Consider the following 71,776-nt stretch of genomic DNA (forward strand, 5'->3'; position numbering starts at 1 on the left):
TGCTTTCAGTTCTTGAATTGTGAAGGGGATGTCCAGTCGATCGTCCATCGTGGGGGGAGCACATCGATGCTGCCGAGGTAAAGAAGCGCTTCCGGCAATTCTCGAGCAGAAATCCTCCGCCACCTCTAGTTCTTGCCGTCTATCATGAAGTGGCAATGCACGGAAAGGGTGTTTCTGCTGGGGAAATGTCGGCAGTGCTCGAACAACGTGCCAGATTGTGGAGAGTGGTTTGCGGGGATCCAATCTGCTGCAAAATGACCGCCACCGTTGTTTGCCTAGGTTCTCCAAATAGCGCTGTATTTGCTTCTGGGCACGTCGAGAGGCCCGGAGATCCGAGACATCCTTTGTCCTCCGGTATTTTCTTTCTGCGCGCCGACGAATCGCCCGAAGCTGCGCGTAGATCACATCCACTGGTGCTGTGGAATTTGGCGCTGAGATATTGCGTGTTGCATCGTGCATGGCCGAAATAATACGCTGTTCCACATCTGTTGGATCAGCGAGTTTCCCACATGTTTTTTCTAGAACAATGCGGAAAGCACTCCAGTCGGTGCAACGTATTTTGGCATTTGGAAGACGGTGAAACCACCATAGCTGCATATACGTCGGTATGTGGTCACTTCCATAACTTTCAATATCAGCACACCACGTTGCGAACGATGACAGGCGCCTGGATACAAATGCAAGGAAAGTGAGAGTAGCGCAAAACGGGACAAAGGGACAGAGAAAGACCGACACAACACAGGCGCTGTGTTGTGTCGGTCTTTCTCTGTCCCTTTGTCCCGTTTTGCGCTACTCTCACTTTCCATGGATCACCGTTACCGACTCGCCCAAGTTTCTACCCTTACAAATGCAAGGTCCAGGCAGCTGCTGTAGGTAGTCCCGCGTAGAAATGTCGGCGTGCCATCATTGAGCAAAACGAGACCTGCATTGTTCATGAACGTGGCGATATCCCGTCCTCGAACGTTCGTAACGGCGCTTCCCCAGCCGTGGTGATGCGCATTGAAATCTCCTACTATTATATGGGGATCCGAAACGCTGTCAAGTAGCGATTGTAATCGTAGGGCATCAAATCGACCCCTTGGTGGTATGTAGCCACCTATAATAGAGATTGTGCGCCCATTCAAAGTCACAGTGATTGCTACATACTCGTTGCTACTGCCCCCAGGAATTTGATGCCGAACGTAAGTGAGGTCACGACGGACGCATAGTAGTACCTTGCTCAAATGCCCAGCCGCTTCAGAGAGGAAACTTTCATAACCGGACAGTCGAAAAGGAGATGTGATATTAGGCTCACATATTACAAGCACCGGAAATCGGTATTTGAAGATCCTCTGCCTGAGATCTGCTAGGCGGCCTCGCAGACCTCGAGCATTCCATTGTAATACTGCCGATCGAGAGATTCTCTCCTGCAGTGAGGGTGCTGACGACGGTAGAGCCATAATTTTGACTGCTATTAAAGGGTGGCAAGCACCGGTTCAATAGCGTCTAAAATTTGGACAGCAGCCTTAGCAATTGGCGTGTCCACTCCAGCAATTATCAGCCGTAAGGTGCCTATCAGCTGTTTCAGCATCGCCCTGATTTGATCATCTATTGTCGACACAGCCGGCGGACGCACAGGCGGACGTGTCACAGAGCTTACAGTACGCGATGGTAGAAGTGGCCACTCTGCGGGGTCCTCCTGGGGGGTTGTCAGTCTTGGCTCTTGCGGAGCTGGAGGCAGTTGCTTTAGCGCGGCAGAGCGGTCTCGGTCCTCCTTATGTGTTGACACGTCATTTACTGAGCTCAATTTCTTCTGCCGACTTCGTGTCCTCCTCCTGGAGCGACGTACTGTGATTGCTGCTTCTCGGTGAGTAGAATGGTCTCTCACCATTTTCTTCAAGATCTTCATCTCTGTTTTCACCTTCGGACATTCCCTAGATGTTGCCTCATGAGGACCTTTGCAGTTGGCACAAACTGGAGACTCAATCGTACATGTAGGTCCATCGTGCACGCCACCACAACGCGGACATGTTGTCGTGCTCATACACGCAGCACTTACATGTCCAATCTTCTGGCATTTTCGGCACTGCACCGGTCGGGGCACATAAGGACGCACTGGGTGCCTCACAAAACCCACTTTCACATGCGATGGTAAAGTAGTACCCTCAAACACTAGTTTGACACACCGTGATTTGCCTAAACGATGGATGTCAGTTATGCGAACAGAACTTGATAGCAGTTGCACCAAGTCCATATCCTTGATCTCTATGTCCACGTCAGAAATCACACCAGCAGTAGTGTTAAGTCCATGAGCGAAGAACGAGCGGACTCGTATGTTGCCAAGGACAGACACGGTCTTCAACTTATCCAGGGTTGCCCGGCTAGAGACATCAACAGAGAGGATATTCCTTCTTGCGTTAATACGCACTTCTTTGACTTGGCCCGGAACCAGTCGTTCAAGAAGAAGAGTCAAAGTCTGCTGTTGATGGAGTTGAGATTCTCTTCCTCAACAGGCATGTATGAAATTGTGTAAGTGAGAGATTGCTCACTTACATTGGCCTCGTTGGTTGTTTTCTTGCTCACACTGGATTGGTGAGGCATCTTCGCTGGCACAATGAACTTGTTAGCCCGCTTCGTACACACACTGGGCCCACACTCAGTCGGGGTTTTGGAAAGCTTCCTCTTCAGGCGCCGACTCACAATCTCGGTGTAGCCTCCGTCGAACTCCATGTCATCCGAGTCAGAGAAACTGGACGATCCCGGGAGCTCTGAGGGGAGATCCATACTGCATCCAGGCTGATCTGTGCAGATCACACTGCTAGCCACAGAAGGCAGCAGAGGCGGCGGGTCATCCGCCATCGCCTGGGACGGCGAGGTTGCCTTGAAGGCTACAGAAGCACAAAGTATTTCAAAAAAAACAGGAGCTCGATCAAGAGATGCTGCCGTTCGCAGCGCTCTTCTTCTTCTTTGGATACGAGGCCGCCCACAGGCTCGCCCGCTCCTCTGTAGAGAAAACTGTAGTCAAAAAGACATAATGATGATGACGTCGGGCTTATGACAGGTTTTCTTCCTTCGCCCAAGTCTTCATATTTTTCGAAGTTCATCTTTATCATTTCCGAAGCCCGACATGAATGACATTCAAACTTCACTATCTTCAATTGTGCACGGACAGAAGAAGCCCAGAGACGTGACGAACGCCCACGTTACGTGATTTCAGACTGGAAAGAGACGTGTACATTGAAATTATTCGCACGCTGGGGCGCCTCCGGAGTTTTGGCGTTTCCATGCGCACCCGCGAAACGAACGGGAAGGAGGAGAAAAAAGAATCTCTCGGTCTTCGTTGTCCTCAAGTCTGCTGCTCGAGCTGCACGAGACACCGAACGCAAGCCATCTTTTGTTTAGGCCCATTCCTTCAGAGGCATCCGCAAGCTATGGGCGTCCGCCCATTCCGTCCCGACCTGTCCTCTGCTCAGTTTCTTCAAACTACCGGCAGACTTCAAGGCTTTAATGGAGAACGATCTTAGACAAGGAGCTGACTGCTCCCGGGAGTGCTGCGGGCACAGCGCAACCCATGCCACGCGCTAACCTGGCCAGCCACCGGTCGCTGAGCTCGCCAAGCGCTTCGTCACCTCGGGGCCACGCCGCACCGGCACCATTAGAGCTGAAGCCCCTGGCGACTACCACCGCCACCGGGGCCAAGGCCAAGAGGAGCTTCAGTTACGAGAAAGGCCTGCGCCAGAGTACGCCCTGCCGGGCACAGCAGTCAACTGTTCCTCCACCAACCTGCGAGGTGAGTTTACTTCGAAGCCTACTCTGGTGGGTTGCTTTGGTGGACTGGCTAGATTTTCCTGTAAACTGCTTCTTCGAACCATTCAAGGTAATCGGTTAATGCACGTTTTCGGATTGACTGAACCGGCTGCCGTCAGTTTCCACCTGCAGTAGCTGATAGGTATCTATAAATAAATCCATTGCGTGTAGCGTTCATGGGCATCATTTTAGTTTCACCTTTGGTATGGGAAGCAGCGCCTCGCTGCCCGCCAGTTTTTCAGCACGTAGTGACAGAGGTGTAGGATGTTTTGCATGTAGAGGACCAACTCGCCGCTGGTGGTTAGGTGCGGCGTGTTGCTGGTGGCCGCGGCCGCCTCCTCCTCTGAAAGAACAAGAAGTACTTCAGCCGTACCTAAGCCATGGACTGTCCTGGGTTTTACAGCGAAAGCTGCGATAGCTTTGCTCAAACCAAACACAAGATAGGAGGTACAACGACAGCCGTGTAACGCATCATCATCAGACGCATAACGCGGTCTAGCCGGCGGTAGCAGCACAGCGGAAATCTTTTTTTCTCTCACTGCAAGGTTCAAGTGGCCCCGTAAAAAGTGAGCCAGTTATACGTCCTTTCCCCAAAAGCAAAAAAGTGTTAGAACGGCGAATAAGATTAGGCAGCCTAGTTCCCAGTCTCGCCTTATTCGCAGCCTAGACACTCACCTGGATTTGAGGAAGACGTATCACTGGCTTACTTTGCTGGTGGACACGTTAACCCTGCCGTGTGAGATAAATACGAACGCAAACTAAAAGCTTGTTTCCACCTTTAATTATGTTAATTAGAGATCAATGGGAGGGGCCTTTCTAGTGCAGTGGATGTAGCTGTGATGATGATGATAATGATGAACATCGCGGTGGCGTCGCAGTGGCCGCTGTAACATTGCGAGGTTTCTGCAGTATACGGACGGGAACAAAAAATTTTGCTGGCAGTTTAGCATTGCTAAGCACGAAATAAGGCGCGCAAGCACAATTTTTAGCAGGTTTAACACCACTCCCACGTGCTTGAAAGCACGGCTGAGGTGTCCACTGTCCCAGGGATCGAATTTTTGCGCATGTCTTCAACTTTTTCACTTCAACTCTTTGCTTCAACTCTTTGCCTATTTACACAATGTATGCCGTCAACCTATGCTCAAGTGCTACATTTCTGCAGCAATTTTGTCAATGCAGTGATGGCGTAGAGGAACAGCGTCCGCCTCGCGGGCAAGAGCACCGGGGTTCTAATCCCGGTGCCGCGCAATTCTCCACCGGGGTTTAAAAAAACTCCGCGTGTCGATGGAATTGCATAAGCAGGCCTGGGGTGCGGCCTGATCTCGGTGACCAGAACCGACAACGCACTCCCTCACCAGAACAGGATTTGGCCACCCTAGTGCAGTACTTGGCCGCAACCTTCCATGAACAAACCAATTAACCCTTGGCCCTCAGTCGCCAGCGGCTGAGAAGCAACTGACAAAGGCAGCGGTCAGACCTGTGATGCAGCGGAGGGTGCTAAGAATCTTTGGCTCCAGACAGCCCGCCATTGGAATCTGAACCTGGCAACGTTTAACGCTAGAACCTTATCTAGTGAAGCTAGCCTAGGAGTGTTGTTCGAGGAACTAGCGGCCAATAAAAAGGATGTCATAGGGCTAAGTGAAGTTAGGAGGACAGATGAGGCGCATACAACACTAAAGGACGGGCACATACTGTGCTATTGCGGATTAAAAGGCAGTCGAGAACTAGGTGTTGGATTCCTTATCAATCAGGATATAGCTGACAATGTAGAGGAGCTTTATAGTATTAACGAAAGGATGGCAGCTATCGTAATTAGGCCTAATTAGTGATACAAGCTGAAGGTGGTGCAGTCCTACACCCAGTCATGATGACCAGACTGTTGAAAGCTTCTATGAAGACGTGGAATAACCAATGAACAAAGTAAAAACGCAGTACACTGTACTGATGGGCGACTTCAATGCGGAAGTGGGCAAGAAGCAGGCTGGTGACCAGGCGGTAGGCGACTATGGGGTAGCCTCTAGGAACAACAGGGCAGAGCTATTAGTAGAGTTCGCAAAATAAAAAAAAATTTACGGGTCATGAATACCTTCCGCAAACGGGACAGAAGGAAGTGGACCTGGAAGAGTCCTAATGGTGAGAGCAAAAATGAAATTGACCTCTTACTAGGCGCTCATCCTGGTATCGTGCAGGATGTGGAAGTCCTCGGAAAGGTGCTGTGTAGTGACCACAGAATGGTTAGGTCTTGAATTAGCTTAGACTTGGTGGGCTCGGTGGCTGTGCAAGCGTGCACACCACTAATCCGTTTGTCTACATCATGCAGGTGTTCGCCTTCGTCGCTAATGCCCTGCTTCCGGCGCTGTTGGCCCTTCCCCCAGCAAGCACGTCATCCACTGCAGTTTACTGCAGTGACGATCGCATCTTCGCATGGCCCCAACCCGACGTCATCACTTCATCATGCCCGGCAGCGCCTCCCCCTGGATACCATTTCCCCGGCCCATCCTGGAAAGCCTCATCACCAGCAACATCAGCCACGGGATATATAAGCAGCGATCGACCGCCTTCGCCGCTTTGTGGGCTCGCTGGCTGTGCAAGCGTGCACACCACTAATCCGTTTGTCTACATCATGCAGGTTGGTTATCCGCATTCCTTGTATGCTAAAAGAAGTAGCAATTATTTCCTAGTGCAGCTGCCGAGCCCGCAATGCTGCATTTTTCTTGTGCTTGAATGCGCTCATATTGTTCGCTGCTTGCTGATCTTGGCAGGCGATATTGAAACTAACCCAGGACCTAACAATCTCGAGGCTGTATTCGCAGAACTAAAAAAGTTATCCGCCTGTCAAACTCAACTAATCTCCGAAGTGCAAGGTCTCAAAAACCAGCTTATATCCACTGACGGTGCTATAGCTGGTTTAAGTAAGCGCATGACCGATCTTGAGACACATTTGGAAGCTATGACAGCCATAAAATCTGAGTTAGAAATTATAAAATCTGAAAATACTCGGCTATCTCGTCAGATTGAAACCCTTGAGACCCGCATTGACGATAGTGAAAATAGATCTCGCCGTAACAACCTCATATTTTATGGAACTCCGGATTCTAACCCCTCCGAAACGTTTGCGGACTCTGAGGGAGAGGTCATTCGTCACTGCGCTCAACACTTGAGCTTAACCATTCATCCTGAGGAAGTAGAACGTGCCCACCGACTCGGCCGCCATGAACCCAACCGCTCTCGACCAATAATAGTCAAATTTAATTCGTACAAAATAAAAGACACAATACTCTCTAATGGCCGCAAATTTAAAGGAACGAAATTCAGTGTCGGCGAAGACTTCTCCCACAGAGTTCGTAGCGCCCGCAAGCAGCTAGTCACCTTTGCTAAAGCTAATTCCGACAAATTTGCCCTACGCTACAAAACCTTGCATATCGGTCCCAGGCGCTACATTTTTGATGAGATCTCGCAAACTGTGAAAGAAATAACAATTGCTACACCACAATCAGATTGGCAATCATCTCTTCGCAAACAACTAAAAACCCGCCCCAAAAATATTCCCCTGTCCGCTGTGTTCACCAACATACGTAGTTTCCTTTCCAAGCGCGAACTTATTTCCAATATTGTCTTGTCATCTAGCAGCAGTCTACTGATACTAACCGAAACCTGGTTGGACAGTGCCATCGCAGATAGCGAAGTACTAACTGACTTGCCAGACTTCCAAGTCTTTCGGAAAGACTGCCAGGACACACGAGGAGGGGGAGTACTGATAGCGGTGAGCTAGCAGTTATCAATGTCGATAATTGACGACTCGTCCGACCTGGAAATCTTATGGCTCCACTGCCACGCTGTACCACACACGATTTTACTCGGTGTTTGTTATAGGGCTCCACATAACTCTCGTGATTTTTCCTGTCAGCTTAATAATTCCGTAAGTAAACTTATCACGAAGCACCCTAACGCACACATCTTCCTCTTTGGCGACTTTAATTTTCCTAATATTGATTGGCAGCACCAGCCCGCACCGACATCTAATAATGGCGAAGCAAGGGAATTTCTAGATTTCTGCTACAATTTTAACCTTACTCAAGTAATATCCAAACCTACGAGCGTAACACAATACTGTGCGAACATTTTAGACCTATTACTGACTAATTGCCCAGATAGCGTTCAGCCCATTACGTACCTCCTTGAGATTAGTGATCACAAAACTATGCATGTCAACATCGACCTTAAAGCAATTAGGCGCCCAAAATACAATAAAACAATCCGCCTTTACAACAAAGGTAATTATGATATAATGAATGCCGAACTGACAACGTTTTTCGTAAGTTTTTCCTCAAGTTTTCATTCACGAAGTATTCATGAGAACTGGCTAGCATTTAAGAATAAACTTGATGCCCTAGTCAATGAATTCATTCCCCAAATAACTTTCCACGCTAATCCACACAAACCATGGTTTACTAAAAGTCTTAAAAGGTTGGAAAATAAAAAGAAACGCCTGTTCCGCTCAGCAAGAGCCCATGGAGCGCAAAGCGCATGGGCGAAGTACCGCGCTGCGGAAAAATCGTATCAATCTGCTATCCATAACGCCAAGCACAACTTTTTTCATCAAGACCTTCCTAATATGCTCAGCGATAACCCCAGGAAGTTCTGGCAAGCCGTTAACCCTCATCATGAACACACGATTACCCTCAAAGACGAATCAGGCATGGCTATGACCGACTCTGAGTGCGCTACTTTATTCAACGCAGCGTTCTCATCCGTCTTTACTAATGAAACCGATACGCAACTTCATACATCTAATTTACTCTTTGAGCATGCTATGCCGGTAGTCGCATTTTCCTCACTGGGTATTGCGTCCTTAATTAGAAACATGGAAATCTCATCTTCATCTGGTGTAGACAATATTAACTCGAAACTTCTAAAGAACACTAATGATATTTGTGTCGAGTTCTTATGCTTACTTTTTACCCAGTCACTCTCAACAGGACAACTACCGGACGATTGGAAAACTGGAAAGGTCGTTCCAGTCTACAAATCAGGTAACAAAGATTCGCCGTTAAATTACCGACCCATTTCCCTTACTAGTGTGCCCTGCAAACTAATGGAACACGTCATCTATACTCATATTATAAACTTCCTCGACTCGAACAATTTTTTCCATTCGTCTCAACACGGTTTTCGGAAAGGTTTTTCTTGTGAAACGCAGCTAGCCCTATTCATTCATGATTTACATGCTAATCTCGATTCTAACCTACAGACCGACGCCATTTTCCTGGATTTTGCAAAAGCATTTGACAAGGTACCTCATAAACGCTTAATCCTAAAACTTTCCCGTTTGAACTTGCCCCCCGACATAGTAAAATGGATAGAAGAATTCCTGACTAATCGCTCACAGTTTGTCGTTGTTAACAATCAAAATTCCAATCCGCTACCAGTAACATCAGGCGTCCCTCAAGGTTCTGTACTAGGCCCGCTTCTATTCCTAATTTATATTAATGACTTACCGACCAATGTGTGCTCTAATATTCGCATGTTTGCGGACGACTGCGTCGTTTATCGCACAGTTACTAACGCCTCCGACCCAACATACCTTCAAGATGACCTAAACCGCATACAGGAATGGTGCGACCGTTGGCTAATGGAACTGAACCCTCATAAATGTAAACGTTTGTCCTTCCACCGCCGCCGTAACCCGCTTGATTTCCCATATGTAGTCGCTAACGTTCACCTGCAGTCCGTTTCATCATACAAATACCTAGGCGTCACACTGTGTAACAACTTATCATGGGCTACACACGTTACTAACGTCATTTCCTCGGCTAATAAAACTCTCGGATTCTTACGACGTCATCTTCGCCACGCCCCACAACAGGTAAAATTACTAGCATATAAAACTCTTGTCAGGTCAAAGTTAGATTACGCATCGCCAGTTTGGAACCCTCATCAAGTTTACCTTATCAATGCGCTCGAGGCACTTCAAAACAGAGCAGCCAGATTCATTCATTCCTCCTATTCGTACGATATCAGTGTAACATCTTTAAAAGCGGAATCCAGTTTAGCGCCCCTTTCACTTCGTCGTCGTATTTCTAGCCTCTGCCTATACCATAAATTTTTCCATAGTTCGCTGCGCTGCGCTCCCTACATTGCCCCGCCAGCCGGCATATCCCACCACATTCGTCATCCTTTTCAAGTGTTTCGCCCCCGTGCCCGTACTGTTACCTGTGCCGCTTCTTTTTTTCACCGTGTTTCTGTAGACTAGAACGACCTCTCCAATGACATCGCTACCATCTCATGCCCATCCACATTCGCCGAAGCTGTTACCAACCATTTTTCAACATAACACTTGTTCATTTGACTGTATGTACCCACCCCTTATGTAATACCCCCAGTGGGTCTTTAAGGTATTAAAATGAAATGAAATGAAATGAAACGGAAGATCCTAGTGAAGAGGAAGTCCATTAACGAGCTAGCGTTGGAGGTAAAATAGAGGAATGCAGGATATCGTTTCAGAACATATTCACCGTTAACTGAGGAAAACGATCTTAATTTTGATACAGTGAACGATAATATGACAGCTATTATTACGGAGTGCAAAGTAGAACTAGGCGGAAGGACGGTTTACAGGATACCGGCAAACTGTCTCAGGAGACGAAAGATCTGGTTAACAAACGTCAAAACATGAGGGCGTCTAACCCTATAGACAGAATAAAACAAGCAGAGCTATAGCAGTTAATAAGCTCAAGGTAGCCGACATAAGGAAGTTTAATATACAGAGAATCGAGCATGCTCTAAAGAACAGAGGCAGACTAAAAGCGGAGTAAAGGAAACTAGGCATAGGTAAAAACCAGATGTATGCGTTAAGAGACAAGTAGGGCAGTGTCATTAGCACTATGGATAAAATAGTTAAACTAGCCGAAGAGTTCTACACAAATCTGTACAGTTGTCAATGTAATTAGAACGTTAATGAGGGAAACAGTAACGCACAGCAATGCTTCAGCCCTCCAGTAACGAAAGAAAAAATAAAGAAAGCATCAGGAGCAATGAAAAGGGGAAAGTAGCTGAGGAGGAACAGGTAACAGGTCATTTTGAAAGACGGGAGGAGATTCTCCTAGAAAAACTAGCCATCCTGTACACGCAATGCCTTATGACCTCGACCGTACCAGTAGGTTGGAAGAAGGCAAATATATTCTTAATTCATAAGAAAGGAGACGCCAATGACTTGAAAAATTACAGACTGAGCAGCTTACTCTCTGTTGCCTACAAGGTATTTAATAAGGTAATTGCTAATAGAGTCAGGGCAACCTAGACTTTAATCAACCAAATGATCAAGCAAGCTCTCGTAAAGATTATTCCAAAACAGATCATATTCACACTATCACTCAGATAAAAGAGAAAAGCGCAGAACTTAACCAACCCCTATATATAGCCTCTATTGATTATGAGAAAGCATTTGACTCGGTGAAAACCTCAGCAGTTATACAGGCATTGCGTAATCAGGGTGTAGTTGAGCCTTATGTCCAAATACTGGAAGATATATATAGGAACTGTAGGGCTACCATAGTCTTCTATAAGGTCAGCAATAAAATTCCAGTAAGGAAGGGCGTCAGGAAAGGAGACATGACCTCGCCATTGCTATTCACCGCCTGTTTACAGGATGTATTCAGAGGCCTGAATTGTGAACAGTTGGGGATAAGAGTTAATGGAAAGTACCTAAACATTCTGCCATTCGCTGATGACATTTCCTTGCTGAATCACTAAGGAGATGAGCTGCAAATCATGATCAATGATTTAGATAGGCAGAGCAAAACGGTGGGTCTGAAATTCGACATGCAGAAAACCAAAGTTAACTTCAGACTAGCAAGGGAACAGCAGTTCGCAATTGGAAGCGAGGCGCTGTAAGGTAAGACTTCACGGGAGACGTTTATTCTTACTTGCTGGAAGAGACGCGCTCCCAGCGAACAGCGCCGAGCGATGACTATGGGAATTTAAAGGTGAAAGACAATGAAGTCGCAGCCAGAGAGGCGACGACGACGTAGGCGCATAAAGTGCTCACACTAACTACCCGCGTGGTCAGAAGCGGCCAGCCTGGCTGCGATCAGTCTGATGCAGAGCGCCGAATGAAAGGCTTCAGGCAGGAGATATGGACAGTTTCAGTCCCGCGGTAACGGCGGTCCGGGGGAGGATCAACAGGAGTGACGCGATAGTTAACAGGTAAAGTTTGGTTGAGCACCAAGTAGGGACCAATGAAGCGAGGCTGAAACTTGTCGCAAATAGCAAGCGTTCGCAGATGGACAGAAAGCAAGACCTCGTCTCCAGGGTTGAACGAGAGAACGCGGTGCGTCGTTTCGTAGTGACTCTTGCAATCTTCTTCGCAGGCTTCAGTGTTGAGGCGAGCAAGGTGGCGGCATCGGGCTATGCAGGAGAGAAATTGTTCGTGGAGAGACGGTGAGGAGCTCGCAGGCGCCGAGAAGAAAGGCGTCGAGAAGGGTAGTGGGAGAGCGGCCGTAAACGAGGAAAAACGGGGAGTAACCAGTGGTTCGTTGCAATGCGAAATTTTAGGCAAAAATGACGAAAGGCAGGACTGCGTCCCAATTCTGGTGGTTAGTTTCGACGCACATAGCAATCATATCTGACAGGGTGCGATGGAACCGCTCAGTAAGACCATTGGTCGGGGGTGGTAGCTAGACGTCACCTTGCGAAGTGTAGAAGCTTGCAGAACTTCGGCAACAACGGTCGAAAGGAACGTCCTTCCGCGGTCACTGAGAAGCACCTGAGGGGCGCCATGGCGCAGCACGATGGATTGGAGAAAGAAGGGAACTTTGGGTGCCGGGCCATCAGGCAAGGCTGCGGTCTCGGCGTAGCGTGTGAAATGGTCCATGGCACTGACTATCCAGCGATTACGTCGTGTAAAGAGAGGAAGCGGGCCATACAAGTCGATGCCGACGACGGCGAACGGCGTGGTGGGGCATAGTAGAGGCTGCAGATGTCCAGCGGGAGGTGAAGTAGGCCGTTTTCGGCGCTGGAAGAGCGGGCAAGGTGCGACGTATTTAGCGACGCTGGAGGAAAGGCCAGGCAAGAAGAAACGGGTCTTGATGCGGTCACAGGTTTCATGAAACCTAAGTGACCGGCCATCGCGTCATCGTGGAGAGCCTCCAAAATACGGGAGCGAAGTGTACATGGTACCAATGGAGCCCAGCGGGTGCCACCGGGGCAGCAAACGTAGCGACAGAGCACATCATTTTCTTGTTTGAACTGGGGAAGCTGCCGAGGAAGCTCCCATGGGACTGTTGATCATAGAGCTGCAATACGCATTGTTGCGTCGATTCGACGAAAAGTCGTTTCAATTGTCAGATACGACGCAGGGGAGAGCGGCGAGCTGCAGAACTTGCGACGATGAGGAATCGCTGCAACAGGTGGAAGGTGGTGTTGAAGACCGACACGAAGAGTCCAGAAGACGGCAACGAGAACGGGCATCGGCGTCTCGGTGCGTTCGACCGGACTTGTAGGTGACATCAGAACTGTATTCTTGGAGACGAAGAACCAAGCGGCCAAGGCGGCTAGTCAATTTTTGAGGCTAGACAAACAGCATAATGCGTGATGGTCCAAGACAACCGAGAAGTGGCGACCGTAAAGGTTGGGGCGGAATTTATGGACTGCCCAAACGACGCCCAGAAATTCCTGCTCAGTGATAGTGTAGTTACGTGCCGCAGGTGTCAGAGTGCGGCTGGCGAGCGCAATAACTCTTTCGCGAGAAGTAGTGTCGCGCTGCAGAAGAACAGCGCGAAGGTCGTGGCCGCTAGCGTCAGTGCGTAGAATGGTTGGAGCAGCATCGTCAAAGTGGCCAAAGACTGGGTCGAAATGACAGCTTGCTTCAAGGCTTGAAAAGCACTTTCGCATTGTTCAGTCCAAACGAAAGCACTGTGAGCAGTGAGGAGATGATGCAGTAGCGCGGCAATGGTAGCAAAATTTCGTACAAAGCGGTGAAAATAAGAGGACCGACTAAGGAAACTGCGTAGTTCTTTAGTCTGCTGGAGACGGGCAAAATTGAGGACAGCGGCAAGCTAGTCAGAGCCGGGTCAAATGCCGTCCCGGCTGCCGAGGTGGCCCTGAATTGTGATATCCTTCCTTTCGAAATAGCACTTTTTCGTATTGAGTTGAAGGCCAGCAGAAGCGAGGCAAGTGAGCACTCCATCGAGGCGGCGTAAGTGTTCACGAAAACTTGAAGAGAATATAACAATGTCGTCCAGATAGCATAAGCAGGTTTTCCATTTCAGGCCGCTAAGGACTGTATCAATCATGCGTTCAAAAGTTGCAGGAGTGTTAGACAGTCAAAATAGCTTAACATGAAAGTCGTAAAGGCAGTCGGGAGTAGTGAACGCGGTATTTTTTGTTTGGTTCATGCATGAGAATCTGCCAGTAACCGGAACGAAGACCAAGGGTGGAAAAGTATTCAGCTCCCTGAAGAGTGTCCAGAAAGTCATCAATCCGGGGCATAGGGTAAACGTCTTTACGAGTAATTTTGTTGAGTGCACAGTAATCAACACAAAACCGCACTGACCCATCCTTCTTCACCAACACAACCGGGGAAGACCACGGACTGGCGGAAGGACAAATAATCGGCGGAGCTTATCACTCACATTGTCCTCGATGACTTTGCGTTCAGATAAAGAAACGTGGTGCGGGCGGCGGCGAACAACCGAGATACCTTCGATCACGATACGGTGCTCGGTCACAGAAGTCTTGCCCAGGGTAGTAAAAGCCATATCAAAGAGCCTTGGTGCTTGCGAAGCAAGTCAAGTAAATCTTGCCGTTGCGTTGCCAGGAGATGTGGATTGATGGTGGCAGAGGACGGAGAGAGAAATGTCCGCTGAAGGGGGCGACTAGGTGGAGAGCGCAGTAAGCACAACGAGGGAAACCGTGTGCATGTCCAACGTGCAGGAAAAAGAAGTGCCTTTGGGTAATACCAGAGGTTCACGGGAAGAGTTCAAGGCTACGATGACGACTGATCTATTTTCAAACCGAACCAGGCTAGGCGGCAAGGCAAGTCCCCTGATCAGATGTCGATCAGAAGGCGCGATGAGGACATCCCCATGAACGATGGTATCAGAAGGAAGCCTGATAATATCTTGACTCCCAGCCTGCAAAACCGAATCGGCAGCTGCATTGAGGCGATGACAGGGCTTGAGAACTTCAGATGATGGGTCACTGTCGGTCATGTGCACGATGCGGTCACGGCGAGAAATAAAAGCACTCACGGAAGACAAGAAATCCGAGTTAAAAATCATAAGGTATGCGCAAAGAGAAAGCACAGGAAATTGTACGTGGTGACGAACATCGTCAATAGAAACCCGGACAGTGCACATAGCGGATGGGCGAATGATGACGTCGTTAGCTCCACGAAGAGGAGGCACATCGTTCGGCGTTTTCACCTTCTTCAAGCAAGAACACAAGTCTGCGTGAATAACAGAAACTGCACCGCACGTGTCAATCAAAGCCTCTAGCTGTAAACCTTCAACTTACACTAAAACCATATAAGACGCGCGCTCCGGAGGTATCTGGCAGTGTCCGAAGCATGCATATTTCCCTCGAAAAACTGCAATAGCTAGTTTTCACAGCGCAGGTCAGGCGCCAGGGAAGCCGGCCGGAGCGGAGAACAATAGCGGCGGTACGGCGAAGGGGATCGACCTCTGGTGAGCCGATAACTACGAGGCGGAGCAGAGCTGGCTGAAGGAGAAGAACGTCCGAAGAGTCAGTGAAGGCACGGCGTTAATGAGAGGGACCGCTAGTAGTGTAGCTGCTTTCAAAGGTTTCATACCCATGCCGTTCGTCGTGAAGGCACCGACGGCAGAAGCGGGAATACGTCCCCGAACGCCGCAATAATAACAAATCGGGCGCCTGGGGCGCCAGGGCAAGCAGAACGGCGGCGTTGAGGTTGGAGGTGCCAAAGCTATGACATGGTCGCGTGGTGGTGCTGGCGTAGGTGGTGGACCAGAGAGAGGTGGCATGGCAGCGACCTGAGCGTACGTGGGTGTAGGGAGAACAGCAGGGGTGTCTGGTACCAACGAGTAGGCTACTGGCGGCAATTTTTTTGATGATATTGGGAAGACCAGCACCAGCAGAGGACGGAGCATGAGGTGCAGGTGCGGTGAGGCACGGAGAACCGTGTGCGAGGAGTTCCTCACGAATAAGCGCACGAATGAGGGCACGCAGGTCGGAGTCGGCAGGCAAAAGGGAGGCAGCTGGGTCAGGGTGCAAACGGATGGATTGCAGCTGATCGAGGCGTTGGAAGGTCAAGATGATGGCATCGACGGTCGTTTTGTTTTGGACCGCAAGGGCATTGAACGCAAGAGAGCCGATGCCCTTCAGGACGTGGTGAACATGGTCAGCCGCTGTCATGGCGGCACTGAAACGCCGGCAGAGAGCACGTACATCCTCAATATAAGAAGTGTACTACTCGGCAGGGCGCTGGATGCGGTCCGCCAGCTTAATCTGGGCTACTTCAAACCAAACAGCCGGAGAGTCAAAAATCTGTCGCAACTGCTGCTTGAAACTTGTCCAGTCGGGAATATCCGTCTCATGATTTAGCAAACATTGTGCGTGCAACTCCAGTCAAATAGGACACATTCAGGAGCCTAAGGGAGTCGTCCCATCAGTTAAACGAACTCACGCGGTCAAAGCCAGTCGTCGACGTCGACGCCGCGGAGGCCAGCAAACATCTGAGGGTCGCGTTGACGGCTGCTCATGGTCCAAGTTGCAGGGACAGCAGAGGGCAAGCGGGAGGAACCCGGGCTGTCAGCGTTCTCCTCTTCGGACATGACGCTGAGCCTAAACAGGCGGCTCCCGAATGCAGCTCCAGGGAGAAACGAGTGAAGAGGATACTGGCGATCCAAGGCGCACCTCCACCACGTGTAAGGCAAGACTTCACGGGAGACGTTTATTCTCACCCGCTGCAGAGAAGTGCTCCCAGCGAACAGCGCCAAGCGATGACGATGGGAATTTACAGGTGAAATAGAATGAAGTCGCAGCCAGACCTCTCATGTGGGTATGTGCCATGCTTTATGAGGGCGAAGAAGTAGAGGCGACGACGACGAAGGCGCATAAAGTGCTCACAATACGCGTACTTAGGGCAGGTAGTGACAGCTGATCCGGATCATGAGAGGGAAATAGCTATAAGGATAAGAGTGGAGTGGAGCGGATATGGTAGGTTCTCAGATCATGAGTAGTAGGTTACCAATATCCCTCAAGAGAAAAGTGTACAACAGCTGTATCTTACCGCTACTCACCTACGAGGCAGAAACGTAGAGGCTAACGAAAAGAGTTCACCTTAAGTTAAGGACAGCACAGCGATCCATGGAAAGGAAAATTGAGAGTAATGTTGAGAGACCGGAAGCGGGCAGAATGGGTGAGGGAAAATGCGTGTTAACGACATCCTAGTCGAAATCAAGAGGAAGAAATGAGCTTGGGCAGGGCATCTACTGCGAAGGCAAGACAACCGCTGGTCCTTAAGGGTAACGGAGTGGATTTCAAAAGAAGGAAAGCGTAGCAGGGGGCGTCTAAAGGTTAGTTGGGCGGATGAGATAAGGAAGTTTGCAGGCGTAGGGTGGGCGGAGCTGGCAAAGGACTGGGTTAATTAGAGAGACATGGGAGAGACCTTCGCCCTGCAGTGGGTGTAGTTAGGCTGATGGTGATGTTGTCAATGCATACGCATAGTGCCCTAGTGTCGTGTTCCTGCCACAACGTCGGCCACGCCAACTCATGCAGCGCACACCTCTCTGTCACTACCGCCACATAGCTGAAATTGTGAATATTAGGTTAATACTAGTATTCAGTGATGAAGACGGCGATGTACAATGCACAGCGCGAGAGTGTGTTGCACTTTAACACGGCTTGATCAGCTGCAGCGATAGCTTGCTGCGCTCATGCAGTGGCCCAGCGAAGCTGATCTGTTCGTGACAGCTTCCGCCCTCATCGCGTTATCACGTTTCACGCAACACTCGCGGTAATACAGGACGTACTATGTCCGCCGCTATGGACGAATGTAGCGCTGCTGAACACACTCAAGTTCGGCTGTCGCACTAAAATGTTTGGTTATTTTTGGTGGCTTCATTATTGCTTTCCTTAACAGTAAAATCTCGACATCATAGTTCATAGTTCAAACGAATCATTAGTTGCTATCCGCATCACAAAACAGAAAAAAGCCGTGCAGGTAGAACAGAGGACACCGTTAGGGCATACCGAACTTTTCGGCTGTCTTAAGCGTGTCTTCTGTTCACTACAGCAGCAGCAGATGTTCCAGTGAGTCTTCTGTTCAGTACAGCAGCAGCAGATGTTCCAGCGGTTCGCTGAAACATGATCCGGGAAAAAACATCATCCGGCATTTTTCATACGTTGCCGTGTGAAACATAATATAAAAATCCAAACTAGACCACGTAACTCATTAATCTGCTTCAGCAGCAAAGAGTCTACAGGTTTCATATTATGCCTGACATCCGCTTAAGTGCGCGCTCAATAGGGAGAGTTTGCCAGTAATCCCTGCCGAGAGGCTGTATACGTCAATAACACTGCCCGCCCATATCTCGTCACCTTTTGCGGGATCTCCATTGGCTCAGTTATCGAAAGGGGAATGCGCACATTTGCTGGGGTGGGATCGCGGCTGTCATGCTGGATTCACACTGCCTTATTTTTGCGGAGCAGGTTGGTTTGACCACATTATTATTTGTCGTAGACCACTACGGGATAAAGTTGCGCGGTAATAGTAACAGCGAATGCTTGTCTAAATAGACTGAAATGCAAAGGAAAATAAGCATAATTGCAAATACTTTTCATATCGGTATGACCTTATTGTTTTGCCACTGCACACACTAGAGCTTCGAAGATCGTTCCCTTAGTGAGTGACGGTCCCGCAAGGTGACATGCGCCCCGACCCACTCTTGCCTGTCTCAGCATTTTTCCGCTGATTTCCTCTTGATTTTCATGGCGTTTTTCAGTGAGAGGATGAGCGCGCAAACACAGAACAAATTAAGGAAGAATGAACGAGCACTGAGAGTCGATGGCTACGATGGGCGGGTAGAGGGGACAGTCGCTCCGGTCTGGTGACTTCTTGAAAGTTGTGGCATTGCCAGCAATGAAGAAGACACCGAAGCTCAGACACCTCGGTGTGAAAAATACACTGGCGGTTATAAGCAATTTTGTGTTTCTTATGCTTGCGGAAATCTCGAGAGTTGTCCCGTCACGCTGCATGACCTTACGCAGACATCCGAACCGGTTTCTCGGTCTTTTTAGCCGCGCATTATCCACGCCGCGATATCATATGCATGGCTATCCCCTTATACCGGCAATAATATGGTCAGTCACCTGTTGCAGGTCCCCTCATGGCAGCTGAGGTACTGATGAGTTGAACATTCGGGTAAACAGCGACACACCAGTCTTCTGAAATTGTCGCCTCTCGCTCCTTGACGTAGTCAATCAAGCGGCGGCGCCTGACCGCCTGCAGGCTAATTTTATCTTTTGAAATCAGGGCCTGCTGAATACGTCTGTCCGGTTGTTTATCTGCATCGATAAATAAACCTGTTTTGATCAAAATGACTGCATTCACTAAAACCGGAGCTTTTACTAGCTATGAAAACCTGTAGAAATGAAACACAGTGTCGCCTTCAGCGGCCGTCCTCGCAAGCAAAGGGCGATGCGTGACTATGTGTGCATTCCTAAGGCTAGGCAAAACTCAAGCAGTATTCGTGCAATTATTTTTGGCCTTGATACTAGGGACTCACTTCGAGTGTTGTGACGAATTTTATGAATAATATTTTTGAATATAAAAATGGCCATAAATGGCCACAAAATTGGTTTTTACTACGAAGAAAATCTGGAGTTCCCAGTATCACTTCAAAGTAAGATCTCTCGCAAACATCTCTGCATGTGCTGAGAGTCTACACAGACGGGGCCACCCAAACTCGAATTTATAAAACGTGCAGGACAGTCATCTGCGTCGCATCCTCCTTCAGATGAGTTGACTGTTTTTTTTAAAAAAAAACGTCCAACGCTGCTTCAAGCACCGCCTGCATCTCACTTCCCTTGTTTAACGGTCAGGTCGAGTACCGGCGCAAATAAGGACTATCAAAAGAGGAAACGTGCTCGCAAGAGCCATTGAAGAGTTGTGATCTGGGGCCCGGACCACGAGTAGATAACACTAGACTTGCTGGTCGGGTGGTAACGATGAACAACCCTTCTTTGATGATGACCCCGCTGCTTTGCCATCTTTAGTGTCGTGACACCTAATACAGAATTACAAAGCACACGTCTACAAAGACAAGACTCAAGACACACCACAGAACGGAAACCGGTACCAAAACTCACAATGCAACAAATACTCCTTCCCTTGCAGAAGAGTGAACCATACAAAGAAAGAAGACCAACAAACAACAATTAACATTGAACTACCTACATGAAATTAAAACCGAGCCCATAGAAATTACACTGAAAATCATACATGCAATTTAACTCTGAATGCACTCAAAAAGGGCAATAAAATTGAACATGTAACGCTCGCGTGGTCTATCGCGCTGTTATTCTCCGCCAAGCTTTTCAGTGCTTCAATTTTTCAAAACCACGAGCCTCCGTCTCCAGGCAACTGTATTAGTAAGCGTCTAGGTGCTCGGCTGTCTAGGTGCTCACAGGAAAAGTCAGTGCCAGGCACCCCTCCGTCTTCTCCAGTTGTGCAGCGTCGTGCCACCAGCAGACAATTACGTTCATACCGGGCACCCGTTCGCCAGCGCGTCCATCGAAGCTCGCCATCCTCCACGAGGGCGAGGTAGCAGTGGTCACACAGCAACAGGCTGCCTCATCAGAAGTGCCGTTGCTACAGGGAGGCGCCCAGAGTACTTCCTGCGCAGTCAGCAGTTGACGGGAGACATTGCGGACTGGCTTATTCTGGCTGTGTTGTTTAATTTTTTTTTTTTACCTTGCGATGATATTTATGTGCCTCTTGTGTGGGTTTAAGGTTGGATCGTGTTCAAAGAGGTAAATTTGGGTTTTCCCAGGAATAGTGGGTCCTGTGGACACACACAGACACTCAAACACACATGCGTATGCTGAAAGGACCACTTCAGGGAGAAGCCTTCCTTTGGGCCGCACTTTTGGCGCAGGTCTGCTGCTGAAAACGAAGATGGCACATGTCTGTAACGACTGAAACATATCTTTCACTACCATTAACGTTGCAATTCTATTTCAAAGCCACAGTAGTACTGGTTCTTCACCCCATTTCTTACTTTTTCACCAACAGAGAAATAACCACAGCAAGCATTGTAATTGTGCACTGTGCCGTGACGTTGCCTGGTGCCTCCCGTGAACTCTGCGGCTGTGTTGTATTCCTGTCATCAAGAGCGCTTTGTTCTGCCTTGGCACATATCTGAATCATTTGCGACCAAGTGTTTGAGTGCGTTATCGTTTTAAATGCCGGCTGAAGAAACAGATTATTCAGTCATACATGCTCACTGTGAGACAGATGTCAATGTTTACATACAGCACTTCATTGAAAAAGCGTCTTTGCAATGGTCCCTTGAGAATGCTTGGGTTTTCGCTGAACAGCTAGTTTCTATCAGTGCTAAGGAGTACCTGCAACTAAACCCTGCATGTTTTTAATGCTGTTGTTCTCTTCTTTCACTGCGGGCATGTCTGTCACATGCTGACAGGTTCATCTGAAAGGTCGTGTTCACTCTTTTAGAGGCAGTCATGTCAGATTTGTTGGGAGCGATTAATGTTCTGATGTGCCACTTTAAATAGTATTATGTTGCTTTGCTATATTATAGTAAGAGAGATAGATGGCTAGCGTCATAGCTAAGCAAATGAAAATGTGTCAGGCTGGGCTGAAGCTTTTTTAATGACATTAAAACGACTGGCTGTGGGAGCAGACGTTATCTCTAAGCTGTGCACACCTCGTACCAGTCAGGAAAAGTAAAAAATAAATCTAGCAGACAATGTTGTTTTGTTTTTAGCTGCATTTGGGTTGTGCCAGTGCTTGTCACTGACCGTTTACTTATGGAGAGAATGGGATTTTCGCAAGAAAGATGGTATCAGGCTTCTTCTTCCTGTGCCCAAAAGAGTGGACCCTATCGATCCTCCTGCATTCACACCCACCTATTTTCAGATCGGGAATGTTGAGGCATCCCTCTGTTGGTGACAGTGCAATGAATAAACTCTGCAGTCCTTTCCTTCCAACAGGCAGCGTCCCAAGGCACTGAGGCAACCGCTATAGTGTGCCGAGTTCGTATTCTTTGCACTACGGAAAGCTGTAATCAGTTTTGTATTTTTAGCAGTAGAGTGGCCAGAGACGTTTTCTCATTGGTGTGCTTTATTCATGCAACACAAACTCGTCGTCAGGCGCGTGCGATGCGGCCCAGCATGCACGTGCTGTTAAGTACCACTGTGTTGTTTTTGTTTGCTTTTGTTAAACAATGTTTTTGTGCAAAACATGACCTCAAGAGCGAGAGGGGTTACACAGCAGTTGGAAACTTGCAGAAGCATATTTTAAGTTCCTCTAGACGACAGCGTTGGCGCTTTGCTTCATCAGAGTGTCAGCGATTAGTGAGAGAAGTGCACTAACGATAGTATCTTATTGACGAGTCATCAGTGGGGGCTCATCGACTGCACTTGAATAAGCTTTGACCCTGAAGTGCCTGTAGTCCCTGCAGGTCGGAAATAGAGTGAAAGTGCTTGCAAATGAGTACTTAAGATTTAAATGGCTTGCAGTTTTAATTGCAATTTGATTGGCATGGCATGGCATGTAGTGGCTTTCAGACACCCTTAGCGAAATCTAATATGTTTGGAATGTGCTTCGAGATATTTATAATGTATCCTATACATATTTTGTATTCATGAATGCCCTAAAAATATCCAGGAAATATGTTCCTGAAATGTTATGCTTAGTATTCGAAATATGTTCTGAAATTTTGCCAAAATTACGTTACTTAAAGCGTGCTTCAAACACATTTCAAATACGTGAAAAAATATGAATTCGGTTTTAGCATCCTGTCAGTATATTAAAAGTGTACTTTGGTAAATATGAAATTAACTGTATTCGAAGTATACGTCATTTAAGCATGTTTCGAACACTTTTCAAATAAGCGAAAAAATATGAATGCGGTTTTAGCATCTTGTGAATGTGTTAAAAGTGTACTTTCGTAAATATGAAAGTAATGCATTCGAAGATAGGTCACTTAAAGCATGTTTCGAGCGCGTTTCAAATACGTGAAAAAAAAAATTGTATGCGGTTTTAGCTTATTTTCAAAGTATTAAAAGTGTACTTTCGCAAATATGAAATTATTCGTCTCAACTATACTTCAACTTTAACAAACTGGTATTCCTTTTAAACGTATCTGAAGCACATATTTAGCTGCCGTAGAACAATGTAGTGCTCGAAATCGCATTTCGGGAAATGGCCTTTACATGTTGGCAATGTATAGAAAGTGTACTTTCGCGAACACGACAATAAATTGTCCAAAGTAAAATTCAATTCCAAGGAATGAGCTGTCCGCGTGAACAGTTTTGCAGAACACTTCAAGCTGCCGTTGAACAATTAGTGCTCGATATCGCGTTTCAGAAAATGACATGTTCGCAACGCATTTAAAGTGTACTTTCGTAAATACGAAATTAATTCGTGCGTAGTATACTTCAACTCCAACAAATGGGTATTCCGCGTCAGTATATTTGCAGCACACTTCAAGCTCCCGTGGAACAACCTAGTGCTCGAAATCACGTTTCCGGGAACAGTGAAAAATTCCCTTTTCGTCCATTCGGTTATGTTAACTTCTAGCAGAAAGGCAATCAACACTTACTTAAATTAAGTGTGGACAGCTTGATAGCATTGTACCGGGAAGAGCGCCAAGCACTGCTCGGGGCCCGAGCATGCCAGCGAAAAGGACCCCGACTGGCAGGGCCGACCTGCTCTCATAGACGCTCATATATTTTGTGGTTCACAGTTCGTCTCCTGACCGATACCTGACACAATTTACGACTAATAATTAAGTTCTAGATAGACCGTAGATTCGAACGCGACCACTACGTTGCTTGTGCGATAATTGGCGGGCCCACAGTCTTTGCGCAAAAAAGCCTCACCGGGCAAGATAATGTGTCCTCTCTCTGCGGGTATATATAGGCCAAGCCAAGTATTAGGCTTGTCGGAGGAGTTCGAGTTTGCTGACGTCACTTTCCATCTGCATTCCCTGCGTGGCGACATCGTTCAGGTCCCGTCACGTGAGCTTGCATTGGCACAGACTTCTTCATGACAACGCGTTTTATCTGGGATTGTCTGTGTCCTGATGCTTCTAGTTATTCCGGTCATTACTTCTGCTGTTGACAACATTGATAGAATCCGGCCAGCACACCTTTCGTAAGCCGAGCCGAAGAGAATGTTACTTTTAATGTATTAAATGCATATTTTTATAATATTTTTATTGTACTGTTCCGTATTTAGTGTATATTTTAGTATACTTTTAGTGTATTTAATGTATATTTTCAGGATATTTTTATTTTATTAATTGCATATTTTTAATGTATAATTAATATACTAAGCGGACAGAAAATGCACTTTTGATTCATTGGTAAGAAAGTTCAGAATAGCACTCCTAGCGCACTTGGAAGACGTTCGTATGCAATATAAGCATAGGAACAAAAAATGCAAAATAAATACGAAAAGTAAATGTGTTCGAAATGCATTTTCAGCACAGCCTTCCTTCGCTAAGGGAGTCAAGCTGCGTGTTAACTTACAAGGTGAAATCAAGGAAGTAAACCGCACGCGCTCCTCGTTTATGTGCTTTTTCTTCATGCCGAATACCTTACTGTGCCGTATGGAGCCTTGCTAATGTCGAGGGAAAAGCTAAATAACTCAACACCCGCCTCAAAGCAACCACACAGCTAGAAAGTGAAGCTAACATCTCTCTCTACGCAATTTCGCTGTTGAAAATTTGTTTTGGTCTCGTACTCGAACCCCGAGCAACCACCTATCTGGGCAACCGCTCTATCAACTCAACCAACCTGGAAAAATAGCAGGTGGCACGGATTTCCTCATATGCGAAGTTTCTTTGAAAGCCGATAGCTCACCTCTGTGAAGCTGTAAAGCTATATCTCTGTATAGCACTTTGTACAGCTGCTCACCGCACTGTTATTAAGTAATTCAGGTTAATTAGTTAATGGTGGTGACTAGAGTAGGAGCTCGTTGATATGATGCCGGTTCGTGCGCTCAAAATCCTGAGCAACAAAATGTCCCTTACAGTTGTATTGTTTTTCGTTTGATTATTGTTACGTTCTCAGGTTTTCGGATAATAAAATTATCCGGAAAGTGTGTTCATAATTCTGCCAAATTCCGATCATATGATGCGTTTGGTCAAGTTTGACCAATAGACCAATAGACGGTACTCTAATGCACGAGCCGTCCGAGCCTCGGGATGCGAAATATGCAGAAGTGTGGCGGCAGTCAGCCGTTAGGCCAACTTCTTGGCGGTGCAAAAATGCCATCAGGGAAAGAATTCTAAAAGAAAGAAAAATGGCCACAATGTCGATGTGGCTTTTCTGCAACGCAAACCTGCAGAGCAGCGAAACAAAAGATGGCGACGCTGACTGTGAAGTGGTACTCGCTGCTTGCGCCCTCGCTGATCGCCAGGCTGGATTTGTTGCAAAGTTTCGATCGCACTAAAGACAGCAAAAATGCGAACAAAAACCAACAAGCACGAGAAAAGCTGTTCAGGCTTCGTGCCATCCAACAGACGTTAACCAGATTTTTAGAAAGTAGAAATGTGTTAAAACATCTTTCTATTTAATTCTTGGGTCACTTATTTTAAAATCGTTGTGATTTGTATCACGCGTTTTCTCTTATATAGGATCCTGTCAACATTTAAGAAAAAAGGTATCGGTAAGGCTTCACTGTAATTATGTGAGTTTGTGATTAGAACATTGAGGATCAGTCCCTAATCTCGTTAACGTTCAGATAACAGGGAAGATGGATGCCTGCCACTTCGTTGCCTTAGCGAGCACGAATTCCGCCAAGCTGTTCATCACTTATTCCAAGAAGCAAACCGCAGCGGTGGCGAAGTGGTTGAGGATCCGCCTCACGTGCGGGAGGTGCGTGGTTCGATCTCCAGTGCCGCCGGGTACTCACCGGTGATACAATAGGTACAAACTTTCCCCTGGCCTGATGCCCGACTTATCTCGCGTTAAACGCTAGGAAACCAGGTCTTCTATACCCCAACTTGAGTAGTCGAAAAACAACTTTTGTCAAGACACTCCTTGGTCACTGGTGCCATTGCTCCACAAAAATTCATCATCATTTATCCCAAGAAGGTAAACACCGTATATTTATTCTTTCTTGTCCTGACTTAAAGCTACACGTACGTCACATGCTGTGATCTGTTTGTAAAGATCTGCAATTTACGAAGTCACCACTGCTAGCAATGAGCATGGGACTGTTGGATGAGATCTGCTTTCTTATCCACTTCAACGACACAAGTGAAAGACGCATCCTGCTGCATGGCTTGGTGATGTAAAGGACACCACAAATGAAGCAGGTTCGCCAGTATTACAGCGCGCATTCGAAATCATCTGGCCTTCGACCAATTTAATTTAACCTTTCTTGTGTGTATCTCTGATCAAGTCATAGTTGTTTTGCGTTGATAAGGAAGTATATGATATATGTTGCAAAGCGTGTAAAACAGTCATGTATACTTAATGGCAAAAGTACGTTATCGGGAACGGGACTACCGTTTTGATGCAAAAGCCATTGGTAATGCATTCCAGCCATATCTATGTATATAGGGCATAAAATAGCTCTGTTCGAGAAAAATACGCGCATTTCGGAGGCCGCTGGTTTGTATCTCACCACCAGCATGCGGCTAAATTTTCTTTTGCTTTCTAATCAATTATTTTTTATCCATAAAATGGTTACACTCTTTCTATTGATAAAAACCACAAAAAAGGTAGAAACTTTTTCCTGTGCTTTCCTTGACTTAGCTGAGTGTTGGTTTCCTTCCGGGGTTACGTCGGGGTTACGTCCAGGGTTCCGTCTGGGGTTACGTCGAAGAGATCAAGCGCCCATTTCGCCGCGTCGACCCCGAGATGACCAAAGAAACGAAAGTTCAGTTTTTAATGCGTAACGCAAAAGAACAACTCCTTGGCAGCCTCGTCCTCCAGCCGCCAAAAACAGTCGAGGAATTCATGCAAGAAGCCTGCACAATTCAGAAGACCCTCGACGTCCAAGCTCGGCAGAACAATCGCCCTTCCTCAGCCTGTGTAATCCGTTCGGACATGATGGCCACCACCAACGACAACCCGTACGTCCTCCCCGAGATGAGCCACTTGTTCTAGAACGCCGCCTCCCAACCCCCGCCCGCCCAGCCTATGACCGACGCTCAAGCCCCAGGAAATGCGACGCCTGGAGGACTTCCGACAACCGGCCGTTGTGCTTTCATTGCGGTGAGGCCGGGCTTATTCTTCGTTACTGCCCGTACCGACGTATCGGTCTTGGAGGATTTGCCGTTGACGCCCCATGACCACGCTTCGGCCAACGTCCGCAGGAAATCCACGAGTACCTGCGTCGAGAGGAGTTCACGCCGAACCGCCTTTCGCGCTTACCATCAACGACAACCTCGTGCATTTCGTCGCCACGCCGCAGCTACGCAGCCGCAGTACGAGGTAGGTCTCCCAGCCCCCGTAGGGGAAACTAAAGGCGGCAACCTCTGGCGGTGAGGTTGCTAATGAGCGAAACGCCGTAGATCCTCCACCTACCACGCCCAATGAAGACGCTGCACCCGCTCCGCCGCATGAAGAAGCTACACTCGCTGCACCGACGCCGAACAAAATGACAACTCCAACCATGACGCAAACTGGCTTCAAAACGACGACGCCACCCAGAAAAGCTTCGACCACAAGCCCCACCCGCGACTCGCATACGCGACGAAGCCGTGACCCGACGCCGAGGGTGACATGCAACGGAAGAGCCAGCACATCCGACTTAGAAGTGACTATCGACGGCCGGAAAGTTACCGCTCTAGTCGACACAGGAGCCGATTACTCGGTGATGATTGGAACATTCGCTCCGCAGCTGAGAAAAATCACAACAACTTGGGACGGCCCACAAATTCTCACCGCAGTGGTTCACCTCATTACGCCATCAGGACGATGCACAGCGCGAGTGACTGTCAAAGGAAATACCTATCCTGCGATATTTGTTGTTCTACCGCAATGCTCCCGCGAAGTGATCTTGGGCATGGATTTTCTTAATGGGCATCAGGCGATCATCAACCTGCGATCCAAGCTGATCACGCTTTCGACGGACGAGGCCATCTCTTCGACGAAAACTCCAGAAAAGCACGTTTCTCTTAGTGTCCTGGAGGAAGAAGTGAGTGTCCCACCCCGTTCAAGCGTTATCCTGACCGTAGGCACCACGAAAGCCATTAACGCTGGCCATCATCGAGGGGAACATGCAGTTGCTTCTAGACCGAGGAATAAGCATCGCAAGAGGCGTCACACATTTCCGCAATGGCCTGGTGGAAGTACCGCTCACTATCTTTAGCGAAGAATACCGGTACATTAACAGCGGAACGACGATTGCTTTCTTCGACGAAATATCCGACGTACGAGACTCCTTTGCTCTCTCCGACTTATCCGCAGAAGATTCGCCTGGCCAAAAGAACTCGCCCACTTTCGACATCAACCCAGCCCTCCCCAGGAACGGACAAGACAAGATCCGCAATCTGCTTCGAAGCTACAGCGAGTGCTTTTCGTTATCGCCGAAGGTCCGACAAACGTCAATTGCCAAACATCGCATTATAACCGACCGACATGCCCGAACTCTCCGTCAAAGTCCCTACCATGTGCCGCCCCGAGAACGACAAGCCATCCGGGACCAAGTCGAAAAATGCTTCGTGACATCATCCAGCCTTCAAACAGCCCATGGGTGGCACCGGTTGTTCTATTGAGGAAGAAAGACGGCGCTTTTCGATTCTGCGTTTATTACCGACGCTTGAACAACATAACAAAGAAGGACGTCTACCTCCTACCCCGCATCGACGACACACTGGATCGGCTCTGCAACGCCAAGTATTTCTTATCGATGGACCTCAAGAGCGGCTACTGGAAAATTGAGGTCGACGAAAGAGATTGCGAGAAAACAGCATTCAACACTTCAGATGTGTTCTTTGAGTTCAAGGTGATGCCATATGGTCTCGGTTCCGCACCAGCGGCGTTTCAGCGAGTAATGGATACAATGCTGATAGGCCTGAAGTTCAAAATTTATCTGGTATATTTAAATGACGTCATTGTCTTCGCCTCGAATTTTGAGGAGCACCTCAAAGACTTCGAACAGTACAAGAAGCAATACAAACGTCTGGCCTAACCTTGAAAGCAGAGCAGTGCCACTTTGTCTACGAAGATCTGCTGTTTTAGGCCACATCGTTAGCAAGGAATGAGTACGCTCAGACCCGCAGAAAACAGCTGCTATTGAACAATTTCCACCGCCGGCCAATAAGAGAGCAGTACCCTGATTCCTGGGACGGTGCGCATATTACCGAAGATTTGTGAAAAACTTTTCGCGCATTGCCGATCCCCTGACCCAACTGACGAAGCCAGACGTGCCATTTAAATGGGAAGCGCCGCAAGCAGGAGCCTTCTAAGAACTTCAGCGTCGTTTACAGTCCCCACCGATCCTGGCGCATTTTGATGAAACTGCCGATGCTGAAGTTCATACCGACGCTAGCAGCGTATTTTGATGAAACCGCCGATGCTGAAGTTCATACCGACGCAAACAGCGTGGACCTAGACGCCGTCCTCGTTCCAAAAAAAAACGACGGGATCGAGAAAGTCATAGCATACGCTAGCCGATCTTTTTCCAAGGGCGAGGCTAACTAATCGAAAACTTAGAAGGAGTGCCTTGCCGTCACCTGGGATGCGTCGCACTTCCGCCCCTATCTGTACGGACGACCATTAAAGGTGGTCAGCGATCACCAGGCGCAGTGCTGGCTCGCTAATTTGAAGGACCCCTCTTTCTGCCTCGCTCGATGGAGTCTGCGTCTCCAGGAGTTTGACGTCACCGTCGTTTGGCAAGTCCGGAAGCAAGCACTCTGACGGCGATCGCCTATCACGAGCCCCTGTAGATACATCGCCGCCGGACGACGATGAGGACCCCTACCTGAGAACCATCAGCCCCAGCTCTTTTGCTCAGCAGTAACGCTCGTAGCTCGACCTAAAACACCTCATCCAGTACCTGAAAGGCAAGGCTTCTTCACCCCCGCTTCATTCAAGCGAGGACTGTCTTCATTCTGTGTACAGAATGATGTCCTTGAGAACAAAAGGTTTGCAACGAGCAAAACCGCCTACCTCCCTGTTGTACCTGCTTCTCTCCGCGAAGAACTTCTACAGGCTTCACACGACGAGCCGACAGCTGGACATCTCGGCTTTACTCGCACCCGCCGCCGCATTCAAGACAAGTATTACTGGCCCCGTCTGTCGGCCGATATCGCACAATATGTGAAAACCTGCCGAGATTGCCAGCGACGAAAGACCCCTACCACACGACCAGCAGGATTTCTGATCCCAAGTGTACCACCCTCAAGGCCCTTTCAGCAGATCGGCATAGATTTGTTTGGCCCTTTTTTTAAAGTCAACGTCTGGAAATAAGTGGATTATAATAGCGACCGACTACCTGCCCCGCTACGCCAAGGCGAAAGCACTAACGAACGGAGCAGCAGCAGAAGTCGCCATTTTTTTGTGGAGTGCATTTTTCTGCGACACCGTGCTCCTGATGTGCTCATCACGGACAGAGGAACAGCATTCACGGCAGAACTAACGCAAGCCATCCTGCGTTACAGCCAAACCAGCCACCGTAGGACAACTGCATACCATCCGCAGACCAACGGACTGACCGAGCGCCTGAATAAAACCATCTCCGATATGGCGAACACAGGACATGGGACGTCATCCTGCCTTACGTCGTCTTCGCCTACAACACCGCAGTGCAGGATACCACCCAGATGACGCCTTTTAGGCTCGCCATGGCAGGGAGGCCGCGACCACGCAAGACGCAATGCTGCCCAACGTTACGGAAGAGAACTTCGACGTCACCGCCTACCTTCAACGCGCAGAAGAAGCTCGAAGGCTTGCCCAATTACGGATCAAAGTTCAGCAGCGGACCGACGCCAGACGCTACAACCTACGAAGGCGCGACGCGGAATACAAGCTAGGACGCAAAGTCTAGGTTTTGACGCCCATTTGCCGCCGTGAATGTAGTGGAAAGCTTTTGCGCCGGTATTTCGGCACGTGCAAGGTTCTTCGTAGGCTAGGTGAACTGGATTATGAAGACATCCCTGACGCAATGACTGCATCCCAGCGACGCCGCGTACGCCCAGAAGTTTTCCATGTGGTCCGTCTGAAGCCCTATTATGCGCGCTAAAGGACGCTGCTTTTCCACACTCTATTTTCGCAAGGTCCGTTTTAATTGTTGCTAGTCGCATTATTTGTTTTAAATCACCGGGTCGATGCTTCGTTGAGAGGGGAGTAATTCCGCGAATCTTTTCAGTGTTTGTTCATTCTTCAAATCTGCCGCCACCCCGCTCTAACCCTTTTTTTTTTGCGACGGAAGACGCGACTAGATTTTTCTCGATGATCGCAGCCAGGCAGAGCTGATTATATGTTTTTTGCAGAATGTTCTTGTAACTTTGCACGGTTGAACTACGAAGTTCGCTATCAGCTTTGAATTGAGCACGGCCGACAGCGGCGGTGATTCTGTTCGACGACCGCCGAGCACGCTTTCCGCTTCTCCGCCGCTGATTGATTCAGTCCATTGTGGGCGCAAGTCAGCCCAATAAACAGTTTTATTTTATGACTTTTTGTCCGTCTTCATCGCTCCTTCGACTGCCGTCACCACGAAGTGACCATATCTATGTCATAATGAGCCTCTCATTTCGATACCCTCGTCTGCTCCTATGTCTGAGGTTAAGCTGAAAGATATTCTTAATATTATCCTCTGTTTGGCTGTTCTCACCTGGGAAATTTAGTTACTTTAATAAAAACTGTCCAATCTAAAGTAGATATGAAAGCGTGATTAGTTGCCTTTCCTAGATCCTGCAATAAGGCAGAATTACCAGAGCTATGAAATAGCCTGGAGAGCTGCACGCACGCTGTTCCGGCGAACAGGTTTTTCCAGGCGGTCATGCGCACACATGTGCACAATCTATCGACTGGGAGGTGTTTGCCCTCCGTCAATCAGTTGTTTAAGCGTTACATTTTCGATGTATAAATCCTTTAGGCGTTACATCAATGACACCTGTCGCACAGCCACCAAACGCCCATGTTTGCTGTCTAAATGATCAACCTGCTGCTGATTTTCCCAGGGCCGCCTCCAAGCAGCCTCGGCGGTGGACGTCGTCAATTATGATCCGAAGCTGACGACAATCTCCGACTGAGCCACGGCCGACTTGAACATCTTCGAAGGCAATCGGGATCGCAGCGGATCGCAGTACGTGCTCTCTGGAGGACACGTGGTCTCAGACGACAGTCAGATGGGTTCTGTGGAAAGTGCAGAGCGTTATAGGTCGACCTGGAGTAATTAGATACGAAGCATAAAGATATTGCCCCAAGGAAAAAGCAGCGAGCTCAGCACTTCGCTGCCTAACTGCGTTCGCAGCACAAGATGCGGTATCTATCCTTGTACTGCGTACAGAAATATCAGCTGTGTGACCTGTTGCTGATACTGAGGCGTTATATACTCAGGCGTTAAAAAATAGGCGAGAGTTTTGATTAGCTTATAAATATCAACGCTACCTCACACACCGATTCTCATGAGGTCAGCCTACAAGTATAAGCATTTGATACCAAACTGGTAGCAAAAATGAAGCAAGAGTAGCACAGCTATAGAGGCCCACTCGTATTAAACAGTTAAGCAATTGCGTGCAAATATCTCCAGCTGTGCTGAAGATCCTTTAATCTGCTTGCATAAGCCAATAACTGTTTTGCTGCCAGGGGTCATATTAAGAGACGCGCGCGTTCTTTATGCGCACCATAGCGAAAAGGAACAAAGACCATACACCAAAGCCTGGACCAAATAATGACTGCCATTAGATGACCAAAGCCGTTTCTCATAGAGCTACTTCACTGTGTAGTACTGGTGGCCGTGCAGGTTTTTAGGACGCTGAGTGGAGGAAAAAGAAAAACGGAATTTTTCGCAGCTAATGCATGCGTCAGAGACCTGAAAAGCACACGCCGTGCGCGCATGCCTATGGATTTCTGGTGCATGCAGGGTCCCCCCAGAAATGGCACGTCCGTCGTAAGGAAAAGACAACTGGCCGCACTACTCTGGAGTTGCTTGATGATGCATCTGAGCGCTGAAAACGAAGCACTGCCAGATTCACGGGTTAGCCAATAAGCGAATGTCGTTTGCAGTCATCGGGTCTAGGTGCGCAGTCTGCGTTTATGGGAGCGGGCTTTCTGGCGGGAGGAACAAGCGGCACACCGTTTGCTGTCACTCTTTTGCTCGGAGAAATGGCGCAATGCCTCACGGTTGCTTTCCTTTTTTTGCAGTTTGTTGTACGAAGCCCACCCCGGCGGATTCAGACCGTACACCAACACCATCATAAAACGCCCACAACCGTTTACTTCAACCGTGACGTTCATGTGTCATTACGTGACTGGTGTCAGACAAGTGACCCTGCGCCCGTTGTGATCGTTGATGTAGCCACTAGCCAGGATTGCTGCAAAGTCTGTAGACTTTACATTGTGCTGTAGGTTTTAGCCAGTCGCAACTAAAAACAGGCCTCAGCTTAGCAAACGTTTTCGCTTAGTATAGGGTGTTACGGAGCAGAACATAAACACAAGGACATTGATTTTTTTTCCTCACAGCGTTTTCGTCCGACAAACTGCGCTCTGCTTTTATAACCTTTTTTTTTGCTCTTTCATTGCAGGAGAAAGGGAGCCAAGGATCTGGACACCTTAGTGGCCTGCCGCAATTGTACATCAAGGCGTGCAAACACGACCACCAAGCTTTCGACATCACTTCGAACATACTGTCGATCTACAGTGCAAAAAATTGAAAATGGGCCTTTTTTTACAGCCACAAAACTGGATGTTAAGTTTCCAGGGTCTGTTTTCTCCACATATAGTGTGTTCAGAGGGCTTTAGGGATGACAGAATTAAATACGATGTGCCTTATTGCGCTTTAGATTATTACAGCACTCTAGTGTGTAAGAGAATTCTACCTTGACCTTGATCTTACAGCATTTGGTGTAACTATTTTACTAGAAAGTTTCGAAAAAGAGATGGAACTTTTCTCTATATGGAGTATAACCTCAATTCCTTGTAACAGCACAGAAGGGCGAAGAATATTTGAAAATTAATGTTACAGGAATGGCCTTTGCAAGACGATATCAGGGTGCTGTGTCAAGCAAAAGTTGTGTATCTCACTCGATCATAGACTAAACTGATCCGCATCTGCAACCTTTCGGCGTTTTAAAGAAGGAGGCGAGTGGCGAAACGAAACGAGGAAACTGACAGGCCTGCAGACAAAAAATATGACTGTTGTTTAGCTCTGGTTAAACCTAGTTCAATTGCGAAAGTTGATTCCGAATTCGCATGTAGCTGATGCAAACTGAGCCACTCGCTCGATGTAGTCACGTATTTGCACAGGTTCTTCAGTAGAAACATATTTTTCCTTCTCCACTTTTCAAGACGCTCGGCCCGTTGTCCTGTTTCCTAAGCGCGTTGTCGTCTTATCGTTTCATTCAGCCAGCACGAGCATACTCACCTTCTAAAGTCGCTCGCTTACCTGCTTCGGCTTCTCGTCGTTTTCGCAATCGTTCTTCTCGTTGTTCCTCTGTTTTCTTGGCACGTTGCAGCCTCCCTCTTTCTCTCATTCTTCCTATCTTGCTTACCTTTCGCCTTAGAATTCAACTGTTCCGAAGCAGTAGAGCAACTATATTCAGATATAGACTCTTCGTCGGTAACTTCCATGGCGAGACTGATCAACCAACGCGTAGCGCACCGCTGTATATTCCAGTAAAGCCGCCACGGAGCGAACGCAAGGCGAGGAGGTCGTCATACCAACGGAGAGACCACCTGCTAGGCGCGGCGCCGGCTCGGAGGCGACGGCACACGCCACGAGCGGCCTCCTTCTAGCTGCGGCGGGGAGAAAGCTGACGTCACGCGTCGTCGTAGCAACGGAGAGAGCTGACGTCACACCATCTGCCAAGCGCAGCGCCTGCTCTGGGGGGAGCACGGCATAGGAGATGAGCGGTTAGGCCTTGCGTAGTGTTCCTTTCGCAATGAAAGTGACCGCCGGTTGCTACGCATGTGTAAAGGCGCGCACACACTAGCGGGAAAACGCGCAACGCAGAACGTTTTCCGCGCGCCGCTTCCCGCACAAACCCGTTTTTCTCCCGCAGACAGCCTGCAGTGCCGTCCCGCAGAGCGATGGGTCCGGTAGCTATTTTTCCCGTGCCGCTGACGAGAACAGCCAATGGGCGCCGACAGCGAACCGTGACGTAGGGCCCACTTCAGTGACCCCGTCGGCGGAGGCGGAGTCATCGCGCGTCCTGCCGGGCACTCGGCGGTTGCGTTGCCAGAAAGAACATGCGACTTGAGACGGTGCAGAAGCGACGGTGCAGGTGCAGCGAACAAACAAGTGTAAGTACTACGTTTACCGTAGCCAACAACTCATCGTTCGAACCAGCCACCCTCGTGAGAAAAAGGGCAACGGGAGGAGAGCTAGCAGACTATCAAGACGCTCTGGTGTCACGTGACTATCCCCTTCTCTTTCTGCTCGTTCGGGTCCTCCCTCAACGCCTCCTTTCTCTACATTCCAAGACAACCGCAGCGAGAAAACGCGCGCAGTGTGAGCGTCATTCCGAGGAGCTGTCACGCAGTGTCGACGTTGACGCTGTGCCGCTGCGGGAAGTTTCCCCCTAGAGTGAGCGCGCCTTAACGCTAGATCCTGCGATGGCTGTTTGCGCAGCTGATTATGCGCCATTCTCTGCGCTGTAAAGTCGCGTGCACTATGCGCAGAGGTGCGAGCGGCAGAAGCACTAGTTCATGCCGCTGCACACGGAGGACGTCACAAATCCGTGGTGTGTAAGGCCCCCGTATGTTCCAAAGGTAGCGCAAACGATTGCTCAAATAGGAAAGGAGAGTTTCTCTCCGCCCTCTACCCCTCTCCTGAATTCTTCGCCCTTTTCTGCTCTCCCATTGGACGAGGCTTCACACGTGACGAATAACCCGTGCGGCTTTCGCTATCGCTAATTAATCGCGCGAAAAAGGCGCCATTAGTGAGCGTAGAAACACCGCGACACATGTGCACGGGCGAGGAGGAAACGGCAAGGAGAGGATAAGTTTGCGCTAACTTTGAAAAATACAGGGACCTCAGTGGTGTGGCGAGCAGTGCCACAACACTTTGTTCTTGGTTTATCCTTTGTGTAGCGCCGACGACGTCGCTGAACCGGTACATGTGTTTATAACAGTTATCGCTGTAAAATGGGCCTCCTTTGAGCTGCTTTCGGCTCCTGACGCGTGCATGGCGTGGAGGTGTAGCGTAGTTTATCAGAATCTCGAGTGGAAAGCATCACTTTCGCTCCCGTCTCTCCGCGTTATTTTGCCTCCAGTCGTCGCGCGCAGGCGACCGATCGGCTGAAGGTGGACCGGGACGGCTACAAGGGAGACATGCTGAACGGCGGAGACGCCTCCACGCCCTTCAAGAACCAGACGACGCCCATGAGAGCGCCCACAGCCTGCCCGAGTTCCACGCTCGCGGCCTCACTCGCAGTGGCGGTCGTCAACCTCCAGGATTCGACATTCAGCCTCTTGAGTAAGCTGTGAGACTTGTCCTGATGGTCCGCACTGTCCTTCTAAGCTACGATCAAATGCCAGAAACGCCATTCATCGCATCACATTAATTCCTATAGACACAATTTGAGGTGCTACGTATGGGGAGGGGTTGCAATTTACAAAGACATTTTTCAGAGTCAGACGTGCGGGCTTGATGCTCCGACATGACTGGGTAATAAGCAGAGCCAACGAGCCAACGAGAACAGTGAAGACACATGCACGCCCTTTCCTCTCTCCCTTTTATATCCCATCATTCCTTTCAGCACGTGCAGGGTAGCAAACTGGATTCCGCTACCGGTTAACCTCCCCGCCTCTGCTGCTCCTGGGAGTAGCGGATGTGTTATCTTTCTCGTCCGTGTTCCCCCTTGGCGCTGCATACTCAATTTCCATACGTATTCAATCAATAAAGATGTTCTAGAGGTTTTGAGGGAATCAGAGCCAGCCTCACACCAAAACCCGATAAGTGTGTGCACCCGGGGTAGGTAAAGGCAAGCTAACATGATATTCTTAGAGATGGGGCGCTGAACGGCAGTAGGCAGAGAAGAAGCTGAGGTTGATCAGAGCTCTCTGGTTACTGATTGCGTATAAAAGCCATGTATCGTCGTCCTGATCGCACTCCTGCTGGTTTAAGGTCCGGTGGTTAGCAGTCGTTCATATAACTTGTGGTGTTGAGAGGAACTGCTGGCTCTTGCTTGCTGTGCCAACCCCTCAGCCCGAGTGGGACAAATTAAGGTCACGTGAATTATAATGTTGAATGTTCGTGCGTGTGCTCCTGAGCCGCACCATTTTAGGGTGAGGCGCGGGGTAGCCCGGGTTGACTAGGCCACAGGCCCGAACGTAAGCCTGGCTTAGAAACTCTTAACGCCGATACGAATGTTAATAAGCCCCATTTATGAACCACCTTCTGCAACCAAAAGCCTTAATGAGGCCTAGGAAATTTGGACAAGCGCTTCTAATCTGGCGGCTTCGACTCCGTGCTGCACGGCGCTGAACATCAAAGACTACCGCAGTAAATCTAAATGCTTGGTACACCAAATTTATATTCTATCACCGTTAAAACAATTCGGTACGAGCGTAGGAAGCGTTCTATATGTCAGAGTCTGCAGCAGTTTAGAAGAGTAAGTCACCAGTACCAACGTCATTGAGCACCATTTCAGGGGAGGCTTTAGTTTTCGTCACTTACATATGAAAATATTTCCACTCAATTACACGATGTTCGTTATTGGCGGCCGACAGATGGCGCCAGTTTATGTCCATGGAAGCAGGGCTCGAAGTGAGTTTAATATTATAATTAGCACAATTCACTTGTTTATTGACTTCTGATACTGCAGAGATTAATACGCCACAAAGACCATATTTACACCTCGGAAAGCTTCTGAAAAAATTGGCAGTGGCTTATCCGGCTTTGCCAGAATATATGTAGCGAGAGGTACATTACCCTGGCTGGGCTTCTCGTGGTGAATGTATGTTAAGCAATGAGAGACCGCCATCTCAAGAGGCTCCATGAGAGTCTCCATCTGGGCGGCTATGCGCCGTCTATTACGCTCGGCAGTATGGCATCTCCGGTTGGCAAGCCATTCCTCTCTCTGTTTGGGCGTCTCTGCTGCTCTCCTCGCCTTCTTATGCTCGTTATCTCTTTGTTGAGTAGCCAAGTGCCAGGCGAGAACATCAGGATCAGAATAGTTAATCTTCTCTAGTCTATACCGCCGTTTATCAGTAGTTGTACTCTGCTTCTCTGCATCCATGTCAACCCTTGTGATACAGCCGACCATTACATCTCCGCCTTCTATACGCAATGCTGCGCAGTTCAGAGGCGTCAAGCAATGCGGTGACGAAGCGCACGGCGCAGCTTTGGGTCGCTCTGGTTACCATGATATCGGCACATGCAGGCAACTGCTCATCCGCTGTCACGAAGCAAGACTATATAGGAGGTGAAACTCCCGTCAGCGCGAGCGAGCGCAGGCGATAAGATAAGGTCACAATTGTATGCGCCGACTGGGCCGTACGCAGTGGCGGCGCCATGCAGCGCGTCGTAGAAGCCGCAGCGAAAAAAAAATGCAGCGCCCGGGCAGGCTAAAGTCATTGGAACGTTCCAGTGATATTAGGCAGGCGGCTCCGTCGCGCTCTCCGGCGCCGCGCGCTCAAAGCAGACGACAAGCAGACGACAGGGGTGTTTGCTTCAACGGACACTCCGTGACGTTGTAGTTCTGCGCCCTTAAGTCAAACAGCAACAGTTCTTGTCGGTGTCTGTTCGAGGGCCGTAATACTAACAGCGCTGCTACGCGCAGTGCGGCCTCCTTCGTAATTTGCTAGTCTAAGAAGGGACGCAGGTGGTTTGCTCGATATTGCAAAAGCGGTTACAAGTGTTGCAGGGAGAAGGTGAGCAAGGTGGGAAGTTGTTGCCGCGTGTTGCCTTCTCGGCTGACGTGTAGTCACAAACGCTGCGCCGTACGACGCCCGCGTTTTCCTCCAGCAGATGAAACTTAGCGTGGTCACATGCTCGACGAACGGGAAGGCATGTTTGCCTTCGACAAATGCCAGCAGCATTTATACCCATCCAATCAAGGTCATCGCGCGGGTGTCATACACTATCCCTGCGTACAACCAGAAGCTGCAGATCATCTTATAGCCGTGATGAAACAGAACCCGCTTTATATTTTACTGTGCTCAAATGGTTGAAGCGTAGCACCAGTTGCTCTTCGGGCAACCAGAGATAAAGAAGCATGCGAGTGTGCCCTCAGTAGAAGTCAGGCGCGCGCGGCCGAACGAGAGGAAAACGCTCGATTGATTGCCTTGGCAACCCAAACGGCGGTAACTTCTTTCCAGGCCGCCATGCCCCGCCAGCATGATAGTGGCTCCGCGGGCTAGTGACCTTTTCTGGTCGCCGCAGACAGCGGAGTTTCGACTCCTAAATAGTCTTCCTCCGTGTGCGCGGTGGAGCGGGCTCGCAGCCGTGGCGACGGCCAAGTGTACGCCGCACCTGCTGCTCCTCTCCGGTTTCCATGGTAACGGTGCATGCGCAAAACTGGCCTCTCCCGGCCTCCGCGAAATGCTCGACTGGCAGCCCAGTGTAGCTCTCGCTACAAAATTCTGAGGCCGATTACGATTCTCCGTAATGCAAAATTTGGGCGCAGCTCACTCGGTGTCTCAGGCTTTGCAGGCTTATTGCTTTGCTGGGTCGCCGGCACGTCGGGCGAGGATATTAGCATCAGTTGACGAACACGACGATGTGCAATGCACAGCGTGCGAGAATGCCTATATTAGTCCGATAGTAGTATCAGTTGAAGAACGCGATGATGTGCAATGTAGATAATGCTGTCGGCTTCAGGGATAGCCTAGTGCTTTCGTGCAGTGGCTGCAGCGAAACAGATGGGTTCACGGCGCCACTGGTTCGTATCCCAGTCGCCGCAATGTTTACTTTTATTTTTCTTTTGCCTCGGTTACACCGACGGCGGCAACACGGCTCAACCAACGAATGGGCACTCTAAAATTACTGTAGTGGTTTGCTTCAATGATTTATTTCGTCTAATGTGAATATCTTTGGGCGAAGGGGAGAAAATTTGTGGCAAGCAGGAGGAGAACGCCTGTGCTAATCCCTCGGGTATGGCTGGGCTGTTGGATCTGTTTTACGAGCCCCCTGCTTTTTAAGAGCGTTAGCTCTTACTACGCGCATTCTAACGTTTCTCGTCCGTTCGCATTTTCAACCTGGCGGCCGGAAATTTGAGGTCAGCAAATTGTTCTAAGGACATTTTAGCGTAGCGACTGGAGTGTTCTTTAATAGAGTTGTACTAGTCTGCTTAGCTTATTGTTGTTTACTTTGCGTCCTTTTATCAGTGCTAAACATAAATTAAAGCTGTACATGTCCTCTACAAGTATTAATTCTAGTTTTAGAAAATGGTCATCAGTATTGCTATCATATGGGGAACAAGTTGTTGTATTTTGTGATTTTTAGTCGTGGCAAAGAAGAGAACACCGTAGCTTTAGTGGGATAAGAATAGAGAATTCTACACTAGCAGCATTATGTTTCTTGGGAGAAAATCTCTGTGCTTGTAAAAAATACCTATCATTGACGCAAGTTTGGATGTTATTAATCTACATGCTTGTCCGAGGACATATTTTCTGAAAATATAACTCCTAAAGTTATGACTTCAGTGACGATTTCTGTGTTGTTGTGGTTTCAGGTAAGAGCCGGAGCTGGTGTAATGTGCTTTCCTGTAGAAAGAAAGATAATCGCTTTTTGCTCTAGAGTCGTTAACAGTTTTTCTCAGCCCATGCACAAAGTTTAGACAACAATGAGTTAACTACACTAAAGAGTTCTTCACAGGTATCGGAAATACAAAAAATACTTGTGTCGTCGGCGTAGATCACGAACTTAGCCCTACTATCAATAGTAACAGTGCCATTCAAATATATGTTGAATGAGAAAGGCCTCCCAATAATGCTCCCCTTGGGAACCCCAAGGTGTACCTGTGCTTTACGTAAAGAAAAACCGCTCACATCAACATACTGAAAACGTACCGACAGGTAGGATTTGGTGAGATCTAGTGATTCACCACGAATACCGTAAGATGTTAATTTTTCAGAGTATATTTCGGTTTAAATAGCCAGCGGCTTTAATGAAGTCTTTGAAGATGCCTATTACATAGTTTTTCATTTCTATATTTCTTATGTATTCATTCTGGTCCACGAGAAAGTGTTGTGTGAAACGGTACTTTCGAAACCCATACTGTGCCGCAGTAATGAGGTTGTTTTTTCAAACTAGGATTGAAAACACTACAAAATTTGCTTTGCAAGGCCCATAGAATATACGGGTAGGATTGAAACGGGGCGATAATTACCAAGATTATTTTGGTCACCTTTTTGTATATCGGCTTATTTTTGCTAATTGGATATATATGAAAAAAAGCCCAAAGCTGAGACATAGGTTAAATATGTAAGCCAGAACCGGAGATATAACGTCCAGAACAAATTAAACAGGTTTTATTTGGATTCCTTTAGCATCAGAACGCACTTGAATTTTTAAGCTCCATAAAAATTTGTACACTTCACTGGTGGAAGGAGGAGAAAGAAATAAGCTCTTGGAAGATTGAACATTAATTGAATTACCACTGCTATGTTTCAGAGATGACACTTTGAGATTTGTAAAATGATCATTAAATGGGTCTGCTAAAGTAGTACCACGTACTCTTTAACCATCTCTGGTAAGTTTTTTAATAGAAGCTTGTGTCGATGGCCGACCAATGACTTCATTAGGCCGGCCTTCTGCATGTAAGCTTGGAGTCTTTGACTGCATTGAACGAGCTTTCTAGGTAATAAGCCTTATGTGTCTTAATTTCTTTGTTCAGACAGTTTAGGTATTTCTTGACTCCTTGTAGTAAAGCAGGATCCCGAGTCTTCATAAGCATACTATATAAACCATCTTAACTTTAATTTTAGCCTACATCTGTTTGTTTTTGCAAGGTTCTCGAATTTTTTTCCAATACCGAAATTTTTTTAAAGTAAAATGTTTGGTGTAAAGCTGAGTGAACTTGTCCGGAAAAAGCTAATACGCAGCGTTGATGTCCGGAGTTCTCAACACGTCGCACTAATCACCGACTGTCATATCATTATGAAATGTAAATAATTGGGAGGGTAAAATTGGTTGTTACGTGATTTCATGGTGTGGTAGCCTTTGTTTTCCTTGAATGTTAACACAGAGAAATATGGGAGGTGGTCACTGAGGCCATAGGACAAGACTCCAAACTTCACCTGACTTGGATCACAGTTTGTAATAAAAAGATCAAAGTAGAAAATTTTGGTGTAACCCTTGTTGGTAAATAAATCAGATTGTGCATAGAGTGCGAATCATGTATTAACTTAAATTTCTTTACAGCAGTGTTAGGTACAGGCATGCTAATGTTGAAATCTTCACCACAAATGAGAGCGAGGTTGTCATTAGTGAACCTCAGCAAGGATTCAAAAAATTCAAAGAACGTTTTTTAGATTATCCTGAGGTGGCCTGTAAACCGTAGCAAAAGCATTTTGCAATAAATTACGCACCTTACTTCGAAATTCTTAGTGGACTGTGTAAAAGATGGGATCAGTCTCTTAATTTACATCAAACCTTAACAGCACAGAAGCTACTTCCCCTCTCGCATTTGTGCGGTTAAAGTACAGATTCTTTAAAGGTCACATATTCTGTAACCAGGAATGTTGTAACAATCATTTTTGTTTTCGTACCAAGTTTCAGATAACATAATCACACTAAACTCAACGTTGAGTTCACTCAAAAAATCTTTCAGGCTAGTGGTTTCGTTTCTAGCCGACTGCGTATTAGGATAGAACACCTTAAAAAAAGTTTCAAAACATGTTATAATCAAACCATTGATGCTATTGGGGTTTGTGTACTCGTCTCAACAAATAAGAAATATCACGTTAAGGTTGATCAACGTCTACATTGGCATCAAGGTCATCAACATCGACATTGCCAAGGTCAATCAATGAATGAATGCGCGAAGCTGATTCCCCGCCAGCTAGCCGAACATAGATGCGACCGTTTCTATGCCAGACAAACACAAAATGTTTTGCCTTAGCCCATTTCTTTGCCTCGAAAACCAGTTCCTTTGAAGTTTGGCGACATTTTCTTGAATTTATACTGAAGACAAGGAATTTCTTCGCTCTTGTTTCTTCTGAAGACATTCTTCTCTTCTTGATTGTTTTGAAAACCGAACGATAATGCCTTGTGTATTTCCAAGTGTTAGCCGGTAAGCGGTGAATGTCGAGAATATCTTCATTGTGCATACCAGGAACACTTAGACTTTTAGCCATATCATTTACCTTCTGAACAAAGTTTTCATCATCTGTTTCACTAATCCCATGAAACTCAAGGTGGTGTTTGTGGCTCCTTGATTCCAGCCCGTTTGTTTCTTCATAGTGTCCAGCTCAGGCCGCTCTCGAAGCTCAAAGGCATGCGTTCTTCTTTTCAGTCCTTTAATCTCAGTATCATGAATTGTCATTTCGGATAAGGTCTTGTCGTATTTCTCGGATGTTATCGCCCTGAGGCGGTTTTTTTTAAGTGTAGGCTGCTCATGACGCAGGTCTTCGTTGCTTGTAACATTTGTACTGTAGAGTGTGAAAGAGCTTATAGCTTTTTTTGATGGCATCAAACGCATAACAAGCACGTCTTATGCGTTTTATATAACTAGAAATGGTTGACAATACCAGCTGGGTGCATATCAGGCTGAACATCTTTTAGTTGACAAGTGTTTTGTTATTCATTAACCTCCCCCTACTTTTTTTTGGTCAAAAAGAAGCGTTCGTGCGTTTGATTCAACTTATAAAGATAGTATCTTGGAATATCGCTCACTGTGTCGAAGTCACCGTTGGAGAAAACTCAAAAGAATAAAGAAGCAGGCCAGATCGGCGCAGACAGTCTCATCGTGCTGTTGCTGAGTTGCGGCGCGAAAGAATTCGCTGCTTTGGTGGCTGCCTTTTCAGCCAGTGTGCAATATCTTTCAACGAACGCCTCTTCGACAGTGTGTTCATTTGGCAAATGTTAAGATGCAAGTTTAGTGGAATATGCGAGTGATGTGTGCCTGTGAGTTTTCCAAAACCATGTATGTCGTCTGCGATTAAAGAAATGTAATGGCAATTTGCCACGACATTCACTCGCTTCCGCTTCGTGACGAGGCTAAGCGGCCATTGGCAGTACTCTTGCACGCGCCGCAATTTTGCTTAATTTTCAGCTCGCTTTCACAGTAAGCGCGTTCACATGTCGGCTCACACGGGCGCTGATTTTCGTGCTATTTTTTTTATTTTTGAAACGGAAGTTCTAGGTCCCGCTGTCAGTACGATAATTTCTACCAACGAACAGGTGTGTCAAAGGCATAAAATATTTTCTTGTGCTTTCTGCACCTGTTGAAGTGACAGCTGTGGTTGTATCATCGCACAGTTAGCGGCTTGTTCAATGACAGTGGCGGAAGGTGGGTGACGTCATTTATTTGGCACCTTCTCCACAGGCGCCTTAACTGGTTTATGAGGCATTTAACGTCCCAAAGCGACTCAGGCTATGAGGGACGCCGTAGTGAGGGGCTCCGGAAATTTCGACCAACTGGGGTTTTTTTACGTGCACTGACATCGCACAGCACACGGGCCTCTAGAATTTTGCCTCCATCGAAATTTGACCGCCGTGGCCGGGATTGAACCCGGGTTTTTCGTGCCGGCAGCCGAGCGCCATAACCACTCAGCCACCGCGGTGGCTTGCAGGCGCCTTACCTAAAATTCTACTTTATATTAGTCATGTGTTCAGTAGCACCTCGTGAAATGCATGCTCAACAACACATACAGCCGTTCCCGAGGGGAGGCACTTGCTCACCTCTGATGCAGCTTCTCACAACTATAGCAGCTGTGTTGGTGCCTTTGTACGGTAGTGGCTGCCGCCGTGATGATAAAATAGCAGGTGACGACATGGAAACTCAATTTCATTTGCTAGGAACCCATGGTTTAAGCCGAGGCTCTGTGTTCCCTCTTTCGTGCCACGGACTCCGAACTCTGCGCGAAAGCGGGATGCCAGAGCGCGTAAATGTTCGCTGCATATAAAAAGAGGAGGACAGTGCTCGACTCCTTAACAGCACACTCAGCACTCTGTTTACTGATGCCAACAATAGTAGCATTCGTCGTATTCACGCGTGGCGTCATTACTTCGTGCATGCCCATGAAGAGGAATCTTCGTACCCGAAAGGCGCCCTATTTCTATACGCAGCGTAATATAGTCCCTGCGTGAGGGTATTAGTTTGTCTTAAAACGCATTATATTGTATTTGTTATTTAAGGCATATTTACCGATACTGCAAACTTTCAACCTAAACACACACGGTCGTGCCCTCGAGGGTGAGAGCTCCCTCCAATCCGCCGCTCCACCGTTGTCTGCTCCTGCGCCTTCTGTTGCCGCTGCGTGACTGTGTGCTCCGGCGCCCAACCGCATCGCATACTCACTCCTTGCCCCCTTCTCCTCTGCCTCCTTTCGTTCACGTAGTCACGCATGCGCACTGCCCGCGCCGAGGCCAACTGTGCTCACAGAAGCTCAGGAATTACCACACTCATTGCTCGACATGAAACCACGGATCGTTCCTATAAATCTTTCCAATAAGAGCTCCCTGGGCGTCGCCATATTGCTCCCTGGGGTGTTGTGTCCACCTGACGTTAGCACGATGGAAGTGGCGCGGTTTGCAACAGCCCAGAGGAGGCTGTCTCTAACCCGATGGAAAGGTCTCTAAAGACCTTTTTATCGGGCGAGACAGCTACGCAGTAAAATGAAATCGAGCGCGCAGGAGAGTCAGATGGAGAGTTTGACGAGCATGAGGAGGAAAACTTCTAATGGGCGTCGTTAAGGTTCGTTCTTCCGGGCTCCACAACAGGTGCCCCACCATCCGAGACGGTATAACAGACGAGATCCGGTAACACTTGACTGAAGAGAGGAAAGTAAAATTTTATACAGAAATTCACATATTTACAACAGAATAAACGGCAAGCATGATTACATGAAACTGGCTAAGAGAAAATCTTCCCCCCTTGGCATCGCCGAAGATGCAAGGGGTCTAAATCTAGCTCAGAATCGTTTTTCGAGGCTCTGGAGCCCGGTTTTAAAGATCTAGGAGCCTGGCCCATCCCTTGCATCACCCAATCAAAACAAACTAACACATGATTGGTTTAAAAACTGTATGGCATGCCTACCAGTTTTGGCAAGGTTCTAAACCCTCTCCCTAAAATACACAGCACGAAAAGAAAATCAAAATTGCTATAAAAAAATGGAATTCCGGGAATGAACCATCGAACTGATTGGCCCACCAGATTTATGTGCCACGCCCCATACTTCCACAGTGTTACTCAAACTCCCTCACTCAGAAGACGAAAAGCAAAAACAACCACACAACCGTGCCCGCACGTGCAATCGGTTTAGTCGAAGCTCGTCAACCCTGGCGCCGTTCCGCAATTAGAGCTGTCATAGGACCCCGGCGGGGTGCTTCCGCTCTGTGCGACTGTCCGCTCGGTCCCGACTTTCCCAGGGAGATTAGCGGTCTCGTGAGCATACGCGGCTTAGCTTCAACACCGATACTCGTTCGCTGGGGCTGTTTCAAATCTGGCCGCCGCGGTCCATCCGTCATTCCCATTGCTCCCCCCCTTGACAACACTACTACTTTTCAAGATCTTTCCACGAGATGCCCTTCGTAAGGTCGCGTCGCGTCCTGTGTCACGACGAGGGGGCTCCCAGCGTGACACAGTGCGAGGACAAAGGCGCGCGGCCGTCGCTTTCAGGGGTGCTTGACCCCAAGACGGGCGCTCCTTTTCAGCGCGCTCTTCCGCCGCCCGCCACTGAAATGGGGGGGGGGGGGGTGTTCATAGGGGGCTGCCGCGGGGAGGCGCCGAGACCGGGCAACTGGCCTAATGACCCCGCGGATCATCCGATTCCTTAGGGCCGTCGTACGATCGTTTTGAAGCAGCTTCCTCCAGGCCCGCTTGGCGAGTGGGCCGCTAGTTTTCGGCCGCCAGGCGGGCGTCAGGCGGAAAAGTGTTGTACGTCACTTTGGCGCTTGCAAGCGAGGCGGATGGTCCCAGCATGCCGATTGGCGCGCCCGACATTGACGTCTGTCCAGTAGCCTTCTAGTGCTGATGGCAAGCTAACCGGTGCAAGAACGTGGTCACGCGGTACAACCAACCCAGGGCCTGGCGTATAGTGCTCGCTCTCCTCAACCCAGGGCTGCCCAGACACCCCGTTCCTGCGGCAGCCATCCACCTGGGCATCAGCACCGAGGAGCTGGCTGAGCGCCTGGCGCTCCAGTTCATCCCCGCTGCAACACCTGCACGGCCAGATCATGCGCTGCCCCCTCCCCCTCCTCGTGTCATCTCCGAGCAAGTTCAGGGGTAGATCCTCGCGCTATGCGAGGACGCTCTAACCATCCAAGAGCTACAATCTGCCCTATCAACGCGCAAACGCAACAGCGCACCGGGGGAGTACGGCCTAACATACCAAATGTTGCGCAACCTGGACGTGCCGCAGCGCCAGACTCTCCTCGAGTCGTTCAACGAGGTGTGTACGAGCGGCGAACTCCCAGACACCTGGCGAACAGCGGTCGTCATCCCCGTCCTCAAGCGGGGCAGACAGAGGAGGCTGCTCACATCGTACCGCCCCATATCACTCACCTCCGCCGCGGTGAAGACCATGGATGCAATGGCACTGGGCCGGCTTAATTGGATCACGGCTGCCTGCGACGCGCTCCCCCCGCAGCAGAGTGGTTTCCGCCACCTGCGCAGCACCGCGGACTGCCTCTCCGATGTGGTGGCCACACTCGAACAGGCTCGCGCCCTCGGAGAGGTGGCCCTCCTCGTGCTGCTCGACATAAAGAGCGCTTTCGACTGCCTGCCCCACTGGGCCATCATCGACGCCCTCGAAGCGCTGGGCGTCCGCGGCCGCCTCCACCGCTTTCTGCAGGCCTTCCTGCAGAACCGCTACATGTGTGTCTGCTGTTACGTTTCGCCTACGACGCGCCGTATAGCCGGCGCGGATGCAACGGACGCCGGGGCTTCGATCAAAGTGGCGGTCATTTTGACCCGTTCAGTGCTGCCGCAACGCCTCCCGCCAAGCGCGTCCAGGCAGGTTTCAATGCCACGTGTCTTCGTGTGTGCGTGCGTGTGTGTGCATGTTGGTGCCCACGCTTGTCAAAGCGCGGCAGCCGGGGAGAGGAGCTCCCCAACTGGGAGGCGAGGAGGTCTGACCGGCGCCAGCCCGGCGGACGCGTCACGTCACGTTTCAACATGTCCGTGCGTCGCCGTCTCGTGCGCTTCATCCCGAGCCGTTCCTTCTTGCCCTCGACTCCGAGGGTATAAAGGCAGCTGCCCCGGACGCCAAGAAGAGGCTTCGATTTCTTCCGTCGAGTAACGTGGTCGCCCTGGCCGGCTGCTCTTTTTCGATGCTGGAATAAACAAGTTGTTCTGTTGGCAGTCGACTCATCCTTTGCCAGGACCTTCGGATGTTTCCAGCTGTGCCCCAGGCCGCCAGGCCAACGCTACCCTTGGGGCTTGCGACCCATTTGCAACAACTGGTTGCCAGCGGTGAGATCGCGACAACGGAGGCCAGCAGCGAAGATATGCGGTCAACTGTATGCTGAGCAGCACAACGACCATCCGGGAGCAGTGCAATGAGCCCTGTGTGATGACTGGTTGCCTGCAGCGGAACGACTGCGCTGAATTCTTGGCTGCAAGGTTTGGTGAGTGCGGGACTTTCTTCTTCTGAGTTTTGCCAGGCTTTTGTTAGTGTCAGAAACAGAGCTGGTAATTGTGGTTGTCGTTGCTGCCGGGTTAGTTTGCGGCAAGACAATAGTAGGCAGTAGAGAAAGCAGCATTCGGAGCCGCCATGGATTTGAAGTCGTTGCGCAAACCAAAATTTCAGGAGCTTGCAAGGGAGTTGGGCCTGGATGTCTCAGACAAACTAAGAAAACCAGAACTGCTAAGGGCTATTCTTGAGTTGGAGGCTGAGGATGACGAGCTGTCGGAATGCCTTGAGACCATTGAGGAGAGGGAGCAAAAAGAGAAAGACGAGCGCGAACGTAAAGAGCAAAAAGAGAAAGACGAGCGCGAACGTAAAGAGGAAAAAGAGAAAGAAGAGCGCGACCGTCAACAGGCTTTGGAAATGAAGCGTCTCGAGGTAGAGATGGAACGCGCTCGTAATGGAAGTCAGGCACACGGTGCAGGAGAACGAGTATCGTTCAAAATGACTGACCTGATGCGGCCGCTTAAGCTTGGAGAGGACATTGGTTTGTTCCTGGTTAACTTTGAGCGAACGTGCGAGAAGCAGGGGTTCTCTCGGGAAACGTGGCCACAGCGCTTGCTCACTTTGTTACCCGGCGAGGCGGCCGACGTAGCCGCTCGCTTGAAGAGAAAGGAGGCAGAGGATTTCGACCAAGTGAAATCGAGTCTGCTAAAAAAGTACAGGCTGTCAGCGGAGGCGTTCCGTCGGAAGTTTCGGGAAAATGAAAAAGGCAGAAGTGAGTAATATACAGAGTTTGCCTACAGGCTTAGGTCAAACATGCAGGAGTGGCTCAAAGAAGAGAAAGCGTTTGGTGACCACGAGAAAATTCTTCAGTGTTTCGGGCTGGAACAGTTTTATAGTCGGTTACCTGAGAACGTGCGGTACTGGGTCTTGGATAGGCCAGACGTTAGTACAGTGGCTAAACCCGCCGAGCTAGCCGAGGAGTTTGTGACGCGTCGGGCTCGCGGAGCTAAGGACGGTCAAAAGGGTGAATTTGGCTCCAAGTCTGAGAGGCCGAAGTTCACACCCATGAGAGCAAGGGGGGACACACGTAGTGCGGATGCGAGTGAAAGCAGTCCGACCGAACGTAAGGAGACGGCGGCAGGCGAAGCCGAACGCAGAAAGCGGTTCGAGACGAGGCAAGCGCGTGTGTGTTATACGTGCCAGAAGTCAGGTCACTTTTCGGCGCAGTGTCCAGAAACAAAAACAAAAGTCGTGTTTTTGTCATTATGCAGCACTGAGGAGAACATGAAGCTTCTCGAGCCTTACATGCGAGACTTCCTCGTGAACGGGAAAGAGTGCCGAGTGCTTCGTGATTCCGCAGCTAGAATGGATGTAGTTCACCCCTCTTACGTAGAACCCGATATGTTCACGGGCGAGTGCGCATGGATCAAGCAAGCCGTGGAAGCTCATAGCGTGTGTCTGCCCGTAGCAAAGGTGCTTATTGAAGGACCTTTCGGAGCAATTGAGACGGAAGCCGCAGTGTCATCTATGCTGCCCCCCCAGTACCCGTACCTATTTTCGAACAGGCTCGATCACCTCCTGCGCGAGAAGGGGCTTTTGTTTGGTGAGGCTAGCGTTCAGGCCTTAACCAGATCGAGAGTTCGGGAGCTCGCTGCAAAGGCGGTAGTTGCGGGGCCGACGTTGTCGAACAATGAGAAAGGGTCGGAGGCGCAGCAAGCTGATATTCAGAGCACGTCCGAAGTGAATAAAATTGAGCCTGTAGCATTGAAGGCACCAGGTACTGGAGAGGAAATGCCCGACACGGGAAAGTTAGAAGAGCTATCTGCAGATTTGCTCATCGCGCCTACGTCAGATGGACTTAATAGGTTGCTAAAAGTCAGCCGGTCGGCTTTGATAGCCGAGCAAATAAAGGATGGCAGCCTAGAAAACATGCGCTGCAATGTCAAGGCAGGTATCGCCAAGAAAAATGCTCGTTTTGTGGAAAGAGGTGGGGTCCTGTACCGGAAGTATCTAGACCGCAGGGGAGTGGAGTTCGATCAGCTGATCGTTCCTCAGTGCTACCGTCAGGATCTGTTGCGCTTGTCGCATGGCGGTTCGTGGTCCGGACACCTAGGAGTTAAGAAGACTAAGGACCGTGTCTTGCAAGAGTACTATTGGCCAGGGTGTTTTCGTGACGCAGAACATGTTGTGAGGACATGTGACACCTGTCAGCGGGTTGGCAAACCAGGGGACAAATCGAGGGCGCCGTTGAAGTTGGTACCTATCATTACGGAGCCTTTTAGACGGCTCGTTATGGATACAGTGGGACCTCTGCCGGTAACAGCCACGGGGTACAGACACATTTTGACTGTGATCTGCCCAGCGACAAAGTTCCCTGAAGCAGTGCCGCTTAAAGAACTCAGCTCAGTTGAGATAGTCAATGCGCTACTGTCCATATTTGCGCGAGTTGGTTTTCCTGCGGAAATCCAGTCAGATCAGGGCACAGTGTTTAATAGCGCTTTGACGACAGCCTTTCTCAAAAGGTGTGGGGTAAAGCTGTTACACAGCTCAGAGTACCACCCACAGTCGAATTCCGTTGAGAAGCTCCACTCCGTCATGAAGCGCGTGTTGAGAGCATTGTGTTTTGAACAACAAAGTGATTGGGAGCTGTGTCTGCCTGGGTGATGTTTGCATTAAGGACCGCGCCGCATGCGGCTACGGGGTTTTCGCCAGCTGAGCTGGTGTACGGTCGCTCGCTGCGGTCTCAGCTTCGCATGCTTCGAGATTCGTGGGAAGGCAGGGGTGACGACCCAGTCGTGGTCGAGTACGTGCTTAGGCTCCTCGAACGCTTAAGAAGGGCACAGGAGTTGTCAGGTGAAGCAATGGCAAAGGCCCAGCAGAGGGCCAAGGTTTATTATGATCGGACAGCCAGGGCCCGTCGTTTTGAGGTGGGCGATGAGGTAATAATATGGCGCACATCGCTAAAAAACAAACTCGACGTGCAGTGGGAGGGCCCAGCACGGATTGTTCAAAAACTGTCGGACGTTAACTACGTGGTGAGTCTTCCAGGAAAACGGAAAGCACAGCAAGTTTACCACTGTAATCTGCTCAAACCCTACAGACAACGGGAAGCAGTGGTGTGTATGATGGTAAACGTTCCCGAAGAGCTTCCGGTCGAGCTTCCGGGACTAGGCCCAGTGACGAACAGGGAAGACACCGATCAGGTCATTAGTGACTTAATCAGTAAAGCACCGCTGTCGCCTGAGCAGAAAACCGAACTACACGAACTCTTACAAGAGTTTCGAGGTCAGTTCTCTGAGAGGCCTGGTAGGGCTTCTGTCCTTACTCATGAAATAGAACTTATCTCCCCAGAGCCAGTACGATCCAAGGCGTACCGGGTGTCACCCCGCCAGCGCGATATTATGGAGGCTGAGGTAAAGAAAATGCTACAGCTCGGTGTTATTGAGGCGGATGAGAGTGATTATACCTCCCCTTTGGTTTTAGTTGAGGTACCGGGCAAGGAACCTCGTCCTTGCGTCGACTACCGCAGGCTTAATTCCATCACTAAGGATCAAATTTATCCGATCCCTAACATCGATGAGCGCCTTGAGAAAGTTAGTAGCGCTCAGTTTATTTCCACCCTAGATCTTGTCAGGGGTTATTGGCAGGTTCCACTTACAGAAGAGGCTAGTAGGTATGCGGCGTTCATTTCACCAATGGGAACATTCCGTCCTAAAGTTTTGAGTTTTGGTTTGAAGAACGCGCCATACTGCTTTTCAAGCCTCATGGACAAAGTGTTGCGGGGACAGGAAGAATTCGCTTTACCGTATTTAGACGACGTAGCGATATTCTCCGCATCCTGGTCTGAGCATATGGCACACTTGCGGGCAGTGCTAACCCGCCTGCGCGAAGCGGGCTTGACAGTCAAGGCTCCCAAGTGCCAATTAGCACAGGCCGAGGTTGTCTACCTCGGTCACGTGATTGGAGAGGGTCGTCGCCGACCCTCTGAAATAAAGGTGGCCGCTGTGCGAGACTTCCCGCAACCGCGCACGAAGACCGATATTCGGTCGTTCTTAGGTGTCGCCGGCTACTATCAGAGGTACATCCCCAGGTACTCCGATATCGCGGCTCCCCTGACGGATGCTCTAAGAAAAACAGAGCCCCAAACAGTCGTCTGGGGCGAGACAAAGGAAAGAGCTTTTAGCGCCCTAAAGAGCGCCCTAACAAGCCAGCCTGTGCTACGATCGCCAGACTACACAAAAGGGTTCGTTGTTCAGTGCGGTGCTAGTGAGCGAGGCATGGGCGTTGTACTGTGCCAACGGGAAAATGGAGAAGTGGAACACCCCGTCCTGTATGCTAGTCGTAAGCTGACCTGTCGTGAGCAGGCGTACAGCGCCACCGAGAAAGAGTGTGCGTGTCTCGTGTGGGCCGTTCAGAAATTGTCATGCTACCTAGCCGGCTCGAGGTTTATCATTGAGACGGATCACTGCCCTCTCCAATGGCTGCAGACCATCTCTCCCAAAAATGGCCGCCTCCTGCGCTGGAGCCTCGTTTTGCAACAATATTCCTTTGAGGTGCGTTACAAAAAGGGGAGTCTCAACGGTAACGCCGATGGCTTAAGTCGAGGCCCCTAACGTAGCCCAGTCAAAACGCACTACAGGATTCTAAGACAGAAAATGTCTGTAGTCTGTAGACTTGTCGTATTTTGGGCATGTCTTGTGTAGTCTGTCTTGTCTTCTGTAGTCTGTCTTGTCTTTTGTAGTCCTGTCTTCTGTAGTCTGTCTTGTCTTTTATAGTCTGTCTTCTGTAGTTTGTCCTCTCTTTTGTAGTCTGTCTTGACTTCTATAGTCTGTCTTGTCTTCTGTAGTCTGTCTTGTCTTCTGCAGTTTGCCTTGTCTTCTGTAGTGTGTCTTGTGTAGTGCTCGTACACTGTGTAACAGTCGTTACTGTCACCTGTGAATTAACACAAGATTTGTGTTCTGGAGTAGGCTATGCACAAAAATGCACAGCTTGTTAATGGTCACCTGTCAATTAACACAGGCTTTGTGCATTCCAGAGTAATTCGTGCAAAAGACCACTAGAATTGAAATGAAAATGATCAATATTTATTTACTGTTTCGTGCTTTTTTTTCGAGCTTGCTGATGCATGCTGTCCAGCGTTGTCCTGGCTGCAGGTTCCTAGATACATCGCCCATGAGCCAAGAAAAATGGTTTTTGTCTTTGCTGAAAAAAACAAAAATAGAGATCACCGCTGCTACCTGCGCAAAAAAAATGTGAAAGCGTTGATGCTTCGTCGACACTGGTCGCCTTTCAAATTTGGCGCCATGGTTGTTTTCTCGTTGACTTGATTGGTTATCAATTAACTCTTATTTTACCCTCATTTCATCCCAGCTATGATTTCGAGTTTTCAAATTTCCCTCCACGGATCGTTCCTGCCCACTCACTGAATACCCGCCCAGTCTAATCACGCGTTCATTGCCTTTCGCTTCTCAATAATTACCTAATTGCCTCTAATTTATCATTCTTTTCCTATCTCCTGGTTAAGTATAGGACACTTATCACTGGTCACGTGATTGCTCATTTTGAGTATACAAACTTGGCGCCAAGCTTTGGCTTTGTCCATACTTCCAGTTTTTCAAACTTGGCACTATGCTGTAGCTCCACCTACTTTCAGCGTTTTCAAATTTCGCGGCACTTTTTCTCTGGCCCAGCCACTTTTTGGACATTTTTGGCTGTAAATAATTATCCGATTATGAAATTTTCTTCTCGAGCAGCATCCTCACATCATTCTCTGCCAATTACACAACCAACCGTATGACGCTATCTCTTCTGAGTTGCCCACAACTGCTGCGGACACGATCCCCGGCAACATAGCCTAGTAAACTTCTCACTTTATTCAAAATGTTGTAATACTGAACAAGGCTTATGACTGGCCCAGTTGGTACTGACTCACCTTAAAACCAGCCAGAACACACAAGAAGACATGAGCGCAAGAGGCGGGACTAACAAAAATTTAATTGAAGATTTTGATTATTTGATTTGTGAGGGTTTAACATCCCAAAGCGATTCGGGCTATGAGGGACGCCGTAGTGGAGGGCTGCAGAAATTTCGACCACCTGGGGTTCATTAGCATGCACTGACAACGCACAGTACACGGGCCTCTAAAATTTCGCCTCCATTGAAATTTGACTGGTGCGGCCAGGATCGAACCTGCGTCTTTTGGGACAGCAGCCGAGCGCCATAACCACTGAGCCACTGCGGCGGCATCATTGAAGGAAAGCCGCAAAAGGAGACCCGCGAAGAGATACAAGCGCACAATAACCCAAAGCAGTGAAAGGGCGAAGTGCAATCAAAGGTCACTGGCATACTAATGAATCATCTAAAAAAGCAAATTCCTTACGGTGAAGGTTTTCCGATGGCTTAGCCACACGTGTCCTTAGCCTTACCGATTTAGTAAGCCTCAACTATCTACCGACAGATTTATCCCTTCCATAAACCACTGATGTGTCGTGGAAATTAGGCGTGCAAAGAGACATGTCATCCTCAGATTTGCATTCACAAGATTGAGCATACAGTGCCAGATTAGAATTTGCCTTCCCCCTATAGATTGAAAGTGCTCAGTCAAGTGCAAATTCAAATATCCGCCTGTCTGCCCATATTAGTTGCAGCCATAAGGCAGTGGAACGCAATAAACTCCATTACTTTTGCAAGTGGGGAACCTTTTTTTGTGACACTGTCCATTGTGGACAAGTACCCAGTTTTATCAAGCCTTTTTAATGGCGGCGCAAAGGCCTCCTGTCTTGCACTTCGCTGTTAAGACAACAGCAGCATTACGCTTTCCCGCGACTTTCTTGAGACTGTGAAATACTGTGGAGGTAAGGTGTATCAGCATCATCGGAGTATGTGCTCCTTACCCTCGAGCAAGTGAAAACATACTATGACAGGTTGTTGAGATGGGCAAGTGGGAACCCAGCTGCTTGGAAACCTGCTACAAGAATGCGTCCTCAGCAGTGATGGCATGACTTATCTAAAGCTGATGTCATGCACACGATTGCACACCCATCAAGTGTTTCCATCTTTACTCACCTTAACCAGCGACAAATACACCTCTTCACGATCCTTCCCCAACAACAAGTGGTCCGACTCGTAGCTAAAAAGAGCCTTCCCCGATCTTTAGCTGTAGCCCCGACAAACATATTCGTCCACAAAGCGCAAGTCTGCATCAAGAAACTGCTAACGGTTCTGCTTATACAATTCTGATGTAAAAGACAGGCCTTGACCGCATGCCTTAAAGACTCCTAAAACATCTTGTGCCAACTTATCTGAGCCTTCTATGTCCAGAAAAATTACAGTCATGAACATAACGAAATGCTACTACGCCAAGGTCTTCCAAACAGGGCTCTAATGCCTTATTGACTTTAGACAAAAAAATGTTGCTGAGCAAAGGTACGACCTGCGTGTAAATACCGCCCTGCCAACTGACAAATGCGGATTTGCAGTAAAAGGACAACAGCCCCAAGAAGCCAGCAACCGAAATCACGCAATCATCTGTAAAAGCATGTTCATTGTTCACCCTGATGCAGTTTGCACATACCTCAGAGGTCTATCATGTGACAATGAATAGTGCAGCCCTCCATGTCGATGCTCACTGCAGAGCACCTGCCCAGGTTGCTGTCCTCAAGAAACTAGAACTCCACAGAACTCTGCTTTTGTGAGTTGGCAAGGCGGTATTTACATCAAAAATCAGGCATATGCAGAGGGTCCCAGGTTGCACTGTTCCTCCGCGACATTCTTCTGTCCAGAGTCGATACCGCTTCAAAGCCCTGTTTGAAAGGCCTCGGCATAGAAGCATTTCGTTATATTGATAGCTACCTAATTTTTTTGCACAAGGAGGGCTCAAATAAGTTGGCACAAGACGTTTTAGAAATCTTTAGGCATGTGGTCAAAGCCTATCTTTTAGGTCTGAATTTCACTAAGCATAACCGTTTGTAGCTTCTTGACTTAGACCTGCGCTTTGCGGACGACCACATATGTTGGCGCCAAAGCCCAAGATCAGGAAGCCTCTTAGCTACGAGTTGAACCACTTGAGGCTGGTGAAGGACAGGTTGGCAATCCCATGCATCACGACTGCTTTATAGAAGTCATGCCATCACAGTGTTTAGAATGCATTCTCGGAGCAGGTTTCCAAGTCAATGGCACCTGGGTTCCCATTTGCCCTTCTTGCGCACCTGTCAGAGTGTGTTTTTACTCTCTCGAGGGAACGGAACACCGGTCACATGATGCTGACGTAGTTGAGCAGCACAAAAAGACGGGCTTTATACCTTACCTCCACGCCATTTCGCACCATCCAAAGAAAGTTGCACCAAAGTATGATGTTGCTGTTGTCTTGACCACTAAAAGTAAGGTAGGAGCACTTTGCTTCTTCGTTCAAACTAGGCTTGATACAACTACGGGTAATCGTCCGCTATGCACAGTGGCAGATAAAAAATGTTCACCACTTGCAAAAGTAAACCAGTTTTTTGCATTCCGCTGCCTCGTAGCTGAAACTACTATGGGCAGACAAGCAGATATCTGAATGTGCGCCTGGCTGAGAGCACTTTCACTCTATAGAGAGGAAGGCGAATTTTCACCTGACACTGCACGTTCAATCTCGTGAATGCAATCGAAGGACGACCTTTCTCTTTGCACGCCTGATTTCTGCGGCACATCAGTGGTTTAGGGAAGTGATAAATCTGTCCTGATATATTTGAGGCTTACTACATCAGTAAGGCTAAAAACAAGTGCCTGGCTAATCCGTCGGTGAACCTTCACTGTAAGGAATTAGTTTTTTAGATGGTTTACTAGTACGTCAGTGCCTTTCGGTTATTTTTTGCCCCCTCACGGCTTTGGGGTCTTGCGTGCTTGAATCTCTTTGCAGGCCTTCTTTTGCCACTTTCCTTCAATAAAATTTCAGTTGTTAGACCAGCCTCATCTTGTGCTCATCTCTTCTCCTGTTTTGTGTCTTCCGGCTGGTTTTAAGATATAATACTGAGTGCCGAAAGAAAGCCATTTTAGAGTCAAGTGCACTTATAATGGCCCCAGCTATAACGAATGTTCATTTATTACAACAAATAGTGCTTACTTCATTAATTTATGCATGAGGTATATGACACTGCATCAAAATAAAAAACGGACTAAGCCTCTAACCCTCATGGCCAAACTGCAGTTACAGCAAACAAAAGGACACCATAAACCTGCCCCACATGCAAAAGCTTGCACTACAGGCCAATGCAGAAATAAGATCAGATTACTTCCCAAACTGCATGACACTGCCACGCAAAGTAAAGATTGTGGCAGGCAATAAAGGAGCAACAAAAAAGCAAACTGTAGGTAGCAGCCAATCTCATGCAGACAAGCTACAAGGTCAGGCCAACATAGACGTGGAAGAAATTTGAAAAAAAAGCCACAACAAGCACATAATTTTTAAGGTTTTCACAGCCCTTTAAATGGCAAATACTTTCCTGAAAAAACATATCAGAAGCGGCAATTTTTTTTCGGCAATCAATTTTTTTCATGTACTTCATTATTCTTGAAGCATGGGCGGGCATAGAGTAGTCAGATTAGTGCATGCGTTCCTAAGCAATGCCATGCCAAAAACTGTACTTACAGAAAAAGCTTGCCTTACTGAGTGAATACCACAGGCCATCCACTAATTTCCCAGCCTGCTCCAGGTCCCTGGCAAAAATCACACGCAACTTGGTGGCATGCACAACTTCCATGCAACTCTTGGTCTTTAGCTGGAAAAAAATTGAGGGATCAGTGAGATATAAAATTTTACATGCATTGCTTTGTTTCAATGACCGACTAAGAAAGAAACAGCGGTTTCTGTGAGCGCAACTATTTTTTCACACTAGCTTTCTACAGTAAACCATGTTTATCGCGACCTAATTCACACTGACTTGCTGCACGGCCCCAGCACTACTGTGTATAGCTCTATGGTTTCAAATGCTCGTTAGCTCTGCGCCCTTGGGCTTGCACTCGTTAATGCAAAAAACCTCGGAAAGGGCAACCAGAGCTTCGAGCTTTAAGCCATAGGCATTCAGAAGATCAGTGGTCTGTGGGAGAACTTTTGGCTGGGTGACACAGTAGCAAATGCTTCTCCAGCTACTTTCACTCCATTGCAAAAAAACTCGCACAGCAGACACCTGTGCTCCATTTTGCATTGCAGAAACAATCACTGAAATTCAAAGCACGCATACTAAATGCACACCTACCTTCCAACACAGCTTCATAATAACGGGTATAATTATTGGAATGAAATACCAGTCAGAACATGTAGTTTTCAGTTTATCCAAAAATTATAAGCAACCGACAAATAATGAACATAAAAAGGAGAAATAAAATAACCAGAATTGTTTAAAAAATCTGTCAGAAGAATTATGTGACATCCACTACACTCCATCAGTTCTTCGCCTTTGTGCACCTTCAAACCACACTTTCTTATAGGCACATTTGCACAGAAATTGGGTTGAACCTGATCTTTAAGAATCTTTTTTGGTGCAACAGTAGGAAGAAACCAGGTTTTACCCAAAAACGAAGCACCCTACACTTTGCATCACAAGCCCAGATGGTGCACTTGAGTCGCCTCTTATGCTTATGCAAGAAACAGGAACAGAGATATCTTGACTAAATCATAAAAAGAGGAAGTGCAGTGCATGTGTAATGCAGAGATATAAGCAATACCACAATAAAACACTGGGAGGATTCCAAGAGTAGGTGAATGCATGAATGGGTGGCAATCAGGTGGCTAAATGAGATTAGGAAATTTGAGGAAAAAGGGTGGTAGCATGTGGCACAGGAGACAGTTACCTAAAATGAACTAGAGAACCATTGTTCTGCACTAATTTTAACAGCACATTCACAAGACAGACAAAATCACTAACTCCAGGAACAGACTGAGCATCATGCAATTAAATGTCAATCACCATTGCAAATGGCACCAGCACCGCAGACTGCACATGAGGAAAAGTAGACATATTTTTGCTCTCAACTTCGAGCAGCAGTCAGCTGCGCTTTTAGGAGCAAAGCTATAAAGTACGGCAACATTGGCACTTTGTTTTACTGACATGAGGGTGCTTGTGAGCGTGCAAGTCCCATGTTTGTTTTGCACCAAATGTGTTAATTGCGAGGTATGTTTAACTAAAGAGGGGCATCTAACATGGGCATCAGCTCTTCATTACTTCCCTTTTATATCCCTCCCTTATATCACGGTTCAAGTGTCCACCAAAATGTGAGACAGTTACTGTTACATTTCCTTGAATTTTCCTTCAACTAATTTAAAATTTTTCAAGTATACAGCTTTAAGAAGGTAGAGGTACAAACTGTGCAGTATAACCATATGCTATGGCAATAAACCAGCAATAAATCTGTGCTGACAGCAGCTTGCCCAGTGCATTGCAAGGATGCTATACCATACAAGGATTGGTGTCATCGTGCAATGTTACATTACTGACTGACAATTTGGTCTCTGTCAGAAATACTGATAAACCAACATTGTAGAGCACAATGTTTTTAAAGGGATAAATGAACATATAGGTCCTTTTCGACGACACATATGCATACCAGGCAACAGATGTGCAATGTCAAAGCAAGTTTATGTTAAGAGCAGCTGCGTCAAGAGCTACATCAGCGACTATATTTTGTACAAGTCTACAGTTCCGGTAATTATAAGCTGAGGTACTGCTGTGAAGTGCATGTAGAGTTTCATGCATTTCTAAACCTAGCTGCAAGCCTATATGGAAAATATTTTTCTAAATAGGCAGCTAAGATATGCATCACTGAAAAAGAATACCTACCATGAACGGATCAGGAGGGATGACACAGCCGAAGGCAGGAAGCACGCATGGCCCAATAGATGCTGGCCGCTGGCAACTGCAAATAATTACATCCAGAGCAACAGCTGTCAGTGGCTGTAGCCATGTCATGAATGACAAGAGGGGAAATCGTCTACTGCTTTAAAAACTAAACTTAGACGTAATATAAGTAAATAAAAAACCAATGAGCTAGCCCATGACACAACAAATGAACAGATTTTATGTAATGCACCCATATACATTCTTTGAGAAGAGTCACAGTGACTGTTATAACCACACTGAAAGATGAGCTGGCTGAAATACCGCACACCAATTTGAATATAGGATGTGCAGGCTTTTATTATTTCCTATCATGGTGCCTTGCACCAATGTCTGGGTAATAAATTGAAAGTTGCAACCAGTCTGCCTTGGTTAAATGAGAAGAGAGAATGGAAAAAAGCATGCCTTCACTAGCAAGAAGCTTGATATCTCACAGCACAGCTTGGCATCATAGAAAAATTGCTAGCGTATTTAACAAATCTGCATACAATTAAAAGCCGCACAAATTTGTCGACTGGCAATGCAAGTAAAGGCAAGAGAAACAAAAAAATACCAAAGAACACTCGTGAGTGCGGCGAAGGGAGGTCTGTGGGTAGGATCACGTGCCTGGGAAGAGTTCCGAGCTCGGAGAATCGCCGGCACCACAGCTGATGGCACGCAACCAAGAATAAATAACAAAGCGAAAATAAGTAACAAAAAAACCATCGACAATGGCGAACGACTTGAATGCGGGCCACAAAAGCGAGGGATATAGCAAAAAGGTAGAAATCCTAAATAATTGTGCAGTTGCAAATCCGACTGCTCGCAGTACTCAGAAGGAGAGGAAGCATCAACGTTTACAGCTCAGGAGACGCAAGATTGATCTAACTTTGACATAACACTGCCTCAAATCCTGTTCCACTTGGGAAGCACAGACAAGTTTACAAATGACAAGGCGATGAATATGAGCTATCCTTTCGCATGCGATCACTGTCTCAAAATTTAGTATGACGCATATTAAAGCACAAGCACTAATCCGATGAGTACTAACCCTGAGCAAAATAGTGCGGTGTCTGATCGCAGCTGGCCTAGCGCGAGCGCTCCGCCGCGCGGCATTTCCCGCTCATCGTCTTCTACGCATTGCAAACCCATGCTTTTGCACCGTGTGTCGAAGCGCTAGCAAGCGAAAGCGTAACTCTGTTGTGATATCTGTAGCCATTTTTATTTACCACGGCACGCGAGTACTAAATGCACATAAAGACAATGAGAACAACACTTGGCATGCAGGATATAGGCCCTGCTTTTTTGGCGCCGCATTATAGCTGCGGCAACCGCAGGCCGACTGCCTCCACTCACATCCCTATATAGCCGCATACAAATAGCGCTTGTGAATACAGATCATAAGCAAAGAAACGCAGAGCGGGACTCACCGGCCATGCGATTCATCCAGGCTTAGTAAAACGGCGCAGGAGTCTTCGTTCCCCTAACAGATGAAAAGACGTCACAGCACTGTCTTTCTTCATGGCTTACCCGTTGAAACTCGCCAATGTTGACAGGCCGAAATCCTGGTCGTTGGCTTCCAAAACACACGACTGCTCACCTTCGTGTTGAATGAGTCCTTCACACGTGTCCGCCGTACAAGGACTCAAGCAATGCCTCAAAGAGGCAAATAATACAAAACACGACGTGTCGGTTGCGCTGCAATGGCGCCGACGGCTGCGCTTTCGTGTCGGTGAAAAATTACAACCGACAAAAAAAATTTGTTTTTTAAACCATGAATACTTATATTATCTTCACAACAAAGACACTGCATTTATTTTAAATTGTTTTTAGATTATTTAAGAATACTAAAGCGCTTTCAGTTACTTTTTCTGGCATGTCGTTTGTAGAAGCTGCGATCCTGTGATCCCCTGAAGTGACCCTGATGCCCTAAAAGACGACGGAGCAGACGACGGTGTTGACAGAATGCAATTTCGTTTCATGCCAGATAAAATCACTAAGTTGCGACAAAAACAGCGAAGAAAAGCGCCGTATCTCAAGCTGGCGAATATCGTGGATAAGTTGAACGCAAATGGCACGATGGAGAGTAGCTGCGATGCATTAATTTGCGCGACACTGGCACGCTCACCGGAGATCATGAAACTTAACAGCTTAATCGGTGACCAGTACAAGCGGAGTGCTTTGATATCAACTGCGTTACGAAACTACGTCGATACTTGCGTCTCACTTTAGCTAATATGCAACTGTGGCTAGCACTCGCCGCATCCTGATCGCGTGTAGTTTAACAAGAAAGAGCCCACTAGCGCATCGAAGCAGGCGTGTTTTCGAGCTCGTATCGTTACGAAAAATACGAGTTGTTTCGGCACGTACTGGAATTGAAGTTCTCAGCCTGTGCGTCACGGACGGTGACGATGGCGTCGCGGACGATCTTAACTAAGACTCGCCGCAAAGCAGCCGATAACCCAAGCATTTGTGCGTTAAAGGTTGTTCACCAGTAGTGCAAGCGTGGGCATAAAGTATCGCTCATTCGCAGCGCCAGTCGCTCGCTTCTCGATTTTCCAGCCTTCCGAGTGAAGGTCGCAAGCTGTTGAGCCAATCAGTGAGCCAGCGGGAGTGAGCGAAGCGAGCTTTCGGGAACGACGCCGCCCGCGGGCGCGCCGGGCAATGAACTACGCGCTGCCCCCTGGCTGCCCTAGTCGTCGCTAAGCCTAGCCGGTTTCGCATCTATGCAGCAGCTGAGTGCACTTCGAAACTGGCTAGCGCTGAGGTGCTGCTCTCGTAATCGTTTTACTGTGAACCTCGTCTCATAGTAAAACAAAGATATGCTCGGTTTCCGCGACAACTTCAGGAGCGGAGCCAGCTGAGGCCAGGGGAGCCGCGATTGACCAGCAGCAATTAAAGGCGCCGTGGGGAGACATTTGTTTGTATTCCTGTTATCGCTTCTACCAACGACTCGATATTGGCCAACGATACTCCATCCGACGGCTTAGTATTGACTTGAACAAACATTACTGTCGCATTTTTCTGACGCTGGCGGCCGGTATTCAGGCTGGCATGCCGCGCCCGTACGTTATCATGTCGCTCAACTATATGGCCGTGGTGCACATCAAAACCCCCAGACATCCTCCTTTTCGCTCAGGTTGTCATAGCACACAGTCACACTGGGACCAGAGTAGTTTAGAGGACCGAGCGCGGGTGCACAGAAGCTAGACTGTGTCAAAGCAGGCGAAACTCTTTAAAGCGCGCGGTTGATGTCAGTCCCAAGACTTTATTCTCATTTCGACCGAGAATCAAATCGGTTCAAACTCGCCGGCCGCCGCATTTCACCTTCGGCTGCATACGCTGCTGTCTATATTTAGCGACATTTTCGTGTCACCGTCATGAAATTTTCAGTGAAGGCAATGAACGACATCGTAAAGTATTTTTTTTTGCTATTTTATGATAAGCAGCACGTCACTGCCGCTAAAAAAAATTCTCCGCCAACACTGCATCAGCGTTGGACTTAAGAGCGTAAGCTACGAGAGCTTCAAGTGTTTAGATCGGGGTCCTAGATCGGGGTGCTCAGCAAACGTGGAGAGGACAAAATACAAACATCTGAGGGCATTTCGTTTCGGAAACATTCCTTCTAAGATACAAGCAGCGTCATCTACTTCAAAGATTTTGCACTACTATTGCGATTTACAGCCACCTTCGCTATTTCCGGTATGTTTCCTCCTTATATATCAGTTAACGAATTGTATAAACGTGTGCATTACAACAAGACAAATTGTTTAACCGCATCCGGAACCCTCTGCGACAAACGATTAAGCCATATGGCTGTCTGGAAGTCCCCGGAATGCACGGTTTGGTGGCGAAATAGTCGTCGGTGTGAATCCCACACATAATTTGGGCTTCATCTAAATATTTATTTTATCCTCAGGTACATGACAAGTCAAATGACACCACTACGATCGGTATGCGTCAAACGGGCGGCCCCCAAATTTGATGCAAATGAGGGTCCCCGGGGTTCCACTTCGATAGCCGCTATACTGGCATATGTAAAACGGATTGAAGGTATCTGTGACAACTGAGGCTCTACGCGCCCGCTGTTGCTATGTGATATATTGTGGTAACTGTCTTGGCCAATTTGACCTTCCCTGCAGACAGACGTGTCCTTGACAAACGTAAGTAGTAAGAGCTGACGCTCTTAAAACTGAAACGCGCGGAAAAATGATATCGGGGTTGCTTTGAACATTTATACAGAGAACTGCGTGCATGTACACACATGCTGCCTTTGTGTAGCCGGATGGTTATGGCGAGTAATTTTCCTTGATTGACGATTAACGACATTCTTTTCCGCGACGCATAGAAGTGTCCTTGGTTTTTTCTGCGCATATAGTAGTAGCGGTACATTACGTTACATGGCTTGAACATGTCACAGAAGCCAAGAGGACACTGACTTTCAGTAGCGCCATTCGACTTGCGCACACCGATTGGTGTGCAGGCGCTGTCGTGGCTGCAGCTACATGCCGCCACCGCAAGAGCGTGCGGATACGCAGGCACCGCTGGCTTCGCCGCTTGTGCATACAGCTTTTTGGGCTTTCAAAGCCGCATTATACTCTTGAGCATGCACTACTTTCGTCGCACTGTCATGTGGGAACAGAAGGGAATTAGGTGAGTGCTCGAGCAGTGCCTCTCCTCTAAGCCAATTCTCGTTCTGTGAGAGAGCCAGGTCGCGGGAAGCGAGTTGAAAACTCGATTCGCCAATGTGAATGAGCACTTCATTTCGCTCGGTGCCCGTCATCAACAGACCAGAGCACCTCGCATCCTCTTCGCGACTCGCCACAGTGAACGCGCTTTGAAGCATCTTTGGTCAATTTGATCCTATCGCTGTCACACGACCGCACGACAGTATTTCTAGAATTCTGCAGTAAAATAATTACCCTCACCAGGAATCTGTCGTATGACACATCCCACGATAGGTATCTATCGCGCGGCACAATCCACGACAGGTATCAGTCGCGTGGCTCATCCCACGACAGGTATCTGTCGCGCGGCATATCCCACGACAAGCTGTTGTGTCGCGCGACAGGCCGCACTACACGTACTTTTGTCGCGTGAAAAGAGGCGCGCTAGAAGTCTGTCGCGCGACTGAACCCACGACAGGCAACTTTGCTGAGGCACGAAATCTCTGTCGCGCGGCACGACTCCCACTGTCGCGCGACAGTATCTGCGACAGAAACCTGTTGCGCGACAAATGCTGCGACTGGGATCTTCTTCGCACGACAAAATGCAGGAAAGATGTCTATCGTGCGGCAGAACCTACTACAAACAACTTTGTCGCGCGAAAGAACCCACGACACGAAGCTTGTCGCACGACACAAGGCACGACAAGACAGCTTGTCTTGCGACACAAAATTGTGTCGCGCGACAGATGCGCGACAAAAAATTCTGTCGTGCGTTTTGATCGGGAGGAATCCGCCTCAAAGTTTTTTGTTACTGATGTTTTCTTCCTGAGGCAGGATATTTAACATATTGCTTTTGTTTAGTGTTTTAAAGTGATGACGTGCTTTGTAGTGCAATTTTCCCATTTGTGGACGCGTTCTGAGTGCTGCTTGGCTACTGTAAGGAACTAGGCAGTAGTATAAAAGGGGAAAGAGCCTGGCAGAGCTTAGTGAGGGTTGTCTCGTGCTTGCTGACTGAGCGGTTGCGTTTCGGCGTAGTTCTAACGCTTGCTGGGAACGAGAACAAAAATGGCAACTCTCCCGAAGTCAGTTTGCAGTGTCCTGTGTGAACCTGAACCTGAGAACGAGGCCTTCTCTGTGCGCTGCGCTCAAGCAACGCCGAGGGACGACCGATTTCGATTACGAGCATCATCGAGCGACATCCCTCCGGACAGCGGATGCAGTCCTCTGACCATCGGGATCTCCTTCTCCCGGCGGGGCGGTCTGTTACGTTTCGCCTACGACGCGCCGTATAGCCGGCGCGGATGCAACGGACGCCGGGGCTTCGTTCAAAGTGGCGGTCATTTTGGCCCGTTCAGTGCTGCCGCAACGCCTCCCGCCAAGCGCGTCCAGGCAGGTTTCAATGCCACGTGTCTTCGTGTGTGCGTGTGTGTGTGTGCATGTTGGTGCCCATGCTTGTCAAAGCGCGGCAGCCGGGGAGAGGAGCTCCCCAACTGGGAGGCGAGGAGGTCTGACGGGCGCCAGCCCGGCGGACGCGTCACGTCACGTTTCAACATGTCCGTGCGTCGCCCTCTCGTGCGCCTCCTCCCGAGCCGTTCCTTCTTGCCCTCGACTCCGAGGGTATAAAAGCAGCTGCCCCGGACGCCAGAGAGACTTCTATTTCTTCCTTCGAGTAACGTGGTCGCCCTGACCGAATGCTCTCTTGCGATGCAAGAATAGACAAGTTGTTCTGTTGGCAGTCGACTCATCCTTTGCCAGGACCTTCGGATGTTTCCAGCTGTGCCCCAGGCCGCCAGGCCAACGCTACCCTTGGGGCTTGCGACCCATTTGCAACACCGCGTGGGAGAGACCATCAGCTCCCGGCACTCGGTTCCGTGTGGCGTGCCCCAGGGCAGTGTGCTGAGCCCTTTTTTATTCAATCTTGTGCTCGCGCAGCTCCCCAAGTGCATTCCACCTCGCGCGCGGGGCCGAGTGCGCACCGCAATCTACGCGGACGACATCGCGGCCTTCACACGGGCGCCCACCTGCCACGGCCGTTCTGCCCGCATCCAGATCCAAGAGACCCTCGCCGCCATCGCGGACTACCTTCGGGAAATCGGCCTCGCCTTGTCGCCGCAAAAGAGTGAGGCGCTGATGGTGCATCCGAGCACCGCGGCTCGACGCTGGACACGCCCACTCCTCCTGGATGGCACCCCCGCTCCCGTGGCGCAAGACCTTCCGCTACCTGGGGCTCACTATTGATGCGAGGCTCAACTGAGGACCCGCCCTGAGAGATCTGCGCGGCAGGTCAGCCCTGATCGCCTCCCTAGCACGGCGCTTCCTGGCAAAGGGCGGCGGCTGCTCTCCCGCTTTTTGCCTTCGCGTCTACGATGCGGTGGCGACGGCCAAGACTCTGTATGCGCTTCCTCTCGTCGGCCTCTCGAGGGCGCAGTGGAACAGAGTGGACATGGCACATCGCAACGCCATCCGGCAATTCTACGGTCTACCGCGAAGCTCCCCAACTGCGGCCACATACGCGGAAACACGCTCCTGGCCCATCTCACTGCGAGCGAAGCTCACCGCCCTCCACCACGCCGAGCGCATGCAACGATCGGGCACGTGCCAAAACCTGCTGTCGCATCTGAAGGCGCAACCCCTCAGTCACATGGGGAAGGTGGTCCGACACTTTCACCAACTGCTGGGCCCGCCACCCCCTCCGCCGCCCCGCTTTCCGCCGCCGCAACTGTTGTCGGCCGCCCCTAATCGGCACAACGCCGCCGGGCGTCATGTCCAAACGCAGCACCCCACGTTGCGCCCTACGCCAGGAGGTCGCTGGAAAACTCCATCAGGACTTCGCTGCCCATACCATCATATATACGGAAGGGTCCGTGAGAGAGGAGGTCGCGGGAGCGGCGTGTATCGCCCCCACTCTGTCAGCGATCCGACAGACGCGGCTAAAAACACCGGCGTCATCCCTGACAGCGGAACTCGCGGCTATCCCCTCGCGACTAACATCCTGGCAGCAAACCCGGACATCTCGAAAGCTGCCATACTGACCGACTCACGGGCATCCCTGCAGGCACTCCACAACCCCGAAAGAGGCTCTCGCCTGCTGCGTATAGCAGCCCTCAAACTTCACCTGCTCGGGGCTCGCGGATGCAACATCGCCATGCAGTGGATCCCCTCCCACATGGGTATAGAGGGCAACGAGGCGGCGGACGAACTGGCCCGTGCTGTGCTGCACCCAACTGTCCCGCTGTCGCGCATTGTCACCCCGTATGACAGCGCTAGGCTGGCTCTGCGCCGCATTGTGACGCGCCTGCTCCCTGTCCACCGAGTGGCCTCGGCGGCACCTTTCACAATGGTCAACACAGGAAAGTTCGCGCGAGCCGACTACGTCCTGCTCCTTCGTGTGCGCACCGGCTCCGGCTGGACGTCGGATCGCCTCCGCCGCCACCGTGATCCCCCGGCGGTGCTGTGTGCGCTGTGCGGGAGCGCCGACTCCCTCGAGCACATTTTGTGCACGTGCCCAGCTTCCTCGCGGGAGCGACTGGCGCTGCGGCAGGCGTATGGTGAACTTGGACTGCCCTGCAACACGCTCGATCAACTGCTGTCCCCCCCCCTCCCCCCCCCCCCCCCCCCTGTGAGCCAGACCACAGCACTTCGGCACCTACTGAAGTTTATTGGCAGGTGCGACCTCCGCCCCCGCCTTTAGTCGGCACGATGGGAGACTACTGGCGAGGCCGCATCGGGTCGGATTCTGTGTTGTGAAGACGGGCGGTGTGTGCGGCGGCTGTGGCGTTGCGGGTTCGGCTGCATGGGGGTGGCCCCCAGACGGGTGCGGGCGCCTGTGTGCACTGAGGGTGGCAGAGCGCATGGCTGTCTCCCCAAATAGAACCCTGGGCCCATCTGCCCCTTTCCGCCGCCGCCTGCTCCCGCATCGCCGCTCCTGACGCTCACAAAACATCATTTTCCAGCATCCGCCGTCTCCGCCGCCCTTCCCCGATTGCCCGCGGCGCGTCGCTCCCCCTCGCGCCCGCCCGACTCGGAGGCCCCGCCCACCGCAGCCGAACCGGTCGCGCCGCGCGGCCAGCGCGGCTCGTCGTCGACTCCTGAAGTGCGCGCCCCGAGATGCGCTAATCCGTACTCAGCGGCGCCCGCTTCTACCCCTCCGCCAGGCCTGACAGACACCTGGCTACCCCCTCTGGCCGTTCTGACGCGCATGATGGTGACTCTGGTGCCCGTGTGCGTCTGTGTGTGCTCCCTGTGTGCGGCTCTAGCTGCTCGGCTCCCGAGGTGGGACACGGCCGCCCGTGACAACTGTGGACGGCAGGAACCACGGCTGTCCCCCTATCCCGGATTCGTCTGGACCTCGGAGCCAGCCGAACACTTCGCCGCCGTCTGCACTGGGGATGCTCCTCGCTGGCGCACGCCCGCGCCGCGTTGCCCAGGTGTTGATATGGACGCCCCATATACGGCATGTCTCCCCCCCCCCCCCCCCCCCAGTGCCCCTTCTCCACCCCAGACCCGCCTCCTTTCTCCCTCTATCCTATCAATCCCCCTACCCAGCGAAGCCCAGTAAAGGTGACCCCTTACAAGGAGGTAATTACCGGGCTGAGCTTTCCCATATTTCCCCCATCCCCATCCTGATGAACCTCCTCCAATCGAGAATCACAATATATATTTTTCTCTGTTCCTCGGCGATCTGCACCTAAGCTGAGCCACGGCATCGCCATGGCGTGCGTTTCGAAATTATTGCTGTTATGGGCGGCTGTCGTCAACTACCAGATGAGTAGCTCTTGTGTAGAGATTTTGCATGGTTACATGGCCAACACAAAGAGGGCGAACTGGAAATTAGTCGCACAATTCGTCGCTGCCGACGCAATCGCCCTGCTTCAGCATAGTTATTATGATGTCATCAGAGAGAGCGTTGCTTCGCTGTGTCCCCGCTTTCCTGAATCGCACCAAAAACCTCATTTCCGCATGCAGAGTGCCGCTTCATGCGCCGAGCGCAGAAAAAAATTTGCCTGCTATAAAGGCAACCGTTGCAAAACATGCGCAGGCGCTGCTGCGTATACCACGAGGGCAGTGCGATTTGCGTTGAGATTGCAAGCGAGAGAAGACAATAAAATATTTAACGAAAACCGCCCTTTCTCCGGCAACAGGACGAAGCACATTGCACACGCAACTGTGACGTCACGCGGTGAACTGGTTTCAAAGCGAACCGTCTCGTGAATATACCCCTTGATGCCTTGACTCTCCGCTGTGCCCGCGCGTTGAACCGCTGGGAAGAGCTTCCCTATACTAGTGGGGCACGAGACGGAAGGGGAGGAGACGGACGCATGTACAATGCATGTATATAAGTGATTATTTATTTAAAAAATAACTAAAGGAAGGTAAAAGATGTTTGCTCACCCCGGCATCTGCCATGACTAATCGGTGGCACCTGAGCTGGGGTAGCGAAAATAAAGGATAGCAGGCAGTTTGAAGAAGTGAAACGAAAGAGGTGAGGGGATAGTAGGAAAGAGATAGGGGTGAGGGCATATATACACTATTTACAAATTATAATTGAAATGTTAAGGCTGCGCGCGTGCGCCAACGAACATTGAAAAAACCGCGACACAGGCGCACAGCACTTGCACACAACAGCTGGGGTGGGGCGGCCAGCTGTTTTAAGCGTCCGAGGTAGCACAAGCGGAACGTTCAGTCTCTGCATAACACTACCTGGCGCAGAACAGACGGGACGTCAGGCCCGTCTGTTCGAGAAATACACACAAGCTCACCATGGTTCGCTCGCGGGTGCGCGCACTGCCCTGCGGCCACAATAGCGTCTTGAGCGAGTCTGGTAGGATGCCCAGCGCCCTGTAGGCCGCGAGCATATCACGACGAGCGTCAGCGAACGCGGTGCAGCGAAAGAGCAGATGTTCCAGTGTCTCCACTGCACCGCATCCAACACACACTTCACTCGTCGCTAGTCCGTGGCGCACCCGTCGTTCCCCAGGCCACACGCAGCCAATGCGCGCGCGGAGGATTATTGCGCGTTGCGCCCGCGAGAGGGCGCGGCAGCCGTTGATGCTGTTAATGCGCTCACCTCCCGCGATGCGTGGGTCGGGATGCTGCCGTTGGAGATGATCGTGTATGACCGCTCGCACGTCCTCCAGCGCTAGCGAGGGATCGCTCGGAGGTAGTTGGTGTGCGGCGGTCGCAAGTTCGTCGGCCTCCTCGTTGCCCGCGATGCCGCAGTGACCGGGCACCCACTGCACGCGCACAACACATCCTTGCTGTGCAAGGCGCTCGATGTTTGCACGAATGCCGCGCACTAGGGGGGTACCGCGGCCGATGCACTGTAGGCGGGTGAGGACGGTGAGGGAGTCGCAGAGTAGAGCACTCCTGGGTGGCGGAGGTGCGATG

At 49.2% G+C, this 71,776-nt stretch overlaps 1 protein-coding gene and 1 long non-coding RNA gene across 3 annotated transcripts; one reads left to right on the plus strand and one right to left on the minus strand.

Moving 5' to 3' along the window:
• Nucleotides 1–3,371: 3,371 nt before the first annotated feature.
• Nucleotides 3,372–33,828, plus strand: LOC144107147 (uncharacterized). 2 transcript variants are annotated; one of them, XR_013309233.1, is made up of 4 exons: nucleotides 3,372–3,769; nucleotides 6,107–6,415; nucleotides 32,151–32,275; nucleotides 33,717–33,828. XR_013309233.1 is itself a non-coding variant. In XM_077640147.1 (3 exons), the coding sequence occupies exons 1-3, from the start codon at nucleotides 3,551–3,553 to the stop codon at nucleotides 32,220–32,222; spliced, it is 600 nt and encodes a 199-aa protein (XP_077496273.1). In that variant the 5' UTR covers nucleotides 3,372–3,550; the 3' UTR covers nucleotides 32,223–32,302. The 2 variants fall into 2 exon arrangements, 1 of the variants encoding a protein (XP_077496273.1); XM_077640147.1 differs by lacking the exon at nucleotides 33,717–33,828 and having other exon boundaries at nucleotides 32,151–32,302.
• On the minus strand, nucleotides 32,087–34,639 carry LOC144107160 (uncharacterized). Its single transcript, XR_013309239.1, has 2 exons — nucleotides 34,577–34,639; nucleotides 32,087–32,325 (listed from the first exon to the last, which is right to left on the minus strand). It is a non-coding gene; the product is annotated as an uncharacterized LOC144107160 (long non-coding RNA).
• Between the last annotated feature and the right edge of the window lie 37,137 nt (nucleotides 34,640–71,776).

This window comes from Amblyomma americanum, chromosome 1, assembly GCF_052857255.1.
Source record: "Amblyomma americanum isolate KBUSLIRL-KWMA chromosome 1, ASM5285725v1, whole genome shotgun sequence".
Classification (NCBI taxonomy): Eukaryota; Metazoa; Arthropoda; class Arachnida; order Ixodida; family Ixodidae; genus Amblyomma; species Amblyomma americanum.

Coding starts and splice junctions, on each gene's coding strand:
- LOC144107147 (XM_077640147.1), top strand. CDS start 3,551: ATGCCACGCGCTAACCTGGCCAGCCACCGGTCGCTGAGCTCGCCAAGC. Junction 3,770..6,106: donor TTCCTCCACCAACCTGCGAG/GTGAGTTTACTT, acceptor TACATCATGCAG/GTGTTCGCCTTCGTCGCTAA. Junction 6,416..32,150: donor CGTTTGTCTACATCATGCAG/GTTGGTTATCCG, acceptor TGATTTTCCCAG/GGCCGCCTCCAAGCAGCCTC.